The sequence below is a fragment of the Elaeis guineensis genome, chromosome 4 (genome assembly GCF_000442705.2).
Source record: "Elaeis guineensis isolate ETL-2024a chromosome 4, EG11, whole genome shotgun sequence".
Classification (NCBI taxonomy): Eukaryota; Viridiplantae; Streptophyta; class Magnoliopsida; order Arecales; family Arecaceae; genus Elaeis; species Elaeis guineensis.
In genome coordinates, this window is record NC_025996.2 from 140,697,912 (window position 1) to 140,770,000 (window position 72,089).

A 72,089-nucleotide genomic window follows, 5' to 3' on the forward strand; every position below is an offset into this window, starting at 1 on the left:
GATGCGGAAGTCATGGAACACTGTCTAGCTGTTGATCCCAAACATCGGTCGATGAAGGAAAAAAATTCGAGGTCATACACCGAAAAGACAGAAAGCAATAGCTGAGGAAGTTGATAAACTCTTGAAAGTCGGATTCATCAGAGAAGTCAACTACCCCAACTGGGTCTCCAATGTGGTTCTCGTCAAGAAGGCGAACGGCAAGTGGAGGATGTGTATAGACTTCAAAAAGCTGAACAAAGCCTACTTGAAGGACAGTTATCCTCTGCCCAGAATTGACCAATTAGTGGATGCAACCTCGGGCCACGAGCTTCTCACTTTAATGGATGCATTTTTCGGCTACAATCAAATCAGGATGGCATCAGAGGATGAAGAAAAAACTATTTTTATTACTAACCGTGGTCTTTATTGTTACAGGGTCATGCCTTTTGGCCTCAAAAATGCAGGGGCGATCTATCAACGGCTGGTGAACAAGATCTTCAAAGAATAGATCGGTCGCACATGGAGGTCTACGTGGACGACATGCTTGTAAAAAGCAAATCCACAATGAACCACATCGCGACCTTGAGGAGACCTTCAGCGCCCTTCGAAAATATAAGATGAAGCTAAACTCAGCCAAGTGCGTTTTTGGAGTAACCTCAGAAAAATTCTTGGACTTTATGATATCAGGGCGCGGGATCGAAGCAAATTCGAAAAAGATTCATGCCATCCAGAAAAGGACTGCCCCGAAGTCAATAAAAGAAGTTCAGCGCCTTACTGGGAGAGTAGCAGCTCTGAATCGCTTCATCTCAAGGTCGGCCGAACGGTGCCTACCTTTCTTTCAGACTCTCAAGCAGTCAAAGAACTTATGTTGGACCACTGAATGTCAGCAAGCATTCGAAAAATTAAAGAGCTACCTCGGCTCACCTCCGCTATTGGTAAAGTCCGAACCCGGAGAGGAGTTATTTCTGTACCTGGCGGTCTCCCATGTGGCTCTTGCCGCAATTCTGGTCAAGGAAGAAACAAAATTCAATGGCCGATCTACTACATAAGTTAAGTATTGAGAGACGTCGAAATCAGGTATACTAAGTTAGAAAAACTAACTTACACCTTATTGATTGCAGTTCGAAGGCTCCGACCTTACTTTCAAGGGCACACTATAACATTGCTCACCGACCAGCCGGTTAAGGCAGTTCTACATCGAGTGGATGCTTCCGAAAGGATAGCGAAATGGGCAGTCGAGCTCATGAAATTCGACATCAACTATCGACCTCGACCGACGATAAAAGCTCAGATATTAGCAGACTTCATAGTGAAATGCACTATTTCGGAAGAGGCCGAACTTGAACGAGGTGAAGCTGACAACCCAGGGCTCCAGTCGAACTCCCCTGAAGGAAGAACAGATCTCTTTGATGGTTTTTGGGCCCTCTATGTGGACGGTTCCTCCAACATGTCAGGCGCAGGTGCAGGCCTGATCTTGGTAAATCCAGAAGAAATTATCGCGAAGTACGTGCTGCACTTCAAATTTTCTGTGATAAATAATGGGACAGAATATGAAGCTCTGATTGCAGGACTGAGGATCGCCATAGAGTTAAAAGTAGATCGGCTCCAAGTCTACAGCGACTCCCAATTGGTAGTAGGATAAGTCAGCGAAAACTATGAAGCTTGGGAGGACAGTATGGCCAAGTATCTTGAAAAGGTAAAAGAGATCATCCTCGTCTTTGGCAACTTTGACATTAGGTAGATTCTAAGAGCAAAAAATACCAGGGCCGATTTCTCTCCAAGTTGGCTACACTGGCTCCGGCTGAACTACCCAAGGAAGTCTTTTTCGAAGTTCTGAAGTGTCCAAGTACAGAAGAACCACAACTTATGATGGAGATCAGCCATGAACCCAGCTGGATTGACCCATTGGTTGCATACCTCAAGGACAGGGTTCTTCCTCATGATGCAAAAGATGCTCGGAAGCTTAGGAACTAGGCCTCCCGATACATCCTTTATGAAGGCAAGCTGTATAAGAGATCGTACTCTTTGCCCCTCTTGAAATATCTCCGACCTTCTGAAGCCGACTTTGCCTTGTGGGAGGTACATGATGGAGTCTGCAGAAGTCACCTGGGGGCCAGATCTTTATCCCACAAACTGCTCCGACAAGGTTATTACTAGCCTACAATGTACCACGACTCCATCGAATATGTCAGAAGGTGTGATCGGTGTCAGAGATATGCGAATATCTAAAGGCAACCCATCTCCGAACTTACACCCTTGAGTGCCCCATGGCCGTTTGCACAATGGGGGATGGATATCCTCGGACCTTTTCCCATGGCATCCAAGCAGCTGAAGTTCCTCCTGGTGGCAATTGACTACTTCACCAAGTGGGTCGAAGCTGAACCTTTGATGAAAATCACAGAAGCTAAAGTGCAGGACTTCGTTTGGAAGTCAATTGTCTGTAGGTTTGGCTTACCCAGAACTCTCATTACTAATAATGGATGATAATTTGCTGGAGTAAAATTTGCTGAATTTTGTGAGGACTTAAACATCTCCCATAACTTCACGTCAGTAGCCCATCCGCAGGCAAATGATGAAGTCGAGGTTACTAACAGGACTCTGTTGCAAGGAATCAAGACGAGACTTGAAAAGACAAAGAAAATTTGGACAGATGAGCTTTATCATGTGTTATGGGCATATCAAACTACCCAAAAACTGCCCATAGGAGAGACTCCCTTTGCCTTATCCTTCGGCACAGAAGTCATAATCCCTATCAAACTCAAACTTCTGTCGGTGCGAGTCGTGGCATTCGACGAGCAGCGCAACTCACAGGATCTCAAGGCCAATCTTGACTTGTTAGAAGAAAAGCGAGAGACAGCTCAAGTTCAGATGGCAGCCTACAAGCAGAAAGCAGTCCGTTACTACAACTCCCGGATCAAGAGCAAAGCCTTCAGAGTGGGGGACTTAGTACTTCGGCGAGCCGCTGTTTCACAACCTCAGAACCAAGAAAAACTTGCTCCAAATTGGGAAGGCCCGTATGAAGTCAAGAAGGTAGTCCGGCCCGAAACATACTATCTAAAAGAGCTCGGAGGAGCAGACCTTCCGCGACCATGGAATTCGAAAAATCTACGAATATATTACCGATAACTTTATCTTAAATAAAAGTTTCATATTCGCATATCTTTTCTTTTGGTATGAGCTTATAATGATAGAGAGTAGCTCCTTCAGACAATCGAAATTAAGCGTGTCAGGAACAAGAAGAGAATCTCATCCTGACACAAATGAAGGCTCGATTATTTAGAGACAGGATGGGGGGAGAGGCCCTTGCAACGGCCCCTATGTGCCCCCACAGCCATGTTAGGAATAAGAGGGGAACCTCGTCCTAACATAAGCAAGGTCGAAGGTCCGATTATTTAGAGATCGGATAGGAGGAGTGACCCTTGCAACGGCCCCTATGCGCCTCCACAGTCATGTTAGGAACAAGAGGGGAACCTCATCCTAACATGAGCAAGGTCGAATGCCCGGTTATTTAGAGATCGGATGGGGGGAGAGACCCTTGCAACGGCCTTTATGTGCCCCCACAGCCATGTTAGGAACAGGAGGAGAACCTTGTCCTAACATGAGCAAGATCGAAGGCCTGATTATTTAAAGATCGGATGGAGGGAGAGGCCCTTGCAATGGCCCTTATGCGCTCCCACAGTCATGTTAGGAACAAGAGGAGAACCTCATTCTAACATGAGCAAGGTCGAAGATATGGTTATTTAGAGACCGAATGAGGGGAGAGGCCCTTGCAACGGTTTTTATATGCCCCCGTAGCCTCGTTAGGAACAGGAGGGAGACCTCATCCTAACGTGAGCTAAAATTGATTGTGTCAGGAACAGGAGAAGAACCTCATCCTGACACAAACGAAGATCTGATCATTTGAGGCCGAATGAGGGAAAAGCCCCTCAGTAGCTTTTCTACACCCCTACAATCCCATTAGGAGCAGAGAAAAAATCCTCGCCCAAACATAAAGAAAGGGAGAGAGAAAAAGAAAAAGCGACGAGCTACATCAGAGATAAGAAAAAAATAAACTACATCCAAGACTCAAGGGACCTCGTCTCAACGAGGAAGAAAATCTTTGTCAAAAATCTTCAGTCTCTAAGGGGGAGCCCAACACTAGCAAGAAAAAATAGACTTCCTCAAAGTAACGAGAAGTTCGGGTCCCAAGCTCGAACACCGAGAAACGTTAAACTTGAATGGCCTCGAAAAGAACTTTGATCATGAACAAAAAGGATGAGTCAACACAACGATGACCAGGAACCTTCAAACAACGTCAACATCGAACAAGACAAAAGACAAGAGAGGTTCGGTAAACGACAACACAGAGCAATATTATACAAGGTGATGAGAAAATTTTATTTTATTTCATTAGTAAAGAATACTTTACAAAAGTCTTTGAAGGCTAAAAAAAAAGAAACAACCAGAAAAGAAAAGAATACATAGAATAAAAGGTAAAAAAGCTCTAAGAAAGCTCGGCTTCTTCAGACTTCGAACTATCGATTTTAGCCATTGTCAGGGATTGCTTTAAGTTCTCAACTTCTTCTTCCAGTTTCTTCTTCCTTAAAAGCATCTCCCGATACATTTGGTGGAACCGCCGGCTTTCGCCTTCTGACTCCCGAAGCCTCTTCCTCAGAACCTCGGACTCTGCCTCAGCATCCTTGACCGCCTATTGCTCGTAGGCTAGTTGAATCTTCAGCCGCTGCAGTTCGGCCTTCTCCTGCCCAAGGGCCATGGACAGTTCTTCCATGGTCCTCCTCAAGGAGTGGAGCTCGTCGGAGCCTTGTACCGAAACGGTCTGGACTCTCTCAGACAACTGCCTCTGAAGGCGGGCAACCTCGTCGGTCGCCATCTTGAGCCTCCTTCAGTAGTCGTCTACTTGCTTGCACCAGCCGACTCGGTAGGCGTTGTAGTTCACCTCGACGTCCTGCAGCTGCTTCTGGAGATTGAAGAATTTTTTCGACCAGTCTCGATCGTGGTCGGCCTGAGTCGTGAGCCAGAACGAGCTCCCTTCCAATTGGCCGATCTTCTCCCGTGCAGCCGCCAGCTCGACCTCAAGGGAGCTGATCTTGGAAGCCTGAGTCCAAGCTCGGTCGCTGGCACATTTTCGAAGTTTCTCAAGCTCATTCATGAAGTCATCCTTCTTCCGGGTGTAGTCCATGAAGCCCTTTTTATGGAGGTCCTGAAGACGAGTAACCTCCGCAGTGGCTTCCGAATGGCTCTTCCTCAGCTGGTGAAGTTCGTCATCCAACTTCTTTGATTTCTTCGTTAGGTGACGGACTTCTCTTCTGAGATCCCGAATCATCGACTTCAGAGGAATCTTCTGTGGTAGGGGAAGAGCTTCGGCAGGGCACTATTGTTGGGAGACAAGAGCGTCACAACACAAATCAGTGCAAGAAAATAAAAGAGAAGAAAAAGGATGCAGAGTAAGAAAAAGGAGCTCTTTGTAAAGAAGAATCCGATTTTATTGATTAAATAGTTCTTAAGTACAAGAGAACGAGAAAAAGTTACAACAAAAAAAAATATAAAATTAGAAGTTTCGGACCTCTAGGGCAGAAGTGGAGGAGCTCGGCGTCCCCAGAAGGTCGGCCGCAGCAGTCGAAGAAGTCCCGGCTGGAGGAAGACCGGCAGCGGCTTCAGAAGGTCCGGCTTCATCGTCGGATGCCTCATCCAGGAAGCTGAGGTCCAGTTCGGAAAACTTTTCGACCACCTTCTCCTGACAAAGCTCGAAGCCCTTGATGAAGGCGGCCTGGCCGAACTAGACCTTCAGATCCCTCATCTCAGAGGAGGTCTTGAACTCCTCCACTGGTCGAACCATTGCCTCCGAGACCAGGGTCGGGATCTGTGCCTTCAGCTCAGAGACCTCGACCTCTGCCTTCTTTCTTTCCTCCTCCAAGGCAGCCCTCAGATCTGCTGAGGTTTGTCCCTCCTTCTGCAGTGCCTCTTAGAGATTTGCGACCTCGACGATCTTCTCCTTGAGGCGGACGGTCTCGGCCAGACGACCTTCCTCCGCCTGGGCTACTTCCCTCTTGGCATTATTCATCGCCTCGATATTGGCGATGAGCTAGTGTCCAATCTGCAAGAGCAGCCAGGGAGTCAATATAAAAGCTAGGGAATAAGCTAAGTAAAGAAGTGAGAAGAAGAAAAAAGTAAATTGACCTACCTCGAGAAACGATCCAAGAGAGTCCCAGACCCGCTGTTCAGGATCGGCGTGGACGATCCTGTGGACGACCTCGGACAGGACGCACCCGTTGATCAATCTCTTTATTAAATCCCTATTGTTGAAGAGATTCTCCCCCGGATCCTCTTCGAAGCCGTCGGCCCCCTCGATGGCAGTCCTGCTGCTGCGGGTCTTGCGGGCCAATGTCTTCTTTCTCTTCCTCCTTTCGGCTTCCGATGCCTCCTCGGGACGAGCCTCTGGAGCGGAAACCTCGGTCGGGGGGTTGCTTGAAGAGGCTCGGGGGACTGCGGGCTCGACGTCAGAGGGGGCATCGACGGCAACGGCCACCTGGGCAGGTGCGGTCGAGCTCGTCTCCCCTGTCCTTGCCTTCTTCGCCGACCTGGAGGTCGCGGCGCCTTTCCTTTTGTGGGCCTTGAGATCCTGGGCTAGCATTCGAGCTACGTCAGCGTCCATATCTGCAATGAGAGAAAATCAGCACAGCTTAGAAAAAGAACAAGAAGAAAGGGAAAACAGCGAATGACTAAAAAAAAAAAAAAACCGACAGAGTTGAGAGGGCTTAGGCTGACGTTAAATAAGAATTGCTCCTTCAGGAGGTCGGAAAGGAGAGGAGCTGGATAAGCCTCGAGTTTATTGGAGGCTTCAAGGTCGTCCCGTCCCAGGCTAGAAGCCCGACGGACGGAATCCCTCAGGGAGCCCCATGGGGGCAATCCCAGCTCCAAGGTCAGGCATCGGACGTAGAAGTACCTCTCCTTCCAGTTGTGGATAGAAGAGGGGGCGCCTTTCAGCAACTCCTTTCTATCGAATTGGGAGGAGAAGTACCACCAGTCCTTTGTCGAGGGATGACGCTTGAAGGTATAAAAATTTTTAAACAAAGAAAGGGTTGGCCGAACTTCAGCTAAACGATAGAGGGAAAGAAATCCTATCAGAAATCTAAAGGAGTTCGGCACTACAGAAACTAAAGAAATGTTTAAGAAGCAAAAAAGAGTAATAACAAAAGGTGGGAGCGGAAGTCGAAGCTCGACGCAGAAAGCTTCTTGATATAAGCAGAAGCAGCCGGGGGGAGGGGCGCTAGCACGGCCAGTTGGCCCGAGAAGCTCCAGCTCGTACTCCGGAGGAACCCCGTACTGAATCCTAATCAGTGAGAGTTTGTCCGAAGTCAGAGAGCTGGGAAGGGTGTCTGGTACAAAGACCGGACGAGGTTCATCTACGGAACTAGGATTTTGTGGGACTGGAACAGACGAACTCCTAAAACTGCTAGAGGAGGAAGTATTGGAGGACATTATGAATCAAGCGAAAACTCTAAAAAATTCCAAAAAAATTAGAAAAAAATAAGAAACAGGACGCTCGCGAAAAACCGAACAGACGAAATGCAAAGGAGGAAAAATGACAGAATAGCAAGAAAAAAAAGGAGGGGTTCTGGAACTAACTTAAGCTGGTCTGAGAGATGGGGGTCGACCCGAAGAACGCCTAAGGCCGAGAAGGATGCTGGAGGAGGACGAAACTCTCAGAAAGAAGAAGAGACCGAAGAAACTCTCAGGCAAAGTGAAACCCCTGAAGGAGGGGGGCAGGTTTAAATAGGCAACAGGGTTTGGCGCAATAATGATTGCAGATCTCCTTTGATCGATCTACAACCGCCGCATGTCCCACTCATCATGGCAGGCGGCTGACAACTGACAGAATCATTATTGCGCCGTACCTAGAGCAATGCTCCAGCAAAAATTTCGAAAAAATCTTTTCGGATCGTCTCGATTTGAAAAAACTCCAGCACCAGCGCGTCAAACGCTAAAATATCTGGAAACAATCGAGTACGAAAATCGAGGAAGGCAACTTCGACTGTGAAAATTTTTCTGTACTTCCTTCATTCGGAATCCGAACTCGAAAGTAGGAGGACTGGTGTTGGGTATAAAATAACCCTAGCTGAAGTTCATAAGAGGCCGACCCTCTCAGGGCTCTTCCAGCTTCCGACCTTGTGCGGCATCTTTTTGAACTCCCCCGGCTGTCCGAGCTTCCATAATACCATCCGGACACCCCCAGCTGTCGACCTTCCACAGTATCCTCCAGATTCCTCTAACGGACGAACTCCTATCATGCCATCCAGACTTCTCCAATAATGAGCTCCTCCATTCATCTACCGGACTGCCCCAAATGCTCTCTGGGCTTTACTATCAGCCGATTTTCTACGGTGATCGACTATTCTACGAATCTCTTCCAGACTTCTTCCAACCATGATCGACTTTACTCCAAGCTTCTTCCGAACTTCATCAATGACCGAGCTTCTCCAGCGGCAGGACTTCTATAGTAACCAGACTCCATCCAAGTTTCTACGATGGTCGACCGCCTTCTGAATTTCATCCGAGCTCCTACAAGAGCCGGACTCCATCCGAACTTCTACAGCGGATGGATCCCAGATGAACTTCTACAACGGACGGGCTCCACCAGCCAGATCTCTACTCTGAACTTCTATTGCAAGCGGACTTCATCCGAGCTTCTACAATAAGAAGTCTCCATCCGAGCTTCCACGGCAACCGGTCTTCATCCGAGCTTCTACAGTAAGCGATCTCCTTCTGAACTGCTTCTACAGTAAGCGGCCTCCTTCCAGACTCCTATAAGAACCAGACACCGTCCGAACTTCTACAATAGAATTGAATTCCAGACTCCTCCAGCGGTGAACCTTCCATAGTGTCCTCAAGACTCCTCCAGCGGACGAACTTCCACAACACCTTCCGAACTTCACTATCGATCGATCTTCTGCTAGATTCCTTGTGAAATCGGACCTCTCCAGCGGACAGTCTTCAGACGAGCTTCTACATCAGACAAATTTCAGACGGACTTCTCTAGCAATCGGACTCCTGTCGGACTTCTCCAACAGAAAGTTTCCGCCCGAGCTTCTACAGTAGATGACTTCGGTTTATAGCATCAACGCCTAAGGCACCCAACAGCAGCCCATTAGCAACCTCGAAAACATCCAAACTTCTCTCAGATTGCTGAAACAGAGAGCTATTCCGCTCCACCAGACATCTCAACTGAGTTTCAGCCTCCGGCCCAAACTCTCTGGCAAGTCGCGACAACGGACACCACTCCACTCTTCGTAACAAATTTTATGTGGTCCCACCACTCTCTGGTAAGTCGCGACAACGAACACCACTCCACTCTCCGTAACAAACTCCACGTGGCTCCGAACGGTCCACTGACACCACTACTCTCTGTAACAAACTCCGTGTGGCCTCGAACGGCCTACTACCAGACAGTTACGGACGTCGCTGTCAATTAGTTACGCAATCTCGTCTATAAAAGAGATCCCTCAGATACGTTCTTCTGTAAGCTCTAAACTCTATTTCATAACTCTGCTAAAATCCCATTCGAATGCTTCATTTCTATTGAAGCAGAATACTGACTTGAGCGTCAGAGGGTCTTGCAGGAGCACCCCCAACTCCGATTTAGACTTCCCTTGCAGGTCCCGGCGGCGGCCGCGATCCCCTCGATTCCAACTTCTCCGACGTCGATGAAATTCTGCACCAACAAGTTTTATATTATATTAAAAGAGTATTTAAGTTAAAATTATCTATAAATAAAATATCATTTGATATATAGTTATAAATAAAAAATTTTGTTATATATTGACTATCAATATCTATAGTTTCAAAACATGCGCGCAACCATGTAAATTTTAAAGAATTTTTGTGACACCCTAGTTGCTTTCCCTCCATACCGACGAACTTCTCCCTGACAAAGTTATTATCTCTTTTTTAACAAGTTTATACACCTCCGGTCCTCTATTTTTTCTTTATGTTTTATTTTATTTTTATATATTGAATATTATGTATTATTTTTATCTAATCTATTTTTTTAAACGATAATTTACTTGCAACGGTCATCATTGCGCGGAGAAGAACAGTAGTTTATTTTGAAAGTCCGCGACACAATATGGCGGACGTCCCAAGACCGTTATAATGGCCGTTGTTTCATTGTAACAGCCGTCACGGAACACCCTTGCTAAAAAATTTAAATTTACCCAAAAGCGCCCACGTGGCAGGCTTCCATTTGATTCACTTCACATATCTGTATCGTTATCAAACAGCGGATCATCATCCAATCAATCAGGATACCACTTGGGGGAACCCGACGTATCGCCGCTGCAAAGGATCCCTGTCTCTTTCTTCGCTGCTCCAGATTTTTAAAACGAAAAGCTATGCTATTGCTTAACCACCCCGAGATATTTCCCCCACAAGTTCAGACCGCTTGGGGAATGGAGAGATAACAGGACGGCATGTACTTGAGAATCTCCAGGGGTGGCACTTAATTTGGCATTCGTCGTCCATCGATGCGTCTCCTTCTCTCTCTCATCATGTGGGAGATTTAGATTTAAAACCTAAACCCACCTCCGGTGATCATATCGCGCTCATGCTTTGCCCTAGAACTCGGCGAAGAAGAGAAAGAAAAATATTAAAAATAGAATAAAGAATAATAGATCGAGCTCGGGTTTCTTCTTCTTTGCCTTCTCTCTCTCTAAATCATTCTAGGGTTCGCAATTGGGGGCTGGGGGGAGATGGAATTCGGGCTGGGTTTCGCCGGATTGCGACGGCATTAGGTTGGATTGCGATCGTAGTGGGACGAGATGGGATCCGGGAGCAGCAAGGATGCAACGGCAGCCGGTGGAGGACGGAAGGCAAGATCCAGAGGGATTAGGGTTTTCAACTCTTCTTGCTTTGGCCTCTCATCCACTCTTTGGGATGACCGGGTGAGTTGTTTTTATCTACGTTTTTCAATTTTTTGAAGATTTTGTTCTCATTCTGATTTGGTTTTCGAAATGTTGGATGTTGTTGTCATTAACTGACTGAATAAAGCTGGCAGATTTGTTTAGTTTTATGACAGTTTGAGGGGATGATAAGCTTCCCATTTTAAGAAAGTTGCGATCTTTGAGCTTCAAATCGATGGTTTCGGTTTCTGATTCTGTTTTGAAATGCTGGATCTTGTCATCATGAGTTCACTGATATAGAAGAAAATTGGAAGAAAGCTTGCATAGTTTTACAGCAATTTGCATTTGCGGGATCTTCTTGGGTTAGGAAAGTTGTGGTCCTTGGGTTGATTAAAAAAGTGGTTTTCTTCTAATGGATGATATTCATGATGTTTCGTATACTCCCATAAAGAAAGCTGTGAGCTTTTTGAGTCTCCGATTCAAAATTAGAAACCACTATCGTTGAAAAAACTTAATTATTGAAATATGGTAGCCTGAGTTTGCAAGGGATTGTGTTTTTTTTCCCCCTCCATTAATTTGCATGATTTACTCCGACTAGATGGCACATTGACATTGGGTTTCGGGGGAACATTTGAGTAACCAAGAATTGGGCTTCACACAGGCTCTGGCTATGAGGATACTGGTTTTTCATTTTATTTTCCTTAGAAAGACGTAGAGTTGTTCGTTCATTCTATTTATCTTTTCTTAGATGCATTTTTCTTTGTAAGTGAATTGAGTTGTGGATTGTGTCAACGTAGGAAACCTCACTAAAAGATATATTCCATGTAAATTCAACTGGATTGGTTTGCTTATTGATCTTATGTCTTGCCAACAATTTCTGCACATGTTACTGTCATTCTGGATATTTGATCATGTTGGTATCGCATCCTAATTTCTGGATTCTTATAGGAGTGCTAAGTTTTAAGAGCTTCGAGAATTGACATAGTTTGGATTCTGATTTTATTTTCAGAAGAAAGAAGAAAGTGGAAGATCTAAAGACAATATTTGTGTAGACGAAACAAAGAGAAAAGCCTCTGGAAGAAATCATGAAGGCTGCAGGAAGCTTCAAATTTCTGGACCTAGTAAAATGCCTTCATTAACTTCTTCTGATGGTGAACAAAGTGGAGAAGATCAAGATGGGGAACTGCAAATTGATTCAGTTGCCGGCAATAACTCTGGTACAACAGCTGCTATTAGCCGATCATCAAACCCTGCAGGCAGGTCACGCTCTCGTTTTGGTTTTATCTCAGATGGAATTAGTTTTAGGTTAAATAGAGCTGTCAGTTTGGGGTCATCAAGGGCCCACTCTCTCTTCTCAGCTGATCTCTCCATTCCAAACAATGATGCATGCGATGATGCTATAATTGATGTTGATAGTTCTCTAAATAATATAAATGATACCCATGAGAGTACTGTTGTGGACAATAATTGTCCCCAAGATGCGGTCACAAATGATGAAAGGGTTGAGGCTACAAATAGTCGATATTCTCGTAGGAATCGACTAGACTCTGAAAATACTGAATTAAGATATTCTAGTAGACGGCTTGGCCCACAGGAACCTTTAGAAGGCAGTGTGCGATTTAGCCGAACACTCAGCGTTGGACGGCTTCGTGATAGAGTTCTTCGAAGGACTTCCCTCTCTGAGGGATTATTTGGTCCTGTTCTTCTAGAGGATAGGTTTGTTGGTTCTACAGGGCAGGTTAACAGGAGACGACTCTTGGGTGGTACAAGAAGAGCACAATCTTCTTCCAACAGGAACAATGACATGCTGCAAGATTCAGCTAGTCGTCACCCCTATCGAAGCACTGGCACTATAGACGTGAATGCTGATCATGCATCGGAAACTGCACAGCCAAGAGAAACCAATAATCGTGATTTACTGGAGCATAGGTCAGCATTCCTTGAAAGAAGAAGGAGAATAAGATCTCAGGTAAAGTTAAATGGATTTGCCTTCTACTTTCTTGTATATGTAACATTCATGAAGAATTACTTCTTTTAGCAGGTCCGGGCCCTCCAGCGATTGGGTAGCAGATTTGAGAATTTATCGGGTCATGATAGATCATGTATATTATCTGGTCAGCATCGAACAGGTCACTGCACATGCAGAACAAACAATCGAGCTGCTAATCCTGATGATGACACAAGTGCTAGGGCTAGCATATCTAGAATTGTTATGTTAGCAGAAGCACTTTTTGAGGTATGATGAAATGTTTATGGAGAACTTGTATCATGTTTCCTTGTTGTGCTTTACTGCTTGGTCAAAGTAAATTTATTCCTTTTGCCATTTTACCTAGGTGTTGGATGAAATTCATCAGCAGTCTGTAGTTCTCTCATCTCGCCCATCTTTTTCCTCAATTGGATCTGTTCCTGCTCCAAAGGAAGTTGTAGAATGTATGCCAATAAAAATATACATGAAACCACATCAACACCAAAATGATGAGGCTGCACAGTAAGTACTTGTTTGCCTTGAAGCTTAGATTCTTTTCCCTCTCAAGTTGTTATTTTCCTGTGCTGAGTTAGAAGGCTATGATTTAACATTTGCTGTTGTATTGATGGAATTCATTTGGTCAATAACATCATAACTAAAATCTAAGTTTTCATACATTTGACAGTTATTATGATTTCACATTTATCAATTTATCATTATATTTTTTTTATCTTTTAAACCGGATATGTAAATTTTTTAGAAATGCTTGCACAAACTTACCTGTATACTTAAGAAAATTGCATGTAACTATGCAGTCAAAAATTGTGTTTGTGTGTGTGTGGTGACGAATGCGAGTTTGCTATTTAATAAATAACTTATAAAATTTTGCAGGTAGCTAACACCGCTATGATATCATTGAGATGCATTGTATGGAAACTATGGGAGACATGATCATTGGAAATTGTGAGGAGGACACACTAGACTGACATAATTAAATAGTACTATTATTTCATATAAATCAAAATTTTAGAACCTAAACCCTTGCTGGCATTTCATCATCATTTCTAAAATTATGTTAAAGGCAAGACTCATCTTTTAAACATAGCATCTTCTCAATATTGTTAAATCATTTTGTATAAATGAATGAGATCTTATAATTTGATTTAACATGAGATTGCTGTATTAGTTGTATTCAAAATTCTAGATGATGCTACTGGACAATGAGTTTTAAATATTGTATCAGTTAATTAATCTTTAGCGTACATATCACCTGATACAATATGTTTCCTATGATGCCCCTGGCTGTAGTTATCCCACTCAGTTTCTTAATGATTAATGCAGATTAATAACTGACTTGGTGTGTCCATGATTCTCCATCCAGATCCATAGCATGGGCTGTCTGGTTTTTTAGAAGTCATTCTATGAGCATAACTTGCTGTTTTGAATCCTTTTTCTAGGTTTTCCTTTGTCGTTTCAGTATATAGAGTCTATTTATGAACACCGAAGATGAGAAATTAATTTATTGGTAGGGAGGGTTAGTTGTTAGGGCCCACATATTGTCACCCATGTATGTGAGCTTCAATTTTCCTAAGCTCTTAGTGGCACTAATATGTCATTATTAGTGGAATGCCAACCTCATCTTTTAATCATATCCCAATAGCATGGGATATGATTAGCCAAACGCTTTCAAGAACATTCTACCCATGATTTCTCCTCTCTTCACTGTTAGTGCCTGGCTTCATAAATTGAAACATGTTTCTAAGATTATCATTATTTGTGACTCTTGTGCTGATAAGGACTTGCTATTGAAGATTTGAAAAGAGAGAACATGATGATTCTGCTGGCCAGAGAGAATGCAAGTTTCCGATTGTTGAGAATGCTATATACCTTCCTTGGGATGGAATGCAGCCAGTTTGCATCCAAAGGTGGCCAGTATACATCTAGAAGAAGGTTAGGTGGCATCCATACCCAAAGAAAGTTTCCTTGCTGGCCAGCTTAGTTAACCAGCATCATCAAAATTGATATTTTCTTCTCATTCATTTGGGCTAGTGGTGTTCTTTTTTCTCCTCCCTTTCTTAACCTTTCTGAATGTCCTCTTTTTTGCCTTCATTTCACCTTCTTGACTTCACTTCCTTTTACTTTTGGAGAATTATATCTACAATTTGCTTTATATTTACATCAGGTTTGAAATCTAAATCAGTGATGCCCCTAAAAGCGGTCCCACAATGACCAAATGGACCGGTGTTAAAGCATTGACTCCTGCTTTTAGAACACAATATCTGAATCAGGCTTAAATTGGTTTAAGTGATAAGATGAGAAGGTTCTATGATTATACACCTAAAAAAAAAAAAACTATAAGTTTTTTTTTTTTTTTTCAAGAATAGAAAATGCAGTTAACAAGCTAATTTTCCATCCTGTACCATTTGCTAGTGCACATGACTTGCATTTTCTTTTAATGGTTGGTTTTATCCTTTCAGTAGACCTTTTCCTTTGTTGATATATGATTATTTTAGATACCTTTTCTTACAGCTTAGAAGTCTTTTCACTCTTTATTATTATTGTTAGATTTTCTGTATTTGTATCTTTAAATTTAGTAGGCATTATCTTGGGTTTCATTTGGTTGACAGATGTTATATTTGCCTTGTGGAGTATGAAGAAGGAGATTGCATGCGAATACTGCCTTGCAATCATGAATTTCACCGAACATGTATAGATAAGTGGTTGAAAGAGATTCATAGGTATCTTTTAATCTGATCCACTGTTCATCCTGCTTCTGGGTCTACTATTTATTGTTTTCCTTATTTCTCCTGCCACTGTTGGAGGATTAATGTCACAACCCTTTTAAATAGAATTAGACAATTCATTATTTATAATTCAAAAAAAAAACTCGTCATTGTGTTTTTTTTTTTTTTTGGTAATTCCTTAATATGATCCCTTTCAACAATTTTTGTTCTATCTCTGTTGATACAGATTATTATGTAACCATTCCTTTTAGTGCTTGTTGAACCTTGTTAGATTTCTTCATCCTTTAGTTTAACCGCTCTTTAATAGATTTAATATTTTCTTTTTTAAGTCCATTTCTTTTTTCAACCATGGTAAATTAGATAAATGCAAAAGTATTTTTCATCTGCATATCTCAAACACATATTCTAAATCATTTATGATTTATGAGAAGTTTCAAAGTAACTCAACTTTATCAATTTAAGAGAAAAGCTCAGGCATCTTCTTCTACATGCTTTGAACTTTGATCCACAATATATTGTCTGCTTGTTTTCATCTCTATAAACCGCTGTATCTTCTAAGTTGCCAAGTAGCTGGCTTCTGGCTGTTTGAATTGTGCTGTGTATTTATATGTTGGGTCCTGATCAACAGCTTGACAGTACTTTATACATTCATATATTTTTGTGGTTGATTCCATTGAATATAAAGGTTAATCTGCTGTGCAATTATAATCACAATTATTTTGCCTAGTTAGGTTTGTGACTGAATTATGAAGTCGAGAAATCCTGTTATGTTATAAGTTCTTCATGATCTTTATGCTTGCACAAGAAGGATTAAGAAATATCTCCTGCACATGCTATTTGATTTTTCCTTTTTTCATCCCCAAACGTAAGGACTTTCACATGCAAACATATTTGCTCACATGCAAAGATTCGTTTTGTTTTTGCTGTAGGGTCTGTCCACTTTGTCGTGGGGATGTCTGCAGATCGGACACATCAAACACAGAGAAGGTTGGTTGAAGCAGATTTGTGATTGTGAGATGTCCTGCACTGAACACTTTGCTCCATGCATCATCGGACTGAAGGAATTTCTGCCTCCTTCAGGAAACCGAAGCATTGGGTTGTGCTGTGGTATTAGAGATTGCAATTTGTGGATTTGGGACCCCATGGCCTTTCCTCATGTAATCCTTCGATTTTAAATTTATGAATGGCCACTTAAAAGGATTGCAGATGTAAAGAGCGACCATGAGATTTTTTGATTATTTGAAGCAGGGGAATTTAATTAATATCTTTTAGAACTTTCTCTATATTATTTATGCTCAGGCTACTGATTTCTTCTCAAACTGCAACCTGGGAAGATAAATTTCTACTGCTTGCAGATGATGCGATTCCCTGCAGAATTTTATGTTTGTATTATTCTTAATCCCAATTTTTTGATGGAAGGGGAGGATTCTTAATCTCTTCAGTTGCAGATGTATACATACACACACACACACACACACACACACACACATATATATATATATATATATATATATGATGGAAAGAGAGGATTCTTAACAAAAAATCCCCATTGTTAATATTCCATTTTATTTGTTGCATTACTATCTGTGAATTTGTTTCACTTGACTACAATCCAAAAACTGCTCAACTTCTGAAGGATTCTTTTTCACTTTGGAGTTCTTTGGAGCTTTGCAGTTGAAAGTGCGCTGAAATTTAAGTTGCATTGCAATTTAAGTTGTAGAATTTGACTTACAAGGAAGCTCATTTTATGTATTTGGAGAAGAGTTCAGGGAAGGAGAGGTGTGAGAGATATTCCATTGAACACTTTGAAAGTGGATCCTAGGTTAGAACACTTGATATCATGGAGATGACGGCGCTTAGAATTTAAACAATCGGCATCAAAGCCATGGGTGGCAGTTCAACACCCCCCCCCCCCTCCAAAAAAAAAAAGGCTGTGGGTGGCAAGGGAGTGAGTGGTGGTCAGAGGCAATGCATGGTGGCGTAGAGGCAGACAAGGTGAGCCATAAGGGGGGAGAGCAGTACATGGATGAGGATGGTCTGAAGGTGAGGGGGGAGAGCAGTACATGGATGAGGATGGTCTGAAGGTAAGGTTACTGCAGAGGAACTTGATGAAGACGAGTGGGTGGCAGGCAGCATGGAGATGCAACGATCGATGAGGTGGTGAAGGAGATTTATCCCAAATTGCAGCTCAACTAGCAGTTCAACTTATTGTGCAATTTGACTTGTAAGAATTCAAACAAGTGGATTGGTCTACACTTGCAATTTGAATTGCATCTGGCTGGCTCTACTTGTAGATGATAAGCCCTGTTTCCACTTTCCTCCAACTTCTAAAATATTAGTTGTGGATTATCTTTTGACTAATATATTAAGCAAAATGGTGACAACATTTCTTTTTTTTTTTTTTTTTTGGGTTACAGGTGACAACGTTTCATTAATAATTCAAATTTTGTTGATAACTGAAATGAGATAAGAGAGGATGACTTTTTTCAGGCCAATATCAACGCTTATCTAACAAAAAATTTATACTAATAGTTAATTGGATCCAATATCAGCTAATGTTTGCCAAACTCATCCAGGGTCAGCCAATCTCAATAAAGCATCCAGCTAACATGCTATTTGGATTGAGGAAAGTGAATACAAGAGAAACTGAGGAGACAAATTGAACTTCAATAGAAAGAAATAACTTCTCTTAAATAGAAAGTCATTTTCTTTTCCTTTTCTTCAATTCTTTCAAAAAATGATAAATTCTAGATCAAAAAGTTCAAATTTTAGATTTGAAAATCCAATTTATCCATCACTCTCTTAGACTCAGCCTTCTTTGTCCAGCGGGCTTCCCATTACTCATGTACTTCTTTCTTAGATTTGTTTTGTCTCGCTTGCCATTGGTATCCTCAGGTCGATTCTTTGAACCCTATTGACCATCTTGATCCTATATTCAACCATCTCTTTATGTGCGCTAGCTCTATCCCTTATCCCTTATACTCTTTTTTATATTTCAGGGGAAAAAATAACAAGTTAATTTTATTATTATTGCATTTTATTAGGCAATTTTTATGATTATTTGATTAAAGCCTGCCGCTCATCGTGGGTCACTCGTTAGTAATGCAATAAAGTTCCATCAAACTGTTTATTCAAGAAATAAAAATAGATAAAATAAAAATGATCTATTTTTTATAAAAATAAGGATAAATATATTTTTTAGCTGATCGTTTTTGGGATACAAGACTATTTTGTTGACTCATGCCCGGTGCATGCCCCACATAAACCAACAGACCCCGGCGTAACTCGAACAAAAATCATATGGGGCGGGCACTATAAAAATATCACATAAAGCGGCCTTCATAGTGCATCATATTTTTTTTAATATTAATTTTATAAAATAAATTTAAAAGTTAAAAAAAATTTTATCGGTGAAGTTATTAATCCTCTAATTAAGGTATTCTCTTTCTTCCTTATTTTCAATACATAGTGATACATACTATATGACCATATGATATATACTAAATATATAGCCATGTGGTATATATTGTAAGCTTTTTTAATACATATCTAGCAGCAATCCAATGCACACATATAGTTACATTGATATATAGTTTATCAAACTTAGTTTTATCAATACAGAATATATAACTAGTTGATATATATGGAGCAAAATTTTCATCCAACGTCTTAATATATATCTTTAGATAAAATAATATACAGTTTTTAAAACATAGCATTCATCAGTACACAATATAAGAATAAATGATACACACTAGATAGCTTATTGATATATATTATAAGCTTTTTTGATACATATCTAGCAATGATCCAATACGCACCTACAGATAAATTGATATATAGATTACCGAACTTAGTATTCACTAGTACACAGTATATAGTCAGTTGATATATATATATATAGCAAAATATTTATCTGACATCTCAATACATATCTCGAGGTAAAATGATGCATAGTTTTTATAAACTTTTAGATGTGAAGATCCTAGATGAGAAAAAAGATTTACAAGAGGAGAAAGAGCCTTGAGGTATGTATTGTGTCGTTGTAGGGTTTGTATCAAAAAAGTTTATAGCATATATCAATAAGCCATCTAGTGTATATCATTTGCTCATATATTGTATATTGATGAATGCTATATTTTGAAAACTATATATTATTTTATCTAGAAGTATGTATTAAGATGTTGAATAAATATTTTGCTAGATGTGTATCAATTATTTATATACTGTGCATTGGTAGATACTAAGTTTGATAAACTATGTATCAATTAAGCTATAAATGTATATAAAATTGTTGCAGGGTATATATTAAAAAAGCTTACAGCATGTATCACTTGGTTATATATTTAGTATATATTATATGGTCATATAGTATGTATGGCTATGTGCTGAAAATGAGAAATAACTCTGTCAATAGAAAGAGTCCTAGACTTATTCTTTAAGATTAGTATTAGGAGAAATATAATATATTAAGCTCGTCCTATATGATATTTTATAGTGCCCGCCCCATATGATTTTTGTTTGGGATAACTCCCCTCCACTGGCTGGCTCCTGGAACAAAAATCATATGGGATGGGCACTATAAAATATCATATAAGATGGTCGTTATAATGTACCATATCTCTCTTAATAATAATCTTAAAGAATAAATCTAAAAATCAAAAAAAATTTCTACTAACGGAGTTATTAGTTCGAGATTAAGGTATTCTCTTTCTTCCTTATTTTCAGTATGTAGCAATATATACTATATAACCATATGATACATACTAAATATATAGCTAAGTGATACATATTGTAAGCTTTTTTAATACACACTTAGTAATGATCCAATATATATCTATAGCTAAATTGATACATAGTTTACCAAACTTAATTTCATCAATACAAAGTATATGACTCAAAGTTTGCTGTATTGGTATTGATAGCCATTTTGGTCAATCAATGGCATGATACGATACGGTCCCATGCTATACCGAACCGGTGCGAACCGACGAAGGCAAAGAAAGCGAACAAGGAGAAGAAAAAGAGAGAGAGAGAGAAATAGAGAGGGGGAAGAAAGAAAAGGAGGGAGGAGAACTTGTCAGAGTCACCATCGGACTGCCTCTGACTGGTCGTCGTGGCCATCGGACAGTGCACTCAGTGGTGCGGTACCGCAGGTGTAAAATAAGGACGATATCCTTATTTCATGGTTATTATTTTTAAAAAAGTTTGAAATATTTGAAGCCTGCAATCAGTTTGCAGGCATCACTTAAGTAAAGTTGGCAAATCGATTGTCGAATTCACTGTTTTGGCTTTTTAGAAAAAAATAATTTTCAAAGTGAAACTGGCAAACCGATTGTCGGCTTTACTATTCATCTTCATTTTTAAAAAAGATGATGAACAGGGACTGTCGCCCCTGTCCCGCAACCATGGCTTCGTCCGCTTGGTTTTCGCCGTCCGATGGCCACAGCGGTTACTCGACAAACACTGACGGCCTTTCCGTCGGCTGTGCATTCTCAGTACATCGCTCTCCACTCTGAGCTCTTTCTCTCTCTTTCTCGTTCTTGTAAAAGTCTTATCGGACGATAATCGAACCATGAAAGCCCTCCGATAGCTGCAGCAGGCCACCCCTGGCCTCCGACAGCCAGGACTTTCCATCCCTCTCCTCCTCTCTTTCTTTCTCACTTTTTCTCTCTTTCCCTCTCCCTCCTCTGATATACTAGTTTCGTTGGCCGAACCTTATCGGTTCTCCACTAGTCTGATACAGTACGGAATATATCGGCTGGTTTGGATCGATATAGAATTCTTTGATATGACTAGTGGATACATACTTAGTAAAATATTCATTCAACATTTTAATATATACCTTTAGATAAAGCGATACATAATTTTTAAAACACAGTACATGGGTAAATAATATATATTAGATGGCTTGTTGATACATATTGTATGCTTTTTTGATATACACTCGGCAATAATCTAATACACACTTATAGATAAATTGATATATATTTATCGAACTTAATATTCACTGATACACAGTATAAAGTCAGTTGATACATATCTAGTAAAATATTCATCCGACGTTCTAATACACACTTCTAGGTAAACTAATATACAGTTTTCGTGAATTTTTAGATACAAAGGTCTTAAAAAGAAGAGGGATTTGGAAGAGGAGAAAGAACCTCGAGATGTGTATTGTCATTGCTAGATGTGTATTTAAAAAGCTTATAGTATACATCAATAAGCCATCTAGTGTGTATTATTTGCTCAAGTGTAGTATACTAATGATGTTATGTTTTAAAAATTATATCGCTTGATCTAGAGATGTGTATTGAGATGTTGGATGAATATTTTGTTAGATGTATATCAACTAGTCATATATTATGTATTGATGAATATTAAGTTTGATAAACTATGAATCAATTTAGCTGTAGGTGTGTATTAAGCTATTGCTGAATGTGTATCAAAAAAATCTTGCAGTATGTACCATCTAATTATATATTTATTATTTATATATCATATCATCATATATTATGTATTGTTATGTATTCACAATAAGGAAAGAAAAAAATATTTTAATTATAAGAGATAATTTTTTTTTTTAATTTTTTAATTTATTTTTTAAAATAAATATTAAAAAAAAATGACACGATACGAAACCTGCCGCATATGATATTTTATAATGCCCGCCCCGCATGATTTTTGTTCCTGACTCCTCCACCACCCCAATCTATATTCTCTTGAAGATAATTTGACCACCCACAGCACACCTGATCCGAATAAAGAACAAAGGAGAGAAAAAAAGAGAGAAAGAAATGGGAAACAGAAACTCCAATCCATGTCATCCCCACTCCCTCTTCTCCACCTCTCCTTCCCCTCTCCTTCGCCGATCCCCACTCCCTCAACCCCTCTCCTTCTCTCCGTCCCCCAAAACCCCGATCACACATCGAACCCAAACCCCGAACCCAAACGCACAACTCTCCGGTCCCGGCTGAGCCAGCTCTGCAAGGAGGGCCGCCTCGCCGCCGCCCGCCGCCTCTTCGACGCCCTCCCCCGCCCCGCCCCAACCCTCATATGGAACACGCTCCTTATCGGCTACGTCTCCAACTCCCTCCCCGCCGACGCTCTCTGCTTATACTCCCTCATGAACTCCTCTTCCGCCGCTGGTGGCGGCGCCCCTCGGTCCGACCACTACACCTACTCCTCCGCCCTCAAGGCCTGCGCTGACACCTGCCAGCTCGCCCTCGGCAAGTCCATCCACTGCCACCTCCTCCGCCGCTCCCCGGTACCGCCCAGGAACCGCATTCTCAACAACTCCCTCCTCAACATGTACGCCTCTGCTGTCGACCTGGAATGTGTGCGTGCCGATGCTGTCCGGTTGCTGTTCGACAGAATGCCGAAGAGAAATGTGGTCTCGTGGAACACGCTGATAGGATGGTATGTCAGGTCGTGGCGGCCGGCTGAGGCACTGGCGCAGTTCAAAAGCATGATTGAGGTGGGAATTCGGCCGACGCCAGTCAGTTTTGTCAATGTGTTCCCGGCGGTTGTCAGTGTGGGGGGTGGGAGGTGCGCTGACATGTTGTATGGTTTTCTGGTTAAGCATGGAAGTGAGTATGTTAGTGATCAGTTTGTTTTGAGTTCAGCGATATTTATGTATTCGGAGCTCTTGGATGTGCAGTCTGCTAGGAAACTATTTGATCAAGCTGAGTTTAAGAACACCAAAGTGTGGAATACCATGATTGGTGGGTACGTTCAGAATGATCGGTTCGATGAAGCTGTTGCCCTTTTCATCGAGATTTTGGAGTCAGATGTGGTAGATGCTGATGTTGTGACATTCTTGTCCTCCCTAGTGGCCGTTTCACAGTTACGGGATGTTAGGTTGGGGCAGCAGGTCCATGCTTTTCTGGTTAAAGAGTATTCGATGGCACTGCCTTTGATTCTTTGCAATGCACTTATTGTTATGTACTCGAGGTGCGGTTGTGTTCAAATTGCATTTGCACTTTTCCATCAGATGCCTGAGAGAGATCTTGTCTCATGGAACACCATGGTCTCTGCTTTTGTGCAGAATGATTTGAACTTTGAGGGTCTGCTGCTGGTCTATGAGATGCAGAGAGAGGGGTTTTCTGTGGATTCTGTGACAGTGATGGCTTTGCTTTCTGCAGCATCCAATCTGGGAAGTCTCAGGATTGGGAAAGAAACACATGGGTATCTCATTAAGCACGGGATCCAGTGTGAAGGGTTGGAGAGCTATCTGATTGACATGTATGCAAAGTCTGGTTCTGTCGACACTGCAAGTCAGCTGTTTGACGGTGTTCTAGTAGAGAAGCGAGATCAGGTCACATGGAATGCGATGATTGCAGGGTATACACAAAGTGGACAGACTGAAGAAGCTATTTCAGTGTTTCAAAAAATGCTTGAAGAAAACCAGGTGCCCAATTCGGTGACTCTATCCTCCATCCTCCCTGCTTGCAACCCTGTTGGAGGAATTCAATCTGGCAAGCAGATCCATGGATTTGCCATCCGACACTACCTAGATTCTAATGTTTTTGTTGGTACTGCTCTGGTGGATATGTATTCCAAGAGTGGTGAGATTTTATCTGCAGAAAGAGTATTTGATGGCATGAAAGCAAAGAACACTGTTACTTACACCACAATGTTATCGGGCTATGGTCAACATGGGCTTGGTGACAGAGCCCTATCTCTTTTCCAGTCAATGAAAGAATCAGGAAGAAGGCCTGATACTGTCACCTTTGTAGCAGTGATTTCAGCATGTAGTTATTCTGGGCTGGTGGATGAGGGTCTTTCTGTTTATGAATCAATGAAGGAGTTTGGGGTTGTGGCTACACCAGAGCATTATTGCTGTGTTGTGGACTTGTTGGGTAGAGCTGGGAGGGTGGAGGAGGCATATGAGTTTATTCAAAGATTGGGTAATGATGGAAACTTTGTGGGAATCTGGGGATCATTACTTGCAGCTTGTAAAGTTCATGCCAAGTTTGAACTGGGAAAGTTGGTCTCTGAAAAGCTTTTTGAGATTGGAAAAGAACATGGACTTGCAGGTTATCATGTTCTGCTCTCAAATGTATATGCCGCTGAGGGGCATTGGGACAATGTTGATAGGGTGAGGAAAGAGATGAGAGAAAGGGGCTTGAGTAAGGAGCCTGGGTCAAGTTGGATTGATGTTGGGGATACAACACACAGGTTCATGTCTAGAGACCAAAAGCACCCGGAGTATGACCAGATATACAGCATGCTGCAAGAGTTGGCCTTGGAGATGAAGTTGCCTAGTCATGACACCCTTGATCCTTGTCTTCTTGATGGGGAATCTGAGTTTGATTAACAACTCTCATTACAGATTCAACTGTCAAGAACTCAAGATTTTCTTTTGTATTGTTGTAAAAAAAGCAGCTCATGTGCAGTTCATTAGCTTGATGATTTGTGGATTAGTATCAGCTGCTGCATGGTTGATGGTTGGTGGTTGGTGTCCTTGAACTTCTCAACTAATTAGGATCCTAATTGTCCATGATATTGTGCTTCATTGGCATGAAGCTAGTTTATATGTGGGATCTGTGCTGCCAGCAGTGCATATTTTTCATGATTAGGGGCTTGCCTTCGGGAGGTACGGCGGAGCCTTGGTTTGGATGGTGTGTTGACTGTTTGTGCTGGATGAAATGACTCCACGATGATTTTGTGAGGGCAAATTTGGATGACAGCCAAGGCATTGATGTTTGAAAGGAGAGACTTGAGTATCCAAGAATGATTTGCTGGTCAAAGTAATCAAGGTTTTAGTGGATGTTATGCTGTTTGAAGGACAAAGATGAAAAATGAAGCTGCCAAATAGTGCAGATGAGTGCAGATGTCATATGATTCTAGTTGATCAAGCCTTTGGTTCCATAATGTCACTAAAGTGGTGGGTATAGCCAGAGAGAAGAAGCCTTTTATTATTATTATTTTTTTTAAGAATACAAGATGCCTTACTATTCAGTATCAAGTTTATTATTGTTACTATCACTGATGTTGCTCTATCTGCAGAACAGTTTTATTTCATAGGACAAGTTGGGGACCATTTTTGTATAGATTACTGAAATGCAGTCGAGGCATGGCAGAAAATACGTGATAATTAGAATTCTGGATATAGATACAACTGTAATGAGTTTGAAAGATACCATTGACAATGATGATCTTTAATTGTGGTCACTGGGTTTACAATATCATCCATTTGAAATCTAATCATGAGGATTACTGGACTCTGATACTCCGGGCATGTCTCAAGAAAATATGCTGTCTGGCTATTAGCTATGACTTCTTTTAGTTAGCCCATTTCTGATCGTTTCCTTGTACTACCAACCTCTTGGGACCAGGAGAGAACTGCATTATATTGGCTTTGTAACTGTTGCATGGTATAGACAGGAAATCGGCCAAGTCTGAGTGGAAATTTCGATTTTGATCTAAAGTGGGAGTGCATGATATAAACTTCTTCTCCTGTTTGACTAGGATTTGCTGGTCTGCTTCAGCTGGAAAGAGGTGGTGTTGGTGAGAAAGTCAGCTTAGCTCAATTATCGAGATTTTTTTGAAGTACATGTTGGAAATCCACTGATGTAATTGGGTTCTTGAACTACATAATTTGTCTAAATTGGTATATATGTGCTGATTAGGTCTGAATGTCTTTTGCCTCCCTTGTCCACTCCTAGTGGTGCTCTTTGGGTCTTCTCTGGATTGTCATTGCCTTCTGTCTTGTTTCTGTCTCATCATCATCTATTTTTCTTGTGATGAAAAAGTTTTGCTGCCTTTTTGGCACAAAACATATGTTATAATCACTCCATGATTTTAAAACTTTTGATTTTGATGCTGCAGTTTTAACATGAGATGACTTTTTTCAATACAGTCTGCATTTAGTTCCTTCTTTAGTGCTTTTCAGTTAATTGAACTTTGAATTGTATTCCATTGTCGGTTCTTTTTTCCTTAGGATATATAAACTGCAGGGTTAGTGGTAGGCTTTATCGATTTGCTAAAATATTCTGCATTAAGCATGACAAAACACTCAGAGTAAAATTCTGGTTTAAAGAACTTATGTTATATTCAGATTTCAGATCTCATAGAATAAAATTCAGTGATAAGTTGTTAGACAATGAAAATTGAAGTATCAGGCCTTCTATGCGACCTTGGCACATTCATTTCTATTAAAAGCTGTTTCATACTATATTTTGTAAGAATTTTTGGTCATTTAATCCATTAGATAAATAGAATGCTGGCATTGCTTAAAAAGCAAAAAATTTTTGGGCAGTCCTTTTTTGTCTCTGTTATTTGTTAAATAGAATTAGTTTTCCCACTGTATTGTCCACCAATTATACTGATCAAGATTTTAAATATCATGAGACAGGACCATCCTAGTTTTTCTATGGAACGGGGGGTGGATATGCCATCCCATCCTGATCAAGTTCTAAACGTATCCTGTCACGACACTTGGAGTAGTGTTGTACTCCACCCTCCAGTTGTCATTTAAAACGTTGGTGTTGATTGTGTTGTGCATGGCATTGATGTAAGTTATGTTCCCTATTTTCTTTGTTGTATACTGCCAGAAGGTTATTCAGCTATCGCTGAGCGTAGCAAGGTAAGAGCTCAAAGCGGAAGTTCATGTTCTGAAGCATGAAGGAAATTGGAAGTGCAATATTGAATGGACCTTTTAGTTTAGTGGCAAGACCATCAGCATGTTCAAGCACAAGGTATACCTTTTGATTTTATGTCAGTTAAATTGCAGCAGGACATTAATGTCGAGAGTCCTTGCTACTCATGCTCCCATCATATTGAGGTGTTCGCACGTATACGTTGTGTCAACAAATTTTACGGAAATTTTGAAGCAAAAAGATCTTTAAGTATTCATATCTTTTATATATATATATATATATATATATATGTATGTATGTATGTATGTATGTATGTATGTATGTAGATGTATGTATATGTATATATGTATATATATATCTGTATGTATGTATGTAGATGTATGTATATGTATGTATGTATGTGTATGTATGTACGTATGTATATGTATGTATGTACGTAGTATATGTATGTATGTATGTACGTACGTACGTACATGTATGTATGTATGTATACATACCTACATATATATATATATATGTACATATATATATTACATATATATGTACATATATATATATGTACATATATATGTACATATATATATATATGTACATATATATGTACATATATATATGTACATATATATGTACATATATATATATATGTACATATATATGTACATATATATGTACATATGTATATATATCTATGTATGTACATATGTATATATATATATATATGTATATATGTCTACACACACACACACACATACATATGTACATATACATATACATATGTATGTATGTATATATACATGTACATATACATATATATATATATATACATGTACATATACATATATATATATATATATATATATATATATATACATGTACATATATATATATATATATATATATATATATATATATATATATATACATGTACATATATATATATATATATATATATATATATACATGTACATATATATATATATATATATATACATATATATATATATATATATACATGTACATATACATATATATATATATATATACATGTACATATACATATATATATATATATATATACATGTACATATACATATATATATATATATATACATGTACATATACATATATATATATATATATATACATGTACATATACATATATATATATATATATATACATGTACATATACATATATATATATATATATATATATATATATATATATATATATATATATATATATATATATATATATATATATATATATATATATATATATACATGTACATATACATATATATATATATATATATATATATATATATATATATATGTATATGTACATATACATATATATATATATATATATATATGTATATATATATATATATGTATATGTATATATATGTGTGTGTGTATGTATATATATATGTATATATGTATATATATATGTACATATATATATATATATGTGTGTGTGTGTGTATGTATATATATATGTATATATGTATATGTATGTATATATATACGTATATGTGTATATATGTATACATATATATATATATATACATATATATATATATATATATATATATATATATATATATATATATATATATATATATATATATATATATATATGTATATGTGTATATATGTATATGTATATGTATATATGTATGTGTGTGTATGTGTATGTATGTATATATGTATATGTATGTATATATATATATATATGTATGTATGTATGTATAGTGCCTATCCTTGGGGTTGAAAATGGATCGAATACGGATCGGTTAGTGATATATCCATATTTGTATCTATATTTTTCAACGAATATAGATATTAAATGGATATCAAAATTAAGATCCATATTTGTTCTAAACGGATACGGATATGAATCGGATATGAAGCGTATCCATATTTATTATAAACAGATAAGGATATGAATCGGATACCAAACATATCCGTATTTTTTATAAACGGATATGGATACAAATCAGATATTAAATATATCTATATTTATTTATCCAGATATGGATATAAATCGGATACTATTTTAGATATTAGTTAAATTTTAAGTAAAATTTCATAATAAAAAAAATCAGATATTATGACATGATCATAAAGAATCTAAGATAATCATAATTACATACAAAAAAGATAATACAATCAAAAGCTCCATTAAAAGTAAAAAGTATATCATAAAAATTTGAAATATTCAAAAATAAAGATAATATTTATCTTATATTAAGAATCCAAATGATCATCATCACTCTATAGGTAATATGAATGTATGTTTGTCCATACATGTAAAAGAAGTACTTAAATATAAATAAAAAAATAAAAAATATTAATTAATATTCATCAATATTTCAAAAGAATAATCATTCAAAAAAGATAAATGTATACTTACTTTCTCACTGGAGCTTCTATGTTTCAACTTCATCATATAAAAACTATAATACTATTTTAGATCTATATAGGGCTTCCAATATTAAAAGTAAAAATTTAAATAATAAATAATTCAAATAAGTAGCATGATCTCTATAAGATAAATGATATCAGAGTAATTTTATTCTTACTTCAGAAGTATGTATAGCACTTTTGTGTAGTAATAATGATTTGATCATGCGCCATATAGTGCCTTTTAGAAGGGAAGAATAAGAATAATTTGCGAAGAGCAAATTGCGAAGGTTACTCTGATATTTAAAAAGAATAATTTATAGCCGTATTCAAAGTAGACACCGAATCATGTTTCAGTTTGGCTCATAATTTGCCTCAGAGACAAATGCAGTTAACATACCAAACAGTATCTTCTCACCTCTTTATCTCCACTCTAATTATCGACCTAATTTTTCAGAAATCTCTAAGGTTGCTATTCTGCTTGCATGAGATTAAAATTTCTACAAATAGGTCTGCTTCCTTGAAATGACCTACTAAATTTCTACACAATAGGCCTGTCTTCCTTGAAATTACCTATTAAGATTTATGGCAGGCTTCTTGGTCCCTCCCTTCCAGTAAGTTGCTTTGATCAATAATCTGGCACTACTTCATGGAGGAAGAACTTTAGGCTCAGGACTAGTAGTAAATTGTTCTTGAACTCTCAGAACCATATTTTGATTATGAGTTATGTCTCCAGGATATGAAGCATGGAGCCCGACAACCACCGTGCAAGACAAAGGATTATGCAATACATATGGGCTTAATACATAGATTCACATGATGATTGAATTACTGAAATAGGACAATAAAAAATAAAAAAAAATAGAGAGTATATAAGACATCTAGCTAGAGTCTTGATCCAAAACGGACACCGCTGAACATATGGTAAAAGATATTGCATGCTCACTAAAAAAAAAATCTTTACATTAAAAATTAAGCAACATAGGCAATAAATTAACCAACATTCGAAAAATTGCTTTTGTGATTTATCAAAAATCGAACATGCGAAACCTGCAGCGCAGCTGAGAAAATACATAAAAAATTAAAGGCATTAACATCAAAAATATTTAATGGACTCCTAATATTATTTATATTTATAATCCATACACAGCAATAGCATAATAAAAAAAGATAAAAATTGAAAGTGGAAGAAAGATGAAAACTCACGATTGGAAAGGAAGCAACCAATCAAAGCAAAAAAAAATAATATTCTTTATTAAATATTAATTAATATGCAAAACTAACAATAAAAACTTGATTGAAAATTCATAGTTGAAAAGGATGAAGGATGCTTGTTACTTGTCTTTAGATGCCATTAGAAAGGATTTTCATCATCGGATGCCAACGGGAAGGACAATTGTTCGTAAAAAATCTCATCTTCAATGATAGCGAAATAAAAAAGAAATCTTAGCCACCTCTCAAAGCTTTGAAGGCATCGTGATAGGAAAGGAATGGGGAGTCAGAGAGTCAAGGATCGCGGTCGATGGATTTTAGAAAAGGATGCAGATTCATGGATGCGGAAATTCGAAACAAGATGAATAGGATTCTTATAACACAATGCGGATATTCGGATTTATATTCAAAAAATATCAAAAATTTAGATCTGGATCCATATCTGATTATTTTTAAGGCTAAATATTCGGATCTGCATCCGGATCTGATCGGACCAAACAATGTGTGTCCGAATCCGGACTAATTCGAATGTGGATGTGGATACGGTCGGAGTTTATCCGCCCCGTTTTCAGCCGTACCTGTCCTCAATCATCCATTCGCTGTGCACCCTTTCGCATCGTCCCAGTCCCGGCAGTCTCCAGTGAGGTGGGTTCGGGGGAGGGAGCCGAGGAGGGTGGAGAAGACAGCGGGTGAGGGGGAGGAGGGGAGAGAGGAGGCAGCCCTTTAGAAGAAGGCGAGCTTGGCGGCGGAGGGGAGGAAGGGGCGACAGAGGAGGTGGAGGATGGCAGAGTTTGGCAGGGGGGATGGGAGAATGGCAGGGTGGGTCCGTTCAAAACGGGCTGAGCCCCAAAGCATCTCCCACCTCCGGAGCCAAAGTAGGCCTTACTCAAGAGGAGGTGAGGCGGCGAAAACGAGAGGACGTGGGAGGGGAGAGGGAGAACCTTGCCGTACGTAGGCATGGCTTCCAGTGACTTATAATCTAAGATGCTAGGGATATTCTTACCTCAAGATGGAGGAAAGACCGTCAAAGTAATGGTGGAGATCGGGATCATGATCGAGGCGGAGGCCGCGGTGGCGATGATAATAGAATTGGGCGTTGCCTCCATGCCGGAGTTGCTGGCGACGCTGATCCCCGCCGCGCAGAGGCTGGCCCAGCCACCCATTCCCTAACGTGATCCTCCATCTTCTCATGCCCACAATTGGTCGATCGGTAAAGCCTAACGCCTGCCTCCTACTCGCTTGAGGAAGGATGTTTGATCGTTGGCCTGCTGGATTCCTCCAACTCTTACTGTCCTCTTGAACCAGCACCGTTGAATACTGAAGATTGAGAGGATTAATCTGGATCAGCACCAATGAATGCAAATCTCTAGCTCCTCGTGAGTTCCACTTTCTCCATCTCAATTGATTTTTTTAATGATTTCTCTACCGGATCCGGGAAGATTGGTCAGAGAAATGGCCACATGATTTCATTAGATGTCCAAGATTTTTAGTAATTATGATCATATCAATGGTTATTTGCTTGAAAGAAAGCACAGATGCATGCAATTGGAGTTCTGCCAAGGGCCGAGATGTTTGATGTATGATGCGTTTAATGCTTGAATACAAAGTGTCCACGAAGTTTAAATGATCCACCAATTAGATGGGATCTTTTTTTTTGTTTTGAAGTATACCCTTGTTTAATTATGTTTTCATGTTTTCCCCAACAGTGAACCTCTCTGTACCAGGGTCTTAGGACCATCATCCATGTTGAACTATGCCCTAGCTGTATTAAATCATATTTGAATGATGCTAACTTCCATTTTGCTGTAATTCATTTGGCCTTTGGTTCGGTTCAGAAGCTTCTTCTTCTATTGATCTACTCCTCCTAATGCAAAACTGCCACTATATTAGAAAAGCAAAGGCAATTTGGTCAAACCAAGATGTATTCTTTGGTTCTTCTCCCAAAAGTTTGTGCTAAATACTTTTTCCATCGAACTGGACCCTCAAATATAAGATTGCATAAGAAGTAACTCATCTTTGAACTCCTTAAAATATCGGGTGGTAAAGCTTCACCCATGCCCATCAAGGTCCATGAATGATCTACTGCTTCCACCAAATCTAGAATTCTACAAGCCTCATCCAACCATTAATTAATTGTTGCCACAGAAGCCTCCACCAGTGACTTCCACATGACCAACACCTGTTTTAGAATAGTTGGATCCAGATTCTTTATCCATTAAGAATGTTTTGCTCTCCTAACCATCCAGTAGTCTAGTAGTAATTCCTTCTGTTAAGTCCTCTTATGAGATAAAATGCAAAGTCACCAATTATCTCCACAAGAGCACACATGATTTTTAAAATGATTTTTAAATCGCATCCCATGCATCATATGGGTTTGTAAGCTACTTATATTATCATATTTATGTGCCTTAACAATATCTTCTGAGAGACATAGGCTTCTAATTTTGCTAGTGGAATTGTGGAAGGAACACAAGGCTTGATTTATGTGCTACTTCATTATATTTGGGAATTTCCTTAGTGTGGCCTCAAAAGGATATGGCAAATGCAATATAATGCAAGTGGGTTGGGTTGGTATTTGAAGTTGGATTATTTATTTTTTGGTGTTACTATCACACTCTCGATCTGAAATAGTAAAGTAGAGGTCGTAACAATTATCGATACTCATAAAGAACTCTCTCCATGAGTATGTAAGGTATCTCTTTACACTATCATAAAGCAATAGTGAAATAAATAATCAATAAATTAAATTTAAAGTTTAACTAACTGAAATCAACTTTAATCTCTTATAAAATTCAACAATATTCAAAATCTCATATCAAATTTTAATAAAATTTTCAATCTAAAATAAAAACATCAAAGTTCTGTTTTTTAATCACTCTCCTGCGTCATATTCTCGTATCCTCTTAATTTTTAAGAATCTATAAAAATAGTAAGATATGAAATAATGAGCCAATGAATACTCTTAACTAGATAATTCATGTGATAATATAGGATGCGATAGTCAAAATATAATTTATCATTAATCATTATACAAATATAATCAAATTTATTTTCAAAACATAAATCTAGTAATACCAATATCTTTCAAATATTCATATATATAATTATAAATTTGATTCAAAATCAATTATACTTAATAATCTGATTCAAAATAAAATTCTTTCAATTCTTCAGTCTTTAATTATGACCATACTTATATTATATAATGGGATCAGAATATTACACTTATACCCAATGATTGGATCAGAATATCATACTTATATCCTATGGACAGATAAGAATATCATACTTATATCTTATGGCTGGACTAGAATATCATACTTATACTATATGGGTAGACTGAAATATCATACTCATATCCTATGGATAGACTAAAATACCATACTTATATCCTATAGTTGCATCAAAAATAGAATAATAAGTTCAGTAATAGTCAAAGTGCAAATGCATAATCTTGAATTGGTGAAGTTCAAAACATAGTCAAGTTGAGAGTCCCAATTTAGTATGTATCAAAATTCTTTTCAAGAAATAACATATATTCTATAATCCAATCAACAAATGCATACATGATTTCAAATTGGTAAATAATTATAGTAATACTGCAAAAAATATTACTTCAAAATTTCATATCAATTTTCATTCAAAATAAATCATATATAAATCAATTAATAATTTATTTGATATTCAAAATAATATTATATAAATAAAAATCTAGAGAAGATGAGTCATTATTTATTTTTGCAAAAATAATGAATTGATAAATTCAATCAATCTGGAGATTCTTCTTCAGAATCTAATATCCAAAAATCCTACTCTTATTAAAATTTAATCATAATTATTTTTAGAATAAACATCCTTGGTTTCAATACCGTCATGGGCTAGTCAAGCACAAGTTCCCGACATTTCAATCGATTTGACCACATTGATATCATCTAATCATGTTTGCGCTATGATACAAATGGTTTCTAGAATTATGGGTGATCTAACTAGGATGGATGCCGGCATGCCATTCGATGATCATAAATCAGGATTCTTTTCACTAGGATAGATCAAAATTATTGAAGGAAAATATTTATTGGAACAAATAGTGGAGAAAGAAATAATCTAGAAAGAGAAAATTTTATAGAGAGAAAAACTAGATAGAAAAAGTGGAGAGAGAAACTAAGAAAAACAAGTGAAGAGAGAGGGAAGGTAGAGAGAGAAGTTTCTTATTTTCATTTTCTTTTCTTCTTTCTTTCTTTCATTCTTTCTTTCTGTTCTTTTTTCTGTAGTGAAACATGGGATTTACTTCTCCTCTCTTTCCTAGAATAGACAGGCTCAAGGTCAGTAGTGGCTGTTGCTAGTGATGCAGGCCGTGATGGCATAGCTAGGAGTCCCTAGATCGACAGCCAGTGACAACTACTGTTGCCAAAAAAAATCATAAAAACTCATCAAAAGTAGGGAAAACATAGGCTTTTCGCTCCCATCCAAAAATTTTGGTGATAACCGGTCGAAAACTAAGATCCAATAGCTATGCAAGAGGAAGAAAAGGTTAATCAAAGGTTTTTAACATCTTACCTAACTTTTTAGTGTTGGTTAGGCCCCGATTTTGGCAAGCTCCATGAAGAGTACCCAAAAGAAGGGAAGATGAATCCCTTAGGGTGATTGCTGGCAGCGGACATTGCTAGCATTTGATGGAGGACTTGATCCCCTTTAAATAAGGCCAGAGGGGAGGAGTCTAACTTGTCCCTAGCTTTATCTTCCATCAAGATTTTCGAAGGAAGAAGACTCCCCATGGGAGTCCAATTCCCTCTCCAACCTGGCACATACATGGCACGTGCCAGCAATTTTCTTTCCATTTTTTTGTTTGTCAATGTTAGGGCCACTTATACTCATTGCGCCGACCAAGTGGACCAGGCTCAGTCTATTATAAAATATGGATGGAGTCAGATTATCATATTCTTCCCCCTAAAAAGAGACTTCATCAAAAAAAAATTTCTTATCAAAGTCTTCAAAAATTTAAGGCTATTTCTTGGAGTCATAGTCATTCTTTATTTTCATGATTGAGTCTTTCATTATGATATCTTTCAAATCAATTTATCATTCTGATCAACTTAAAAATAATTTAGACCACTACACTTTCATTGCATACGCTGCTTCAAATCCACCAATACACTTATGTTAAATCTAGAGTTCTAAGTTATATCACAATCAACAAAAATTATTATCCTAATATTTCTAGTATCTATCCACCTACACTTATTTTTGATTTTGTGTCATAATTCATTCACTTATGCTCTGATATCTTTTAAATTATCATTCTCCTAATCTAAGATTGTGAGCTAAAAGTCATGGCAACAATACATACTCATGGAGAACTCTCTATACGAGCATGTGAGGTATTTCTTTGCCATATCACAAAGCAATAATGGAATAAATAATCAATAAATTAAGTCCAAAATTTAACTAACTAAAATTGATTTTAATCTCTCACGAAATTCAATAATATTCAAGAATCATACATCAAACTTCAATGAAATTTCTAATATAAAATAAAAATATTGAAGTTCTACTTTTAATCACTCTCCCCACATCATATTTTCATACCATCTTGATTTTCAAAAATTTATAAAAATATAAGATATGGAATAATAAGCTAGATAGCCCAGTAAGTAATGACTATCTTAACTTGATAATTCATATGATAATATAAGATATGATAATCAAAATATAATTTATCATTAATCAATGTATAGACATAATCAAAATTATTTTCAAAACACAAATCCAGTCATTTTGATATCTTTCAAATATTCATATATATGATCATAAATCTAATTTGAAATCAATCATATTCAATAATTTGATTCAAAATAAATTCTATTTAGCTCATCAGTCTTTACCTAGGATTACACTTATACCTTGTGATGAGGCTAGAATGCCACACCTATATCCTATGGTGAGACAAAAATACCGTACTTATACCCTATTGCTAGGCTTGAATATGATATTTATATCCTATGATCAGATCAAAATATCATACTTATACCATGTGGTCAGGCCAAAAATAGAATCATGAGCTCGGTAATAGTTAGAGTGCTAATGCATATCTCTCGATTGGTAGAATTTAAAATATAGTCAGGCTGAGAGTACAAATTCGATACGTCTTAATTTTTTTTTACATGATAACATATGTTCTACAATCTAATCAAAATATGCATATGATTTCAAATCAATAAATAATTATAGTGCTAGTCCAATCACATAGAAATCAATTAATAATTTATTTAATATTTAAAATAATATTATATAAATGAAAAATCTAGAGAATTTGAATCATTACTTATCTTTCAGAAATGATGAGTCGACAAATTCAATGAATCCAGAGATTCTCCTTTAGAATCTAAGATCCAAAAATCATATCCTTATGAAAATTTAATCATGATTATTTTTAACATAAATATCCTAAGTTTCAATGCCATCACAAGGCTAGTTAAGTGAAAGTAACAGACATCTCAGTTAATTTAACCACACTAATGTTATTCAATCATGTTTGCATTAGGGAACAGATGGTTCTGAAAATCATAGATGAACAAATTTAGTGCTTGGTCTGGCGAGGTGGGTGCCGGCATGCTATTCGATGACTATGGATAAGGACTCTTTTCTTAGGATCAGATCAGAATTATTGAAAGAAGACCTTTATTAGAACAAACAATTCTAGACAAACAGTGAAAAGAGAAACAATATAGAGAGAGAAAATCTTGTATAGAGAGGAAGTGGAGAGAGAAACTAAGAAAAGCAAGTGAAGAGAGAGGGAAGGGGGAGAGAGGAAAGAGAGAGAGAAACTCTCTCTTCTTTTTTATTTTTCTTTTCTTTTCTTTCTTTCTTTCTTGTTTTTTCTCTTCTTTGGTGAAATAGGGGACTTATTTCCTTCCCCTTTCTTTCTTGGAACAAAGGGTCTCAAGGCCGGCAATGGCTATCGTTGGGGATGCTGGCCATGGTGGCACAATCGGGAATTCCTAGATTGACAACCAGTGATGACTACCATCGTTGAAAAAATAAAAAAAAACTCATGAAAAAATAAGGAAAATAAGGGCCTTTTATTCTTGTCCAAAACTTTCGATGATGGCCGGTCAGAACCAGGATCCAACAACTATAGAAGAGGAAAGAGAAGGTTAATCAAAGGTTTTCAACATCTTATTTGATTTTTTAGGATGGTCGACCCCTAATTCCGACGAGCTCGATGAAGAATAGTTGGAAGCACAAGAGAAGATGAATCCCTTCGGGTGATGGCTAGCGGTTGATCGTTGCTAGTGTTTGAAAGGGGCTTGATCTCCTTTAAATAAGGCCAGAGGGGAGGAGTCCAACTCCTCTCCAGCTTTATCTTTCATTGGGATTTCGAGAAGAAGAAGACTCCCGATGTGAGTCAACCAATTCCCCCTCCCAGATAGCATGTGCATGGGACGTGCTAACAATTTTTTCTTTGTTCTTTTTTTTTTTATTATTGTTTCTATTATGGGCCACTTATACTTACCAGGCTGGTCAAGTGGACCACGCCTACTATATTATAAAGCTTGGATGGGTCGGGTTGCCACAGTTACATTTGTATTATATTCTCTTTGATACCATATCAGCTAGACAAATCATTTTATTCTAAATTAGAGTTGGGGCATGCATAACTCATGTGAGGGAAAGCATGGATTGCTCTATCCTATATAATAGTAAATATTGAATAGCCACAATATTTATGAGACAAATACACTTCACATTTAGCCTATGCACCCTTTTTGGTTTGTCATTGTTGTTTTGTCTTTTAAGCAAAAGTAGACATATTCTTCTGTAAACAAAAAAAAAGAAGCAAAAATAGACATATTGAGGTGTCTGTCTATTAAAGATTGTAGTATAAATAAGTGGTAGAGTATCAACACCAATGAAGACAGCTCAATTATCATTTATGAAGGCTCTCACTAATTTGCCTAATAATTTCCTTAACAAGGCATCCAAACAGCTCTTCAATTGAATGGATCGTTATGCCCAATAGACTATAAAACCATATATGTATGATGCAAGTTCCAAATAAAGCCACTAGGCATATGAATCTATATTCAACCAGATCATACTATGGTTGTTATGTGAGGCCTAGACAGTCTTGAGTTGAACCAACCCATCCCAGATCAGAGATGTGTTTGAAGAGAGTCCAAGTTAAGGGAGGTATAGGTAACCTACAATGTGGGTCAAAGGAAGGTATTAGGGTTTGATATTGTTCAACAAATAGTGGAGAAGATTCAGTTCATCTAAAAGTAACTCCTTACATCTCAAAACCAATAGAAAAGTTATGCTGAAAAAGAAATTTAGAGTTCTAGGTGGGAGATCAAATATTTCCTAAAATATATCCTACCAGAGTGTGATGAAATTTAGGGTCCAAGGCAAATTGAGTCTCAGATATATATGTGGGACCTTTTTAAATTTTGGATAAAGTCGGCTCTCATTTGGCTCTACCACCAACACTTATTAAGGTCTATGATGTATTTCATTTCTCTATATTTTATTAGATCCTAGCCTCCTGGTGAAGTTCAAACTCCTTGAGCTTAGAGAAAATCTCTTATGAAGAGCAACTAGTAAAGATGTAGACAAAGAGAATCAAGTTTTGAGGTAGTGCCACTATTCTTGAATTGGTCAAGCCCATTGGCCCGGCTTTGTGTTGAATTGGCCTAGCCCAAGCAGGAGCTTTGTTTAAGGATCTTCCTAAATCTGGGGTGGTGGCCCTAGATTTGTAAATCTGACTCTATCTCTGGATATTGGTGCCAAGATCTAGGCACACCTAGCCTAATCTAGCTCTAGCATCAAGGGATTCATCCATCCCTTAATGCCAAAAAAGAAGCCTAACAAGTGATTTAATCCAAAATGAAAATCTAGGGAAAGTGTTCTTAGTGGTTATGCTAGACCTGTGACTTTCCTCTACGCCAGACAATTCACTAAGGTTGAAGACCTTGACCAAAGCAATGGACACTGTCAGCCTTCAACCATGACAGAGAAAAATAAAAAGAAGAGGGAAAGATAGAGAGAGAGAGAAAGGGATTCAAGGTATGTGGGTGTCCCATCAGGGCTAAAGACAAAATAGGGAGAGAGAGTGAGAGAGAGAGAGAACTTGAAAGAGAGAGACAGAGAGAGTGGGAAGGAGAGAAATTAGAGAGGTTGTGGGAGACATTGAGAAACAGACAAGAAGAGAGGGGGCTTTCATGAAAGTCTTTCTCAAAAAAGAGGAGCGGAAGAGGGAAGGTAGTGGTAATTTGGTGGTAGCATTGATAGGTAATAGATGGAAAGAGATGATAATTTTAGCCGAGCCATTGGATATCCGATTGATCTGATTTGATCTAAATGAGGCAGATTTTATCCGATTTGATTAGAACATGGGATGAATATAAGTTCAAAAAAAAATATCCAAAATAAGTTCAGATTGGGTACGGATAATGGCTAATGCCCCGACATGAACTTGACTGATATAATCTTAATATAAATCCCTCTTTCAAAATTTTAACTATTTTATAATATTTATATGATGAGTTTCTTATCCAATCCGATCCGATCCGAGATAAGTATAGGACGGGTATGGGCATAGAATTTTTAATTATAGGATATATATGGATATTGATTGATCCGACCCATATTCGATCCATTGCCATTCATATAGATGGAGGATTGGCGACAAGCAATGGTAGCAGCAAGCAACCAGAAGGAAAGAAAAGAAGAAGAGGGTGGCTTGATCCAACAACAAGGGAGATGAAGGTGGATCAATTTTGGATCGAACCTTGGCTCGCTCGCCTACAACTGAAACTCAAATATCAACTGTAGAGCATCGAAAAGAGATAATTGGAGAGGAAAGAGAGAGCTTGACAATAAATACCAAGTTTTGAAACAAAGAAAAGAGCTAGCTATCATGAAGCATAGAGAATGCAGCTGTAGAATTTGGTAGCTTTTCGACAGGTTATCGATAGTGGTGATGGTTCTCGACAGGATAGGTGGGGAGAGAATAATAGATAGGGCAGAGGCAATGATTACCTCATCTTTGGTGAGGTTTGGAGGATAGCGAGGGAAGGCTGTAGCATGGTGAAGGAAACTAAAGAGAAGAAAGAGGAAGGTGCTCTACAAGGTGGTGAACCAAAGGGAGTAGAATTATATAGAAGAGGAGGCTAGGGTTTGCCCACATCTGGTAGAGTTGCTTAGGAGCTGAAGTCGGTCTCCTCCAACTCGAACTAATTAGGATTGAGAAAGAAGGTATAATATTTTCTTATGTATTTAATTTAAGCTGTGAATAATCTTTTTGTGAAGGATTTCCAAATCTTGTTGACTTAGATTTATAAGTGCCTCTATCACCCTACTATTTTTCATGTATTTATATAAATTTTAGAAAATTTATTGATATTTTGATCAACATGCTTTACCCTAGCTTGGAGTGTATATCTATAATTTAAAAGGATAGCAGTTCTTGGGATTATACCTTACATAGAGTTGCTTAAAAAATATTTGAAAATATATATTATTATGCTTGATTTACCCCTGTACAAGATTTAATTTCAAAATATGGATCAAGCATGTAATGTGTTACTTAAGTATAACCATGAGTATGATGATTGATTTGATTGATGAGAATGTTTGGAATGAGATGGTAAAACCTCTTTGAAAATGCATGGACATTTGAAAGTACTATGCTCACCATGTAATTGAAAGTCAATTTAGAATAGAACTAATATTTACCGTCTAGTTTGATGATAATTTAGGCCTAGTCAGCTTGATTTGATCGTCGGCAACTTGTGTTCAGACCTAGTTGCTCTCAGGCCTAACCTATCATAATTGATTGCTAGCAACTTATGTTTAGGGCTAGTTGCTCTTGAGCCCAGATAGTCGGGGTTAATCATTTATCATATTATCCTTCAAAAGCTAGTCTCTCTCAAGCCTGATTATGGGGTTAATCATAGTACGATCGTAAAGGCTAAGAGATCAGGAAGGAAGTGTAATTGATATTTTCGTGAGTTTATGAAAATAATTTTTCTCAATATGATAAATCTGGTTTTACAATAGCATTTTGAAAGTGAATTATTTACATACCCACATCTCTTTTGTGAAGCTCTTTTTGAAATTGCAAAACATTAGTTCCTTTTTTTTTTTTGATAATAAGAACATTAGTTCCTTTACAAATGATAATGATATATGTGCTATGTGGAATGAATGTCTTTTTGGTAGTAAGCAGAACCTTTATTTATGCTGAAAGATACAACAAAGGACCAAGTACATAAGCTACTATTACTCAAAATAGCAACCCGTCACAGATAGCAAAGCTTTAAAATTACAACCACAACATCATTAGAGAGAATATATTTTCAAAACATAAGAAATAGAAAAACCGTGTTACGTAAACAATAATAAAGTACCAATTGATTACAAAAGTTGTAAAGTCTAAAATTGAGAGATTAAGAACATTAAAGCAGACGAAGATAAAATAACTGAGAAGTGGTGATCGAGAGCAGCATATACAACACTTGTTCCCTGGAAGTTGTATCAAACATGAAACAGCAATGTAGTTGAACCCTTAATGACATAAACATAGTAATAATTCTCTACAGCAGCAAGCTCCATGAAACAATGCCATAACATGAAGAGAATAGGCTTGAACAGATATAAATGGATAGTGACATGAATTCAGTAGATGCAGCTGGAGCATAAGCTGAGAAACATAGTAGTAATAATAAGCCAAGCAACAATTGGAAGGAAAACAACCCAGCATGAATAATGATCTTCTAACTATCTGAAGGCAAGCAATTAAAAGAGTTTTATATACAGTAGAGATCCGGCAATGAAGTATTATAACACCCTTGCAGCGTAACCAGCAATGAACATGAAGATTTCTTTGTGATATCATACTGAATATAAGGAGGGCCCTGTCAGAAGATGAGAAGACTGTTCCCAAAAATGAACTCTAGTTGGAAGAAGCTAATATCACAGTGGTGAAACTAATAAAACACATCCCACTAACGAACACAAAAAAGTTGAATGAAGATAACTTCCAATATAGTAATGTACTCATTATATGCTTATTTGCATAATACATATATGAGATCGCATCAACCATCTACAGATTTGAGTGAACCAGCAACATAAATTGAAACATCTCATTTTTCTACAGAGTGAAAATAAAGATTGCCTTGGTTATTTTATCACACTCTCCATCACTGTTTGTTCTTTTTTTATCTCTCTTACATCACCTTTTTTTTATCTTCTCTTTTCAATACTCTTCTCCTTTTCGAGTTAGCACTCTTATCCTCACTAATGCTCTCTTGTTTTTGTACTCTTCTCTTTTCTCTTCCACGCCAAACATTCAGATGGAAATAAGATATTCCACCCTTAAAATTGAAGAAGGTAAGATAATGAGGAGAGAGGTTCGGGATTAGAATAGTAATGAGGATATCAGAAAGACAATAACAGGATAGAAGAGTATCATGATAGATGACAAGATACGTAGCATCTAGTGGGAGAGAGTTTAGATAAGAATGAACAAGAATAGAAGAAACGAATCATTTATTGGGATATGAAAGGTATAAGATAAAAGCAATTCCCAATGACAAATTAGACCTGCAATAAAAGAGCATTAGTAAAAAGAGAAGGACAGCATGTATAGGTCCACATAGGTTGAAAGAGATATATTCCTCATTAGGATACAGCCGATCAAGAAATCTAACGATGCCAATGGAAAGATATTCCATAAGAATCTGTATTAAGGAGATAAGAATAAGGTAAACCAACATCAATAATATTATTCCATGGAAAATCTTCGAACTTAGCCTTATTAGCTAAATAGTCCGCAACTTGGTTAGCTTCCTGATAATGTGAGCAGTTTGAAATATGATAGACGTATTCTTCTAAAGCCACAGATCTTGCAAAAAAGTAATATGCTTATGCTTAGAAAAATGAATAGAATTGATCCAATGGATGACTGTGACTGAATCACCCTCCAGTTGAATATGAGTAGCATGAAATTTAGTAATAGCTGCATGGGACCCTAACTAGACAACAAGCAATTCAGGAAAAGGAATTGAAAAATCAAGTAACCTTTTACCTTCTGCTTGTAAAAATCATATTGAATGATCTAATAATATATGTGCAGTAGAAGCCTATTTAAAAATAAGAACGCCATCCAAGTTTATCTTGATAAACCTACAGGGAGAGGGCAGCCATGGTACCAGAAGAAATCTGGTCATCAAAGCAGGATGAGAAGTATAACTACCCCAGTGCCTAGACGAGTTCCAAGATATTGATTTAGAAAAGACCATAGCTCTATGATAAACTTGAGCCGAAGAAGAAGGCATATGCTTGAAATTCCAATCATTTTGCTCTTGCCACAAAATTCAAATAACACAAGCCACTAAAACCTTCCAACCTCTATCAATATCAGCATTCTGCATGTAATCAAACAGATCTAATAAGGAAACATCTAATATCTTACCAAAAAAATACATCTAATAAGGAAGCAACTGGAAAAGACATTTGAAATATATGACTAATGTATTGCTAGCAATGTGAAGCAAAAGAATATATAATGAAAACATGATCACAATCTTCAACACAATGAGGGCAAAGATCATAATACTGCACTTCAACAGAAATAACACTACAACGAGCCAGATACTATTTAGTAGTTAAACTTTACCATAGAAGCTGCCACCAAAAGTAATGAAGGCGAGGTGGAAAGGACAATTTCCAAATGTAATTAAATAACTAAGAATGAGTATGCAAAGTAGGCAAAGTGAAAGAAGGCATATCCTTAAGGGACACAAAAAGAAGCTTATTGGGGCCCCAGACTAAAGAATCCTTGCCACTATCTTGAGGAATTGGAATAGAAAGAATTTGATGGAGTAGATCAGTAGAAAACAATTGTGCTAAACAATTAATTTTTCATTATCGAGAATTGTCAATAAAGTTTGAAACTATGAGATAAGAGACATGAGCATCGATATTTATAAAAGTAAGCCACCATCAGAGTGGACACAGAGAAATCCAAGGATCATGATAAAGATCAATATCATTCCGAATCCAATTAAATACTGAAAATGAAACTAAATATTATGGCCTGTGCTACAAATCTTTCTCCAAATGCTAGAGCTAGATCTAGGCTTAGAATAATTTATCTAGGAACTAGAGAAATGATACTCTGTCCTAATTAATTGAGCCCATAATGAAGAAAGGTTAAGAATCAAATGAGTAGCTATTTTACTAAGACAGTGATTTCTATGATTAAACAATGAAGAAAAACCTAGTCCGCCCTGAGAGTGAGGTTGGCACGCTGTATCCTACACTATACGATGAAAACTATTGAGTATCAGAAGAATGGCCCCATAAGAAAGAACAAAATTTTTTCTCCATCTAACTCAAAATAGAAATAGAGAGATGAACAACACCTAAAACATACAACGATAAAGACAGTAAAACAAAATATATCGGAGTAGCCTTATCCACAAGAGATAACATATGCTGTTTTCATGCAGCAATTTTATTAGTAATCTTACTGATGAGAGATTAGAAATGAGTGTTATGCAAAGCATGATCCGACAGAGACGCCCTCAAAAAATGTCAGGATAGATAGCATTCAGGAACATGTAAGAGATACAAAATAGAAACTTTCATGGTGGATGAAATTGAAGGACTAGAACAGATCGAAGATTTATCATAATTAATCTTTTGATCCAAATGATAATAGTAAGCATCAATGAAAGCAGCAAATACAATAGCATCCCTCATTAGGCTCGAGCAACTAAAAGACAATCGTCAGCATAAAATATATGAGAGATAAAAGATCCATATGTCGGATGTTAAGCCCATAACAAATTATTGTGTACAATGATCTATAAAAAAATTAGAAAATATTTGAGCTATAAGAATAAATAGATAAGGAGAAAGCAGACATTCTTGCCTAAGACCATGAGTAGCAGAAAACCAGACAGTAAGAGACCTATTAATAAGGCAAAATTTGGATGCTAAACACAAGTTTTGATCTAGAGAATAAATTGGATGAAAACCTAATTGATCTAGAATTTTGAACAAAATTGCCAAGAAACATGATTATAAGCTTTCTCCATATCAAGCTTCAGCATCATAAGACTATAAGATCTAGAAGTCCTGGCTAAAGAATGCATTAATTCCTGAGCAATAAGGATGTTTGCAGTAACGTGACAACTAGGAACAAATAAATAGTATTACATAAATTAATAGGCCAAAAATTATTAGGAGATTCCATATTAGACTTTTTAAATATAGGTACAATAAAAGTTTGATTCCAAGATAAAGGAAGACTACTAGTAGTAAAGAATTGCCGAACAGCAACAATAATATCATATTTTACTAAAGGCCAAAAGTGTTGAAATAAGAAAGCAGAAAATTCATCAAGGTAAGCTCTGGAGCTTTATCTAAATCAAGACTCATCACAATTTCTTTAATCTCATTGCCTAATATACAACAAATAAGCTCAGTATTCTGATGAGAAGAAATAAGAGGAGTAAGTAGAGGATAATCTAATTTACCAATATTTTCCTCCCATTGCCATCTATGACTAAAATGATCAACAAAAAGATGACTGATATCTTCCAAATTAGTTAAACACTCATCATGAGAGTTAAAAATATGAGAGATCTTATTTTCTTGATGATGTAAAATAGTGGAAAGATGAAAATAATGACTACTAGCATTACCCTCAGTTAACTAAATATGTCTAAACTTTTGATGCTAAAGGAGTTCTTGTCTATACGAATTGTTATGGTAATCAAATAACAAAGTTAATATAAATTCATGCAAATGAGAAGGAATCCCACTTGTACTAGTCTCTTGTATTTGTAGATTATGAAGCTGATAACATAACTATCTACCTTTTCTAAATAAGTTATCCAAATGCTGTTTCAAATGATGAATAGCTATATGAACATTATGTAAAAGAAAAGAAAGACGAAGATGGGGAGAATGATCATCAACATCCAACCAAGCTTTTCCAACAACATAGGATAGAGTATGATAAGATAACCAGAATTTTTCAAACTTAAAAGAGGGAGGACCTCTAGATGATTGATCGGACATTAAAATTGATAATGGATAATGATCAAAAGTAAAACAAGTCAAATGAGTGACAATCGATTCAGGATATAACTCTAACCAATTAGGTGAAGCAAAAGTCCTATCGATCTTTTTCTAGATCCCGGCTTGACCTAACCGATTATTATACCAAGTATAATAAGGGCCCCTAAAAGCTAAATCAACAGGGGCAGTTCGCCTCAAAAAAATTTGAGTTTCTAAATTTCACAATTAAGCCGGAAAGGCTTGCTGCCTCTTTTATCCTCAGTACGAAAAATATAATTATAATCCCCAACAAGAAATAAAGGAATTCCTATAGAAACAATAGACTGCACCTGATCTCAAAATTGCTGATGCTTAAAAACCGATGTATTAGCATAAACAACCTCCAAAAGCCAAATAGGCTCATCAGGTATAGAAATAATCCCAAACACTATTTGTGTATTAGCATGCATAAAAGAGACATTCTCTGGACGGCATCATATCATAGGTCTTCAAAAATTATCTGACTTAAAAATAAAATAAAGTATAAAAATTAAATATTATATGATCAAGTTATAATTCTCAAAATTTAACTTGCGAATAAATTTTCTAATACGACAGATCTTACTCCCGAATCTTATCTAATCTTATCTATAATGATCAAAATACTCCGTATTAAATTTCATAGCTCTTTTGAATAAGCAGCAGGGGTTGGTACCATGTTAGGGACTCCGTGTCCAATGTCCCAATATTGTAATATCCCTATCTAAGTACTGGCCTAGGTACCAAGTACCAAGATTGTTTTTAAATTTTTCCAACTCGCATATCGAGAAGCCACTTGCCAAAATGATCAATATCTCGAGACTCATGTGTTTTCTGTGACTGAAAAAGGTGCTTTTATAACTTTTAAGACAAAATTGTACTTTCTAAAAAATATTGATAATTTTATTAAAAAAATATTTTTATGGAAAGGAAAAAAAAAAAAATTAAGAGCATTTGATTGGAGATAATCTAACATAAAAAAATAATTTTTATGTCAGATTATTATATTTGATATAAAGAAGGGAAGAAAGGGATAGTAAAAAAGTTGATGGGTCCATACTTATTTTTCGAAGAAAGAAGATAAAATAAATACCATAGGAGGTTGATATTTGATAAACTTTCAAATGATGATAATCTATACTTGATAAAAATATTCTTAATAAAATTATATATGTAATTATTAAATTTATTCTAATATTTTTCTAAATTCATTCAATAAAGAGCTTTTGTAAAAAAATTAAGATGGAGATAGTATTATGTAAAGGCCTATGTGATTACTGATTGGAGACGACGATGCTATTTTAGTATTAAAAAATTATTTTATGTTCAAGGGTGTATTTGTAAATTTGGCCATACTCCTATGTAGATTTATCTTCAACCAAACATAGTGATATTTTTTCAATATTATTTTTCGAAATAAACTCTTTAACCCCACATGCAAGATATCAAATCTAAATCTACCCAAGTCCAGGAGAAAACACATATCAATAATCTAAAATTTAAAAATACATATGAGATCAGATCTCATTACCTTGGTGCGGATAGATATTTACTGCTTCTGATGATCTCGGATTCGCAAAAGTTTGAGCTGCACATGTATCCAGCCTCTACGGATATCCACCGAGATCGATCTCAAACTTCTTTCTCCTTGCAGAAGACTCTTCTTCCTAAGAAGAACCTCAGTCTTGAATACTTCGATCAACTCCTTGATCAAGACTGCAGGATCAACTCCTTGATTAGCAGTCTTCTTCTTCTTCTTCTTAATCTTCAATCTCTAAGTCACCAACACTTCTTTTTGGCATGTGGAGGAGGGATACCCAACTTTTGGGCATGGAAAGGAAGAGAGGGAGGAGAGGAGGCATGGAGAGGGAGAGAGGAATTTTGTTGATTAAAAATTCTATTTCAAGAAATTTTTTTCGATGGATTGAAATATTTTCAATTCTATCTTTTAAGAGCTATCGATCATCAAGATGACGTTCGATGAGTCTCACAATCCATCAATGATACCTAGCAGTATGTAGTGACAATTCAGTAGAATGAAAGTACAAACTCCTAGGTGCAGTTATCATATGATTCAGTCCTTCTATCGTGAGCTCTGACTTGACGGAGGTCATGGAGAACTCGTTAAACCCCATCGTCAATCATATGCTAGATTGGCTCGACTCAAGTTCATTTATAAATTCTGTAAAAACTCTTTTCTAGTATTCACACTTACTTTGACCAAAGACTTTCTGAACTCAGTCTCGCAAATCGCATAGGACTTCTCCTTTTTTACCAAGATCGATAGATTCCATCTAGGTTCATCCTACTCCAAACAGTAAACCTGAACTTACTGAAGCCAACATACACAGTAAGAATCCGAATGGCTAGAGACTAAGAGAACATGCAGTCAAACCCAGTAACCTCACTGCGAATAGCCAATGACACCGTAGGTCAAAGGACCACTCACACCACTGCAGCATCGAGAAGATTACTGACAAGTGAGTAGATATTGGTCATGCTCAGTGTAAGTTATTCTCTAACAACCACTCGCACCTTTACCCCAATGTCTCTATACCGCAGATCCAAGACTCATCTGCCCATAAGAGAGGTGAATCATGTACCGATCTCAAATGGATTGATCATTGTCCTCCATGACGATCCATTGATCGGAAGTATTTAGAAATTAACCACTAATTAATATATGTCTCAAATTTTTAACTCTTTAAGAATATATAAAAATTATCTTTGTTAATTTTTAAGACAAATCATAGACAGATATACATGATTAGAATGAAAAAGCTCTTTATTGATAATAAAAAGATTATAAGTACAAGTTTAAGCTCTGAAAATATATAATGTATCAGCCAACAATTGACTTCTAGGGCACAACTCTAACAAACTCCCACTTGATCTAAATCCAATTGGTCATATACCTAAGACCCATCTTCTCAAGATGAGCTTCGGTCTTCTGCTAGCTGAGAGACTTGGTTAGCGGGTCTGCCATGTTCAGTGCGGAGTCGACTCTCTGCACCTCGACGAACTTCTTCTCGAGTTATTCACGTATGATGTGAAATCGTCGCTCTATATGCTTGGACTTCTGGTGAGACCTGAGCTCCTTAGCAAGGGCTATAGCATCATTGTTGTCGCAGTACAATGCAATGGCATCTGATGGCATCACATCAAACTCCGCAACAAATTTCTTGAACTAAAATGCTTTCTTAGCAGCTTCAGAGGCGGCGATGTACTCGACTTTCATGGTTGAATCTGCAATGATTGACTGCTTGAAACTTTTCTAACTAACCGCACCACTACTACACAAGAAGATACACCCCGATGTAGACTTTCTATCATTGACATCAGTCATAAAGTCTAAATCAGTGTATCCCTCGATTTTTAGCTTCGATCCTCCATCAAAGACCAACATCAAATCCTTAGTCCTTCTTAAGTATTTAAAGATATTTTTAACAACAATCCAGTATTCTTCACTTGGATTCGTCTGATATCTACTCGTGACACTCACGACAAGTGCTATATCAGGACATATACGTAACATACATATATGAGACTTCCTATTGCCGAAGCATAAGGGATCTTGCTCAGGCGCTATATCTCCTCAGGTGTGTCAGGACATATTTTCTTAGAGAGATGAATGCCATGTCTAGGGAGCAAAAGACCCCTCTTGGAGTTTTTCATGCTGAGCCTCTTCAGTACCTCTTCTATGTACATGTACTGTGAGAGTCCTATCATTCTCTTGGATCTATCTCTATAGATCTTTATACTAAGAATATAGAAAGCTTCTCCTAGGTCTTTCATGACGAACTCTTTTGACAACCATACTTTGATCGACATCAGCATGAAAATATCATTCTCAATCAAGAGGATGTCATCCATGTATAATATGAGGAATATGACAGCGCTCCCACTGACCTTTTTGTACACCTCATTTTTGATGAAATCAAACATTTTGATCACATCATTGAAGTGAGTGTTCTAACTTCGAAATGCTTGCTTGAGTCCATATATGGACCTTTGCAGTTTGCAGACCTTGTGATCACTATCACTGGACGTGAAACCTAGAGGCTGCTCTATATAGATATCTTTCTCAAGATATCCATTTAGAAAAGCAGTTTTCACATCCATTTGCCAAATTTCATAATCATGAAATGCTGCTATGGCAAGCAGAGTACGGATGAATTTCAGCATGGCTATAGATAAAAAAATTTTATGATAGTCAATACCTTTGTGTTGACTATAACCTTTCACGACTAGCCTTGTTTTATAAATCTCTACCTTACCATCCGACCCAATCTTCCTTTTGTAAATTCATTTACACCCAATAAGTACAATACCTTCAGGTGGATCTACTAAGGACCAAATCTGGTTGGAATGCATGGAGTCAATTTCTGACTTCATCACTTCCATCTATTTCTTGAAGTCTACATCTAACATTACCTCATCATAGGTTTTGAGATCATTCCTAATATCCCTATCTCTCACAAGGAACACTTCTTCTAAATTCTCTGTAAGAATACCTAAGTACCTTTCAGTAGGACGGGAGACCCTACTTGATCTACGAGGTGGAGGAGATATCATATTTACTGGCTCATTATTGGGTTCAGATTCTTGGACTCGATGCTCTTCAAAAACTTTCTCTTCGAACTCAATCTTCCTCCCACTGCCTCCATCTTGGATAAACTTTTTTTTCAAGAAAATGGTATGGTGGCTCACAATCATATTGTGATCCTCAGGAAGATAGAAATAGTATCCCATGGTTTCTTTGGGATACCTTATAAAGCGAGTCCTAAAGGACCTAGTCTCTAACTTGTCCACCTGCTGTCACTTGACATGGATCGGACATCCTCAAATCTTAAGGTACCCAAGAGTTGGCTTCTTACTACCATAATTTATATGGTGTGACTGGAATAGATTGAGAGAGAATCTGATTCAAAAGATGAATTGTAGAAAGCAAAGTGATACGATCACGATGCTGTCGTTAGGACACCGTGATTATCAATCAAATTCTGACTTCAATAAAAATTAAAAATATGTAAAAAGTAGTGAGTCGGATCGAATCCACAGAGAAGATAAGATTTTGATTTAAAATATTTGATTTTACAAAAAGAAAATAAAATTTTGGAGAAAGCAATTTAAGTCAGAAAATAAAAATTAAAAGTGCAAAAAATAAATCGGATACTAAGATCTACAAACTAGATCCTATCATCTACTTGCAATAAAAATAAATAATAAAAATTTAAAAAATATAAAAATAAATTGATACTAAGACTTACTAATTAGATCCTAGCATCTACGTGCAAAAAAAATAAAAGACAGAAATTTAAAGTGCAGGAAAATAAATTTTACATTAATTAAAATTGAAATTCAAGTACAAAGAATTTAAAAGAAATAATAAAATAAAATAAAAATAAAACTATAACAAGGATTTGAAGTTGATCAGCCAAGCCTCATTGGAAAGATGGTTGATGACCTCTCCGTCTTCTGTCATACTCCGTAGAGCGAACTGACTTCTCTCCTTCTTTTTCTTGGGTCCCTAAAATTATTTTATTTTTTTTTCTATTTTTTTTTCACTTTTTACTGAATTTTTTTGCTCTCAAAGTTTATTCTCGGATCCCTTATTTATAGATGAATTTTTCACAATTTTTTGATAGGAAAAGGAGTCCTAAAACCCTTAGAAATCATATTAATCTCCTTAGAAATATTCCTGACCGTCGGATGGAGCTTGAACCACCCAAATCTGCCCAAAATTCATAATTTTAATCTTTATCAAAGTCGGATCGAACCACAGCTATCCGATCATGCCTGAGATTGGTTCTGGACCGTCAGATCGTGCTGATAATCTCTTATTCTCAGTTGGGAGCATCCTCAGCCATCGGATCTCATGATGGATTCATTTTCGGCCGTTCGATCGTGCAAAAATCCCTCTTTATAAACCGACGATGGATGCTGACCGTCGGATCTGGGTCGAGATGAATTTCAGCCATTGGATCGAGCAAAATAGCTTTCGCTGCCCGTAGACCACGCCTGTGGACCACGCCCTGGCTCTGTGGACCGAGCGGCTGGTCCACCATAGACCGAAGGCTATTTTCTTTATTTTTTAGGGTATTTTAGCTTCATTTTTGCTCCAATTTTTTAGATGAAAATCGAAGCAAAAATGAAGCTAAAATATCTTAAAAATTGAGAAAATAGCCTGCAATGTACGGTGGACCGATCGCTCAATCCACAGAGCTAGGGTGCAGTCCATCGAAAATGCTATGCAGTCCACAAGCGCAGTCTACGAGTAGCGAAAGCTATTTTGCGCGATCCAACGGCTAAAATTCATCCCAACCCAGATCCGACGGTCAGCATCCATCGTCAGTTTATAAAGAGGGGTTTTTGCATGATCGGACGGTCAAAAATGAATCCATCATGAGATCCGACAGCTAAGGATGCTCCCGACTGAGAATAAGAGATCATCAGCGCGATCCAACAGTCCAGAACCAATCCCAGGTGTAATTGGATGGCTGTGGTTTGATCCGACTTTGATAAAGATTAAAACTATAGATTTTGGGCAGATCTGGACGGTTCAAGCTCCATCCGACGGCCAGAAATATTCTTAAGCAGATTAATATGATTTATAAGGGTTTTAGGACTCCTTTTCCTATCAAAAAATTATAAAAAATTTATCTATAAATAGGAGGTCCGGGAATGAGCTTTGAGAGTAGAAAAATTCAGTAGAAAGTGAGAAAAAAAATAGAGAAAAAAATAAGATAGGTTTAGGGACCCAAGAAAAAGAAGGAGAGAAGTCGGTTTGCTCTACGGAGTATGGCAGAAGATGGAGAGGTCATCAACCATCTTCCCGACGAGGCTTGGCTGATCAACTTCAAATCCTTATTATAATTTTATTTTTATTTTATTTTATTATTTCTTTTAAATTTTTTATATTTGAATTTTAATTTTAATTAATGCAAAATTTATTTTTCTGCACTTTAAATTCTTGTCTTTTATTTTTTTTGTACGTAGATGCTAGGATCTAATTAGTAGATCTTAGTACCAATTTATTTTTATATTTTTTAAATTTTTATTATTTATTTTTATTGTAAGTAGATGCTAGGATCTAGTTAGTAGATCTTAGTACCCGATTTATTTTTTATATTTTTAATTTTTATTTTCTGACTTAAATTGCTTTCTCTAAAATTTTATTTTATTTTTTATAAAATCAAAAATTTTAAATCAAAATTCTGCCTTCTTTGTGGATTCAACCCGACTCACTACTTTCTACATATTTTTAATTTTTATTGAAGTCAGAATTTGATTGATAATCATGGTGTCCTAACGACAGCATCGTGATCGTATCAATTTTTGACGTCGTTGGCAGGGAAGGCACTAATTTTAATATTTAATTTCTTTGATTTTCTTATAAATATAGCTTACTAACTTTTTTAATTATTTTTTTTATAGAAAAAAAATTCAAAAAGAGATAGAAAGCTTCTAATTTTGGTTGGTGAGATCAATCCTAACCCTAATCCTAACTATTTTTTTAGTATTAATTATTATTATTTTTTAAATTAATCTAAAATTAATCTATATAAATCTAATAAAAATTGCATGACAAGAGTAGAAACTTAATTGTTAGAAGCATTCATCATCTTAGATTTTTTTTGATGATCGCTAGAGACAAGGTAAGCTTTCAAGTTTAATTAATTTCATACATCTAATTTAGTTGCATAGAACCCCTTGTTTGAAATTGGTTGTGTATATTCATCTCAAATGAATTTAAGGGCAATACCCATAATAAGATAAGGTGAAGATTTTATCACCCTCCATTGACCCAAAAATAACCAACCAGCATCCCACATTAACCCTAGTCTAACTAAAATCAAGTAGACATTGGCCCCTAGTATTAATCGAGTTCAGTTCTGAGTATTGTGGTCAAGTCAAGTGCAAAGTAAGTCTGGACTCACTCTTGAAACTTTGATTTAAAATCAAAATCTGAGTCGGGTCGAATCCACAGAGAAGACAGGATTTTGATTTAAAATCTTTAATTTTATAAAAATAAAATAAAATTTTGGAGAAAGTAATTTAAGTCAAAAAATAAAAATTAAAAGTATAAAAAATAAATCGGGTACTAAGATCTACTAACTAGATCCTAGCATTTACTTACAATAAAAATAATTAAAATTTAAAAAGTATAAAAATAAATTTGTACTAAGATCTATGAATTAGATCCTACATCTACGTACAAAAAAAATAAAAGATAGAAATTTAAAGTACAGAAAAATAAATTTTGCATTAATTGAAATTAAAATTCAAGTACAAAAAATTTAAAAAAATAATAATATAAAATAAAAATAAAATTATAACAAGGATCTGAAGTTGATAAGCCAAGCCTCATTGGGAAGATGGTTGATGACCTCTCCATCTTCCGTCATACTCCGTAGAGCGAACTGACTTCTCTCCTTCTTTTTCTTGGGTCCTTAAACCTATCTTATTTTTTTTTCTATTTTTTTCTCACTTTCTACTGAATTTTTCTGCTCTCAAAGCTTATTCCCAGACCTCTTATTTATAGATAAATTTTTCATAATTTTTTGATAGGAAAAGGAGTCCTAAAATCTTTAGAAATCATATTAATCTTCTTAGGAATATTCCTGACCGTCGGATGGAGCTTGAACCGCCCAGATCTACTCAAAATTCATAGTTTTAATCTTTATCAAAGTCGGATCAAACCACAGCCGTCCGATCGTGCCTAGAATTGATTCTAGTCGGATCACGCTGATAATCTCTTACTCTTAGTCGGGAGCGTCATCAACTGTCGGATCTCATGGTGGATTCATTTTCGGCCGTCCGATCACACAAAAATCACTCTTTATAAACCGACGATGGATGTTAACCGTCGAATCTGGATTGGGATAAAATTCAGCCGTTGGATCACGTAAAATAGCTTTCGCTGCCCGTAGACCGCACCTGTGGACCGTGTAGCATTTTCGATGGACTGCGCCCTGGCTCTGTGGACCGAGCGGCCGGTCCATCGTACATCGAAGGCTATTTTTTTTATTTTTTAGGATATTTTAGCTCCATTTTCGCTTCGATTTTCATCTGAAAAATTTAAAAAAATATGCATTAAATTTTTTAAAAATTTTTCTTCATTTTGATGTTTAAATTGCTCAATTAAATTAACATCTATTTTTTTATAAATATATCTAATTTCATATTTTTTTTTCAAAATCACTTATTTTTTATGAAAATTTAATAAATTCATGAAATTAAGATTTTTAAGAAGATGTTAACACCATAAATTATCAAAAATACCTGCAATAAATATAAAAATGTACCACTTATCACAAAGGATATCTCCAAAGAAAATTAGGAAGGTTTGTAAAATTCATCATGGACCGGACCATATCTAATTCGGTCTGATTCCTCTTTTCAGATATCCCGTTGAGTTGAGATGTTTCTGGAGGTGTCCACTGTGAGACTATGCCATTATCTTTAAGATAGGTTCAAAATTCTTCACTAAGGTATTCGCCTCTTCGATCTGATCAAAGAACCTTTATGAATTTTTTGATCTATTTTTCTACTTCATATCTAAACTCTATGAACTTTTTAAAGACTTCAGACTTTTGGTGCATTAGATATACGAACCTATACCGTGAATAATAATCGATAAAGGTTATGAAGTAGACATAACCATCCCTAGCTTGTACATCAAGTGGACCACACGCATGAATGTATACCAGGGTTAATATCTCAGTGATCTTTTTTCCTTGGCCCACAAAAGATAGCTGGATCATTTTTTTTTGAAGACATAATTCACAAACTGGATAAGACTCGAAAGTCAATGGTCCAATAAGATCATCTTTTTCTAGTTTGTTAAGTCTGTCCTCTCCACTATGACCTAGTCTAAGGTGCTACAGATACTTTTAGCTAATCCTATCTCTAGATATTTTAGACTCTATGACATTCACTATTTGCTCGTTAATATTTACACTTGCATTCGTATGTAAATGGTAAAGACCGTCAATCAAGAAAGCACGTGCCACAAGTTTATTTTCAAAATAAATAGAACATATGTCTTTATTGAAATAAAAATTATAATTATCCTGTACCAGCACAGAGATAGAAATCAAATTTCTACTGGCTACAGGTACATAGTAATAGTCTTTCAAAAATAAATCAAATTTTAACGGTAGTCGCAGAGGGTGGGTCCCGATGGCCACAGCAGCAATCCTTACTCTATTACCGATCTGGAGAGTGATCTCGCCTTCTCTCAGCTCCCTAATTTCTTCAAGACCCTGTATTGAAGTACACAAATGAGTACTTGAATCAAAATCAAGAATCCAACTAGAAGAAGAGGGACCGTTAGATTAGTTTCAATAACAAGTAATTCAAATGTACCTTCAGAAAGTCTATTTTTCTTCCTGCTCTTGACAGTCGTCGGGTAGGTCGGACAGTTCCTTCTCCAGTGGTCTTCGACATTATAATGGAAACATTTTCTTTTGTTGTCGGCCTTCTTCGAAACTTGTTTCTTGGGCTTGGCCTCGTTCTTCTGCTTCTTTATGGATCTTTTCTTCTTCTTGAAAGAAGACTTTTTTTGGAGGAAGCTTGCTCCACAGCCAGAACTATAACCTTTGAACTCTTCAAGGTGCCCTCTGCAGTCACCAGCATATTCAATAACTCTAGCAAAGTGTCATCAATCTTATTTATATGGTAGTTCATGATATGCATATGAATCAGGAAGAGACTGGAGGATTAGATCCACCTACAGTTCCTTGTTCATGTTCATTCTGAGCTTCAGAAGCTTTTCTATGTCCTTGATCATTGTCAAACAATGACCATTGACGGACTACCCATCATGCATCTTCACTCTGAAAAATCTTTCAGAGATCTCAAAACGAACTGTGCGACTCTGTTCACTATACAACTCTTGTAAGTGAACCAGCATCTCTCTGGCAGTCACTACAACAAAAGAGGTTATTAGTGAGAAAATTTTATCGCTAAAATTTCATCACAAAAAATACTGTCATTGATAATATTTTATGATAATTTTTTTTTATCGTAAATAAAGATAATTTATGATGAAATATTTTCATTATAAAAAATAAAAAATAAAAAAAAAATTATTCATAAAAAAATTAATTTATGATGAAAATAACAGTCGCTAATACAATTAATAGCGATAAAAATATATTCGTCGCTATTACTAACTTTTAGCGATAAAAATTTTCATCGTAAAAAATTTTATTTAATAAAAAATAATAATTAAAAAATTTTAGCTACTAATATTTACATCGTAAATAAATATTTTTTCGATGAAACTTTATGTTAATAATTATTTATGATGAAAATTTTTTTGTCGCTATTAATTATATATTTTTTAAAAAATTAAATCTTTTTTATAAATTTTTTATGATGAATATTTCATCGGTAATAATTTCATCGCTAATTATTTTTTTTAATTTTTTAATATATTTTTTTAAGTTATATGTATAATATTTTTTATAAATTAAAAAATTTGAATAAGAAATTTGCATAATAAAATGATAAATAAATTTTATTATTTTATTATATTAAATTAAAATTATAAAAGTTTAAAAAAAAATACATCAAAGAGCCATCACATATCGACATGTGGAGAACGAGGTAGAGATGGGGAATGCTCGATGGAGCTCGGACCAACGATAGAGCTCAGACTGGCCTGCTACTGCCTCAGCATCTAAATCGTCTGCTCCATCTGCGCCATCCACTCTATCATGTTGATCTGAAACTGCTGATATTGGTCGATGCGTGCAGTCATCTCCTGAGCTCATTGCTCAGCCTGCTGTTGATCCTCGACAGCCTGCCTCTGCACCTCCATCAACCGAGCTTGGCATGTAGAATAGATCTCAGCCTTGGATGATCGTGAAGATGGAGCAGTGATCTCATATCTTAGACCCCTAACATAACAGGGTCTCGTACTGAGCACCTGATCATAGATCTCATCATCTGTGGGTGCAGTCAAGCCCTCAAGGGTAGGCTAGGATCTCATGTCGGTCATACGATCCTGAAAATAAAAATTAGAGTTATTTTAATTTTTTAATAAAGATCAAATTATGAATAAAAAATTAATTAAAAAAATTTATAAAGTGCTCCTGGCTCCCCGTTGTCCACTCTCCCGACCGTCGCTGATGGGTCCGTTGGTAGATATCGATCTTACCAGGAAGCTCGTCACTCTCAGCATCTCTCTGCAATTTGAGAATTATTTAAAAAAAAATTAAATAATTAAAAAAAATATCATAATTAGAAATTTAAAAAATACGTATCATATGCTCCATGTGGTGAGCAAATGATCTCGAACCCCATAATGTGGTATGATCTGTCTCGTCTGGTTCACCGTATTCTAGGCACAACGTCTTTGTAAAATTAACAGTAAAATTAGTAGATAACAAATATAATTTAAGAATAAATGATTAAGTCATTAAAATCTAAAAAAAAATTTAGATGTGTAACCTAATATGCCAGATCCTCGTAATACCGGCATATAGTAGTCCAATCATCGATGGTGATGCTATCGTAGGGCTACAGCCATACTGCCTCCTATCAATTAGCTTGCACCATCCGGTACCAATGCTAATGCATGCAATCGTGATAATCCTTGAAGCGCAAGAATAGATGGGTATCGATCGCTTGCACTACACGATCATCCTCGAAATCGATGATGTCAAATACACCCTGCCAATAACAAACATTAGAAGAATACTATGCAAATTAAATATTCATAATATAATTTATTTTATCTGTAAGTGGGTGTAAAAAATTTGTCTCTGAGCCGGGATAATATGACGCCAATCGAAGAGCGTCATCGGGGCATAGCTGCGGCATATGATGCCCAGCTCGGTCTGCCATGGCTCACACCATCTCCTAATGGGTCTGGTGTAGTCGGTCGGTATCTCTATCCGGAGATACTATCCCAGGTGCTCACATCTCCAATGCTCTAAAATGAGGTTCTTTGATGGACCTCGCCCTCGCCTGACCATCGATGTAGACTGACCTGAAACAATAATAAATAAATTATTAATATGATCCAAATAAAAGAATTAAATTTGATTATATATAAAGTGTAATGATTAATACCACTGAGACCAGCCTCATTGGGACTCGCCTCACTGGGACCCGGCTTAGTTGTAGTCAACTCACTGGGACTGGCCAGTGCAGGACCCTCTGACACTGGAGCCGATGAGGCCATGGAGATCGGTAAAGACACCTCAACCTCCGAGCTGTCTACAGGTAACTGTGAATGCGACCGTCGTCGTTTATCTTTTGGTGCCATATCTGCAAGAATTGAGATATAAATAAATATAATATTATATAATAATAATAATAATCAAATAATATTCTAATAATACAATTATATCGCATACCATTATTGCAGCATAAAATTGAATGAAGAATAAAGATCTACTCATGAATATTCATATCTTCCTCGATGAGTAGATTCTCGTCCGATTCACAGTAATCGATATATGTATCGTCTTCTATCTCATCGTCATTTATGAACTGATCGTCGCCCTCCGACTCATCCAGATTAGATACAAAATCAGCTTTAACTTCATTGGACGGGAGATCAGCCCTATTCAAAGGTGCTGTTACAAGTTCTTCATCAACCAAAAACTTGGCTGATGTTTGTTCTTCTTGCTGAAAAGCTTCCTCTTCATGTAAATCCAAAATTTCATCTATCTCTAATCGAGTTGGTATGTCATATATGTCTTTAGGTATTATTTTTTGTATGACATACCAATTACCTCGATACTTTAGGTCCTTCAAATATATTACTTGTTTCACTTGAGTTGCTAATATGTACGGCTCATTTTGGTACTATGTTCGTGCAAGATCTACACTGATAAATTATGAATCGACATGAATCCCAATGTTTTTATTACTAATATCCCACCATTTAAATTGAAACAAAAATATATAATTACTGAACCCATACTTCAGTTCTATAATATCTATCAGTACACCATAATAATCAATCTCTTCTTCTTCTTCATATCCTGTTGTAGCAATTTCACTATTCTAGGTCCGTCGTTGCATCTCAAGCTCTCTTATGTGAAATCTCATTCCTCCAATGATACAGGATGTGTAGTGATTAACCCTTCGATCGGAACCACATGCTAAATCGTGCAACTCATCAGTTGCACCCACTTATTTATTGAAATACTTATGTTTCATCTGCATCACAAGATAAAAAATTATATTGATTGAAATAATATTATTTATAAATAAATAAATAATATATCACTAATGCAACTTACGAGATCACCAAACTATTTTATAAATTTTCTCCTATGTCGATCATCGGCATCCGTATTATTCTTTTTACATAGTATACTCTTGTGCTCACTGTAAAAAGTTATAATTTTTAATTTTACACCGATATGAAATTTTTTTTTGATTATTAAACAGTATCGTAAGATGATACTTACTTAATAAAATCTTTAATTTCTTCATAATTATTTAGAACATAAAAATATACCTTGGATAGCTTGTTCACATCCATAAATTTAAAATTTCTTGCACCAATAGGTCGAACCGTTTGTTTAAATATAGACAATGTTGGCTCATTGTCATCCCATTCACGGTCTGCATTACGATCTACATGATTGAATCTTATTTCGATATCATCAAGATATATCGAGTAGAATATAACAAACTCAGTAGCTATATATGCTTCTACTATAGACCCTTCAGGCCTTACTTTATTACGCACATATTTTTTTAAGATGCATAAGAATCTGTAAATACAAATAAATTTAAAATTTATAAATATATTTACATCTTATAATTGATATGATAAAATACGTATAACTTCTTTATCTTTCAATAGGATACATCCATCGATAATGTACCGGTCCAGTCAAAAGAACTTCTTTTGGAAGATGGATAGCCAAATGCACCATAATATCAAAAAATAATGATGAAATTTTTTTTTCTAACTTACAAAGAATGAGTACGATATCCTTCTCCGATCTCTCAAGTAAGTTAATCTTCAATTTTCGACAACATAGTTCTCGAAAGAACACTCCCAGCTCAATCAATGCAGTTTGAACATCACCACCCAAATAGCCATGCATGACTACAGGAAGCAAATGTTGCATCATCACATGGGAGTCATGACTTTTCATACCAAAGATATTACCGTCATTATTCCTAACACACCGCGATACATTTGAAGCGTATGCATTAGGAAACTTTACGGTTTTGAACTATCCACAGAAATTCTTTTTTTCTTTTCCAAACAGCGAATAACATGCAGCTGGTATAAAAAATCTCTCACCTCGACGAACTAAATGCCACTCTGATTGGATTCTCATTTTCTGTAGATCAAGACAAGCTTTTGTATCATCTTTTATTTTTTCTAAAATATTCAATACAGTACCGATGATATTATCATAAATATTCTTTTCAATATGTATTACATCTAGATTATGACGAAGTAGTAGTTGCTTCCAATATGGTAGTTAAAAAAAATACTTTGCTTCATCCAATTCAGTTCAGCTTCAGTACGCTTCCACTAGCGAGTATCCGATATTTTTTCAAATCGAATATTTTCAATGACTTCAAGTTCTAAAATTTTTGGTCCACTTAACTCCTTGGGTGGCGGACGTCGATCGGACTTACCATCAAAGAATTGATTATAATGGACCCTCCAAGAATGATTAGCAGGAAGAAACTGTCGATGATCCATGAAACATATTTTTCGTTCGTACTTTAAATATAAGAAGGATACATCTCTATTGCATATTGGACATGTCAGATATCCTTTGGTGCTCCATCCAGATAAATTTTTACATACCGAAAAATTATTTATAGTCCATAAAATCGAAGCATGCAACTTAAAATTATTTCGACTCACAGAATCATATGTCTGAACCCTATTTTTTCATAACTCCTTCAGATCATCAATCAAAGGTCGTAGATATACATCAATTTCATTACCTGGTGCTTTCAGATCCGAAATCAACAATGACATAAAAATAAATGGTTCTTTCATGTACTTCCAAGGTGACATATTATATACAACTAGCATCACGGGCCACATGCTATAAGAGGTACTCATATTGTCAAAGGGATCAAATCCATCTATCGCTAGATCAAGCCTGATATTATACGGGTCACTCGCAAAGTGCGGATGCTTTGCATCAAAATTTTTTCACACTAAAGAGTCGGACGGATGGCTAAGTATGTTTTCCTCCGAAACCCACTGCTCATAATGCCATCTCATTTTTTTAGCTGTCTTTATGGACATATACAACCTTTGAAGTCTTGGAATCAATAAAAAATATCTCAAAATCTTTTGAAGTATCTTCTTCCTTTTCTATTATCGATTTTGTATCTAGGCTCACCGTAATTCGGATATTCAGTTGCTTGTTCATTATCCTTATAAAATAATATACAGTCATTTTTGCGGGCATGTATAGGAGTATAGTCAAGTCCAATTTTTCGTATGTATATTTTTGCTTCAGAATATGATTTTGGCAGGTTCTCTCCCTCGGACAGAGCTGCTTTAATCAATGTTAAAATTTGATCAAATGACTTCTGACTCCATTGATTCACGATTTTGATATGAAGCAATTTTATCAAAAACTCTAATTTTGAAAACTTTGTATAGTTTGGATAAAGTGGCTCTCGTGCATCCCTTACAAGCTTTGCAAATTATTTATAGGTCTCTTCTACCTCAAGCTAGATATTATGTTCATGATCAGAATTGCTTTCAGATGCAGCAGTATTCACCTGTACATTCGAACAAGCACCTTGATGTAAATCATGTAACAATTCTCCTATATCCGTATGTTCGACAGATCTATCAGCATCACTATCATCTTCAGTATCGTCATCATCACGCACCACCTCATTCGGATCATCCTTCTCATGCCATGTCCAATAAGTATACTTCTTATCCATACCATATTGTAGCAAATGCTCCTCAACAAGTATTATGTGACGATATACCATATTGATACATCTCTTACATAGACACTTTATTCGACTAGCACTGTCAGCCTTATGCCTTGTAAAATCAATAAAATCTCGAACTCCTTTTCGGTATTCAGGCAAAAAAATTCTTCTAGCATTTATCCAACTTTTATTGATATTCATCTAATAATAAACACAAAATCATTAATAATCAAAAAAAATTCTATGGTATTTAGGATTTCAATCCAAATTTCAGACTGAATCACATTTCGAATTTCAGTCAAAATCTCGATCTGGATCCAGATCCGGATCACTTCATACAAAATAACACATATTAAAAAAGATATGCAGACTGAACATTAACACAGAAAATGTGTGGCCCTATCCCTTTATGAAATAAAAATGCATGATCCTATCCTTTTCAAATCATTACTAACAGGTATGGCCCTATCTCTTTCAGAAAAATAATAATCTTATTATTATTATTAGTGGATATTTCATCTCATTTTCGTAAAAATTTTGGCAGCATCTCTCCATAGTTTTTCAAGTATATGATGTGGATATGGTGCTCACGCATCCTATCCACTATATACCCGAAGAATAATGGACAGATAACTACTGAATACCACATAATGAAACGAAATATCAACTATTAACAATAATAATATTATTATTTTTTCAAAAAGCTCGAATATGGGACATCCAAGTTTCGATCTTGATGAAGATCGAAACTTGAACGAGAATTTATGGCTCAATGCAATTTAAGTACCATCTTTGAACGTGGATTCGGAGATGAATTTCTAATTTATCAAAAAAGAGTAACTTCGTATTAAAATTTTTTCATTAAAAATTTTAATAAATTTTTTTCTAAAATAAAAATATTTTTTTTATTTATAATTTCAGCAGCATACAAAATAGCACATAAAATAATTTAATTATAACAAGTAACAGCAATGTACATTATGTTAGTGAAAAAATAATTATTCAAATAATTAAATAATTTCGGCAGTAATATTAAAAAATAATATGCAATAATTATAATAATTTCAATCCAATTCGATCAGGCCCGACCTGAAACTGATCCGACCCGACCCCGACCCACCTCGACCAGACCAATTTCGGCCCCACCCGACCTGCCGGACCGCCCCGTCCCCATCCCTGTCCTCGGACCCATCTCCGAAGGCCCTGACCGGACCCGGAACCGACCCGATCCAGACTCGACCCCGACCCCGACCCAGTCACGAAACCGACCTAACCCATACCCAACCCGACCCGACCCGGCCCACCCCGCCCCGACCCGGCCCCAACCCGCCCCGGACTGGACCCAACTCGACCCGGCCTAGTCACGGACCTGACCCGACCTGGCCTGACCGCACCAACCCAGGCCGGCCTAGCACGACCCGAAAATGACCAAGCCCGGCCCGGCCCCATCATGGACCCAGCCCCGACCCAGTCACGGACCCAACCCGGCCCGGCCCCAACCCGACCTGTCCCATCCTGGCCCCGTCCTTAGACACATCCCCAAATGCCCCGGCCCAACCCGAAACCGACCTGACCTGAACCCTACCAGACCCGACCAGCCCCATCTCGACCTAACCCACCCCGGCCAAGCCCGGCCCTGACCCGCCCCAGCCGGACCCGACCCGACCCACCTCGCCTTGACCCGACCCGCCCTAGCCCAACTCGGCCCGACCTGTACCCGACCCGATCCGAACCCGACTCGACCCGACCCACCCCGCCCCACCCCAACCCAACCCGGCCCAGTCACGGACCCGACCCGCCCAGCCCGGCCCGCCCCGCCCTGATTCGGCCCGACCCACCCCGATCCGACCCCAACATGACCCGGACGGGACCCGACCTGACCCGGCCTAGTCATGAACCCGACCCGCCCCATCCCGACCCGACCTGGCCCGACTCGCACCAACTCGGCTAGGCCCAGCACGACCTGAAAACGACCAGGCCCGGCCTAGCCCCATCATGGACCCGGCCCAACCCAGTCACGGACCCGACCCGGACCCAGGCCCAGACCCGGCCACGGCCACAGCCCGGCCCTGCAGAACCCATCTCCTACCCGTCGGTGCCGGACCGCCAACCCCGTCCCTGGCCCCGACCCGCAGCCCCGGCCAGCAGGCCCCACGGTCCTTGATCGCAAGCCCCGCAGCCCCGGACCGCCATCCCCATCCCTGACCCCAGCCTGTTGGACCCAGCCCGCAAGCCCCGTGGCCCCGACCAGCAGGCCCCACGACCCTGGACCGTCGTCCCTGCCCCCAGCCAGCCGGCCCCATCACGGCCACGACCACGACCCAACCCCACAGAACCTGTCTCCAGCCCATCGGTGCCGGACTGCCGTCCCCGTCCCCATCCCTGGCCCCGACCAGTAGGCCCCACAGCCCCGGATCGCAGGCCTCGCGACCCAGGACCGCCATCCCCGTCCTCGTCCTGTAGGCCCCATGACCCCGGCCAGTTGGCCCCGTCCCCATCCCCGGCCTCTGCCCGAACCCCCCCTAAAAAAAAGAATAAGCTCACCTCAACGGCGGTGTTGGCGATGCTTTGCGGACGGTGACGGCGACAGTGGAGCGAATAGCGACGGCGGTCAGACACGGGGAGAGATGCGGGACGTCGGGGGGGGGGAGGGAACACGAGAGAGAGAATGCCGAGTGAAGGCAAGGGGGAAGAAAATGGATTTTAGATGGGACATGACGGGACGCGGGGTATTAGTGACTAAAATTTTCATCGCTAATAATTTATTTTCATTGTAAATAATTTAAACGAAAAAAATATTTTACGACGAAAATAAACTTTTCGTCGCTAATAACCTAACTAGCGACGAATAATTTTTCATCGCTACTATTTCCCATCAAAAAAAAAATTTCAAAAATTTTTCTCACTAATAATTCCTTTTCGTCGTCAATAATTTAAATGAAAAAAAAATTTACGACAAAAATAATACTTTTCGTTGCTAATAACTAATTAGCGATGAATAACTTTTCGTCGCTAATATTTCGCACAAAAAAAAAATTTCGTTGGAAATTTTTTTTTTCAAATATATTATTTACAACGAAAATATATATTTTCATCGCTAATAGCCCTAAAATTTTATTTACGATGATTATTTTCATCGCTAATTACATTATTAGTGACAAAAATTTCTTCCGTTGCTAATAATTACTAAAAAAGATTTTCTCATTTCTTAGTTTTTAATAAGTAATTATTTGATGCTCGCATGATAAAATTTGTTCAGATCTAACTGACAAGATAGACGGCAGGACCATATTGATTCACTAAAAGCGAGTTCAAGGATATTTGACTGCAAACATTTTAACTCAGGACTTCCTGTAAAAAATAATGATATTTGAGAGGTCAAAAAATAAAACTAAGCCTCTTTAGCATCAGAGCTCAGATATGGGGTGCAAAATTTTCCTTTGATCTACTGCCATATTATCTTTTTTATTTTTTTTTGTTTGTTAAGTAAAATAGATGGAAGACCAATCAAAATCGGGCAAAAGCATGATTCAAATTAGGGGTGTCAATGGATCAAATTGTGTTTGGTTTACATGCAGGTTGAAGTAGGTTCGACCTATACCCCACATATACTTTTTCTTCATCCATATCAGCTCATCAACCTTTCTAAATTTTTATTCATTACTTATGTGTATAATTAAAAAATAAAACAAAATGAGATTTTCAAAGATCACAAGCAATAAAATCAAGATTTATCTTTAAATATATCATTATAAATATAATAAATATAAAATTTAGTATATATGATAATTATGAACTAGCTAATTATAAAACTAGATAAAATACACTCATATATTCTAAAATATCTTGGCCCACTCTGTCCATCATTCTTGTAAACTTTTAATTTTAATATTTACTATTTTTTTATAAGTTATTTATAATTTTTTTATAATAAAAATTTTTATTTTTTTTTAAATTACATCTGACATTTTAAGTATGATTCTAATAATTTTTTTAATTTTTTAAAATTTTTAAATCATTAGCGATAAAATTTTTCATCGTTAAAAGTCATTTTTATGATAGAAAATTTATTTTTCATTGCTAATAGTTTAGTTTTTGAAATTTAAATTTTTTTTAGTTTTTAAGTATTGGTGACGATCAAAATTCATCGTAAATAAGTAATGATTTTGGGATGTTAATTCATTTTATGGTCACAAATAGATTATTATTCATGATGAAAAATTTTCATCATAAATTATTTTTTTATTTTTAATTTTTTTAAAATATATTTATTTATGATAAAAATTACTTTTTTCATTGCAAATAACAATTATTAGCAACGAAATTCATTTCATCACAAATATTATGTAATTTTAATTTTTTACTCTTTCTAATTATTTACGACCAAATAAATTTGGTCGTAAAAAATATCTTATTGGCGATGAAAACTTTTTCTTAGTCACAAATATCTTACTTTTAGAATTTTAAAATTTTTATAAATTTCTTAAATATTAGAGACAAAAATTTTCATCATTAATGTCATTTATTAGTGATAGAAAATAATATTCTATCATAAATATTTTAATTATCTATGATGTTTATATTTTCATCGTAAATAATCTTTATGTTTTAAATTTTTAAATTATCTAACTTTTTAAGGTATTAACGATAAAAATATTTATCATTAATAAACTTTATTTGTGACATAAAATTTTTTTCATCATGAATAATTAAATTATTTGCTACTGCTATTTACATCATAAATAATCAAGAATATTTAATTTTTTATTTTTCTTCAAATATTAGTGACGAAAATTTTTAGTCATAAATTATAGGTATTTGGTGACGAAAACATTGTTTTCGTCGCAAAAAAACTTAACTATTACCGACGAAGCATATATCATCACTAATAATTAGATATTTATAATTTTTAAAAAAAAATTATTTATGATAAAAATATTCATAAAAAATAATCAATTAATTATGATAAAATTATTTTTTTTGTCACTAATAGTTTCTTTTTGTGATGGATTTCTTTAATTATCGTAAATATTTTTTTATTTCTGACAAAAATTACTTTCGTCATTGATATAATTATTTGTGATGAAAATATTTTTCATCGTAAACTAATTTATCGTTAAAAATCGCTTATCTTGTAGTGAGTCCTCATATCTTCATGCTGCTGCTGAAGATCATTGGACCTGGATGCTAAGATATAGCACTTCGTCTTATTATCTTCGTCCATCTACTTCTCAAGTGTAGCTCATTGATCAGCGGATGGGCGAGCAGATAACGCAGGCGCTTCTTGGTTAAGGACATGGGTAGGCTTTTCAAAATTAAAAATAATTTTTAGATTCTGGAGCCAGTCTTTATAATTGGTATCGGTCAACCTATTTGTATCGAAGATTTGGACTAAAGCATTTGAACTCGACGTGATTATTTACAGAAAAAATAGTTTCTAATTAGATTTTATATTTATAAAATTATTTATTTTAAAGATTTTAAAAATAAACAAAGGCTCTCACTATTTTTTTGAATCTCCCACACTTTTCGAATGGAGAAACAAAAATCTATACGTGATCGATTTCAAATGGATACTGTGGTCCCATTAATCTATACACACTTCACCTAAAAGTTATTGGTGAGCACAGACCAATGAATGGATAACACTTTATCCATTGCTTTTCTAAGCAAGATGCAGTGGGCTTGATCTCTAAGCCCTGTGGCTTCACCTAATAGTTATTGACACATTCCTTAGTTAAATCAGATCCATCATTCACCAGCGGATGCAAAGTCATCATTGAGACCCTCACCTAACAGTTATTGGACCCCACCCTATCTCTATCCTGGGACATCAAATATCAATAGAGTGATTGTACCTTCTCGATATAACCGAATCACTGTAACCAGTTGAGAACGATCAACGCTAGGAAGGCACCTGCATCTCTACAACAATGGAAGACCTTTAGACTTAATATTTTATGAGGAGATTTGGATTTAGGTTTCTTCTAAATCAGCAGATCTGACATCCGACTGATTAAATTAGGTCAGCATATCAATATGTCTAATCATCTTAGTTGGCATGGGTGAACTTGAGTCAACAAGTAACCTAATATAAAATTGAATCTCGCAAGATGGTTAGGTAAGTTAAGATGTGTAGGGGTCCCCTGTTGCTTTTCTTAGACACCAATCAAAGTTGGTTAGGTCAGACAATGAAATCAATTAAATAACCACCATCTAAATGCTTACCTTAGATACCAAATTAGTCAATTAGAATCGATTAGATTAATCTATTGAAACAGATCCGAACCACTAAGTCAAATTCAGTCTTGAATTAATCAACTCACATCAAAATGTGAATCGATATGATCAATAACAACTAAACTCGACTTTGAGCTCTTTTGATCTAATCCTAATCATCCATTGATTAGGTTCAATCAACTGCTCAAAATCAAAAATGGATTCTAGTCTGATCTAATCAATTAGACCCTAATTATAGTTTGATCACTGGACCTAATTTATTTATCGCATACTCATGTGCAACAACATAATTTTAGATCTAAAAATAATTTTTAGATTATGTTTCATTGCATGCAATTAGTGACTTATGATCTTGAAACTGTTTTAGATCTAAACCTAGTTTCATATATCAAATATATGTAGTTTCAGATCTAAATGAAATATGCATCACATATACACTAATTTTAGATCTAAAATTAAATTTATACATATTAAATATATATAAAATTAGATCTAAAATAATGATCAAAATATTTTAAAAATATCTTTTTAAAAATCGATTCACATCAAACTAGGACAACCTTTAAATATAGGGGGTAAACCATATATTAGGATAACTTTATATCAGTTTGATGTAAATTTTTAATCATTCTAATTTCAGATCTAAACTTAAAATTAAATATATTATATATACTAATTTTTAGATCTAAAAGATTTGATTTAATTATTTCAAAAATTATTTTCAAAATTGATCAATCTTGTGCTAGGACAACCTTTGCAATATAGAGATTAAACCTTATACTAGGACAACCTTATATTAGCACAAAATTAATTTTAAATCATTAAAACTTTTAGATCTAATCTAAAAACTAAATCATATATATTTTTAAAAATCTGTGACTCTGATATCACTGTTAGAAAATCAGATAGACAGCATGTGTAGATTTCAAAATTTTGAAAATAAGCAACGAAAAACCAAACGGATTAAACTTTTTAACCTCACATGTAAGATATCAAATCTAAACCTACCCAAGCCCAAGAGAAAATACATATCAATAATCTAAAATTTAGAAATACATATGAGAACAGATCTCATTACCTTGGTGCAGATAGATATTCACCGCTTCTGATGATCTCGAATTCGTAGAAGTTTGAGCCGCACACGTGTCCGATCTTTACGGATATCCATCGGGATCGATCTCAAACTTTTTTCTCCTCACAGAAGACTCTTCTTCCCAAGAAGAACCTCAGTCTTGAATATTTTGATCAACTCCTTAATCAGAACTGCAGGATTAGCTCCTTGATTAGCAGCTTTTTTCTTCTTCTTCTCCTTAATCTTCAATCTCTAAGTCACCAACACTTCTTGGCATGTGGAAGAGGGGTACCCAACTTTTGAGCATGGAAAGGAAGAGAGGGAGGAGAGGAAGCATGAAGAGAGAGAGAGGAATTTTGTTGATTAAAAATTCTATTTTCAAGAAATCCTAGAGACCTCCCTTTATATAGATACCATCCTGATACATATTAGGAATCCAATTATCTTAAAAAGGTAGATCTTTATCTCATAAAAATATTTTATCTTTTTAATTTTATTTATATCAATTAAAATCAGATATAAATGATATATAATCAGCCCCTTAAAGCATGTACAAGAGGCATCCATGGAATACTTGTCAGGTAGTTGGGGCGCCAACTCTTGGCGCCCCACAAAGGGATCTCTAGCCAAAAGAGATGGGGCATGGCCTCCACACTCTCTTCTCCACACCATGACACATAAGAGGGGGTGGACCCCTCTAGGATTTGGCACCCAATATTTTTCAAAAGAGAAGGAAGGCACCACCCAATCTTCCATCTATTCCACATGTGCACTTAGAGATAATTAGGAGATAAAAAAGAGATAATATTAGGATAATTATGCCAACTAATTGACTTAATCAATTCCTCTTGGGCTCATAATTAAAAGTCTAATTAAATCTAAATAGATTTAGATTAGGTTCAAGGCTATGTACTTGATCAAATCAAAGTTTTGAGAAGAATTAGGTT

At 36.7% G+C, this 72,089-nt stretch overlaps 2 protein-coding genes across 3 annotated transcripts; both read left to right on the forward strand.

Moving 5' to 3' along the window:
- Positions 1-10,387: 10,387 nt before the first annotated feature.
- On the forward strand, positions 10,388-16,867 carry LOC105060831 (uncharacterized). 2 transcript variants are annotated; one of them, XM_073256907.1, is made up of 6 exons: positions 10,388-10,916; positions 11,884-12,843; positions 12,913-13,110; positions 13,208-13,362; positions 15,468-15,578; positions 16,514-16,867. In XM_073256907.1, the coding sequence occupies exons 1-6, from the start codon at positions 10,794-10,796 to the stop codon at positions 16,578-16,580; spliced, it is 1,614 nt and encodes a 537-aa protein (XP_073113008.1). In that variant the 5' UTR covers positions 10,388-10,793; the 3' UTR covers positions 16,581-16,867. The 2 variants fall into 2 exon arrangements, with proteins under 2 accessions (XP_073113008.1, XP_010942981.1); XM_010944679.4 differs by having other exon boundaries at positions 10,389-10,916; positions 12,916-13,110.
- A 5,418-nt stretch (positions 16,868-22,285) lies between these two features.
- LOC105060832 (pentatricopeptide repeat-containing protein At3g22150, chloroplastic) lies at positions 22,286-26,225 on the forward strand. The gene has a single exon (XM_010944681.4). The coding sequence runs from the start codon at positions 22,405-22,407 to the stop codon at positions 24,901-24,903; it is 2,499 nt and encodes an 832-aa protein (XP_010942983.1). The 5' UTR covers positions 22,286-22,404; the 3' UTR covers positions 24,904-26,225.
- Positions 26,226-72,089: the final 45,864 nt, after the last annotated feature.

Coding starts and splice junctions, on each gene's coding strand:
- LOC105060831 (XM_073256907.1), top strand. CDS start 10,794: ATGGGATCCGGGAGCAGCAAGGATGCAACGGCAGCCGGTGGAGGACGG. Junction 12,844..12,912: donor GAAGGAGAATAAGATCTCAG/GTAAAGTTAAAT, acceptor TACTTCTTTTAG/CAGGTCCGGGCCCTCCAGCG. Junction 13,111..13,207: donor TAGCAGAAGCACTTTTTGAG/GTATGATGAAAT, acceptor CATTTTACCTAG/GTGTTGGATGAAATTCATCA.
- LOC105060832 (XM_010944681.4), top strand. CDS start 22,405: ATGTCATCCCCACTCCCTCTTCTCCACCTCTCCTTCCCCTCTCCTTCG.